Source organism: Tasmannia lanceolata, unplaced genomic scaffold, assembly GCF_043159265.1.
Source record: "Tasmannia lanceolata isolate RefF3 unplaced genomic scaffold, GAP_Taslan_0.1 ptg000037l, whole genome shotgun sequence".
In the NCBI taxonomy this organism is placed as follows: Eukaryota; Viridiplantae; Streptophyta; class Magnoliopsida; order Canellales; family Winteraceae; genus Tasmannia; species Tasmannia lanceolata.
Genome location: NW_027518714.1, coordinates 20638585 through 20701558, shown reverse-complemented (window position 1 = coordinate 20701558; position 62974 = coordinate 20638585). Strand labels below are relative to the sequence as shown.

At 41.1% G+C, this 62974-nt stretch overlaps 2 protein-coding genes across 2 annotated transcripts; one reads left to right on the top strand and one right to left on the bottom strand.

Moving 5' to 3' along the window:
- Nucleotides 1-12971: 12971 nt before the first annotated feature.
- On the top strand, nt 12972-56439 carry LOC143862196 (DNA mismatch repair protein MSH2-like). Its single transcript, XM_077373207.1, has 5 exons — nt 12972-13368; nt 29153-29355; nt 30814-30966; nt 55694-55974; nt 56111-56439. The coding sequence occupies exons 2-4, from the start codon at nt 29344-29346 to the stop codon at nt 55892-55894; spliced, it is 366 nt and encodes a 121-aa protein (XP_077229322.1). The 5' UTR covers nt 12972-13368; nt 29153-29343; the 3' UTR covers nt 55895-55974; nt 56111-56439.
- Nucleotides 15835-18308, bottom strand: LOC143861305 (uncharacterized). Its single transcript, XM_077372239.1, has 4 exons — nt 17825-18308; nt 17326-17726; nt 16376-17221; nt 15835-16266 (listed from the first exon to the last, which is right to left on the bottom strand). Exons 1-4 carry the CDS (start codon nt 18306-18308, stop codon nt 15835-15837), a joined length of 2163 nt encoding a protein of 720 aa, XP_077228354.1.
- Nucleotides 56440-62974: the final 6535 nt, after the last annotated feature.

Sequence of the window (62974 nt, the reverse complement as noted above, 5' to 3'; positions counted from 1 at the left end):
AACTTATGATGGCTTTGGTCTCTCTCTCTCTCTCTCTCTCTCTCTCTCTCTCTCTCTCTCTCTCATGTACTTGCGCTATTTCTTAAATGGCAAATGCACCACCTGTATTTTTTTTTATCGAGCAAAAAACTACATTTTATATCTTAAATAATAACACTACCATCTTTTGTGCTGTTAAGTGTTGCATGTTCTTTAGTAGCTCCATCTATCATTTTACGTTGCAGATCATGTATTACAGTCCTCATTTATCATTGCATAAGATTGTATTATTATTTCGTATTTTCCTTGCTTTTAGATACATAAGTTATATTCCATTGTTTTCTGTCTATTGTACTTCCAATCTTTCTATGTCTGCATAATTTTTAACTATATATCAGTTATTTTACTGTTGTACTATGATATTTATTTTTGTGGGGTAAATCTAGGACTGCATATATTCTGGGTTTTTCTCCTTGGTGGTGTAATTTAGGACTGCAAAGAAGTTGAGGAACGAAACTCAACATCCTTCGAAGAATCACTAGTTATATTTACTATAAGAATTTACGACAGGCTTGATACATGAACTTGTTCTTTAGTACTTCCTGTCAAGTTGGGGTATATGTTCTGTTCATCGGTTGATTTTTAGAGAGACAAGAATGAAAAGATGAGCTCAATCAATACTAGTCACAAATAAGAATGGAAGCTGAAGAAGAATAGGGCTAATCCTTTCACATGAAAATGGAGAATGAGAAGTCAAGTTCCTCTACTTGTCTCTCCTTATATTTATAATAAATTATTGAGCCAATTACAAGAATACCCTTTTTTCATGCATTGAAGTTGTATGGATACACTTGTTTACAAAATGTTAACAGAGAGATTGGAGAATGAAAAGTTATGTGTTAGGTCTTTTCCCTAACACACACACACACATATATATGAAAATAATATGAAAAGACTATAATGCCCTTAGGCTACATAAGCTTATTCTAACACTCCCCCTCAAGCTGGAGTATGAATGTCATACATGCCTAGCTTGTTACATAAATCACTCAATCGAACTCCATTCAACGGCTTGGTAAACATGTCTGCAATCTGATCATTCGTTCGAGTGAACTCGGTTTGAATTTGAGCTGTCCGAATCCTGTGACGAATAAAGTGACAATCGACTTCTATATGCTTAGTTCGTTCCTGAAATACCAGATTCATAGCTATGTGAATGGCTGACTTGCTGTCCCAGGAGAGGGACGCAGGTGAGGAGTATGAGAATCCAATCTCTGACATAAACGATCGTAGCCAAATTAATTCACAGCTTGTGTAAGCCATAACCCTGTATTCTTCTTCTCACTGGATCGTGATACAACGTCTTGCTTCTTGCTTTTCCAAGAAACTAGATTTCCACTTATGAAGGTACAATAGCCATTAGTAGATCGCCGCTCAGCAAGAGATCCGACCCAGTCTGCTTCAGAGTATCCCTCAATTCTCAAATGGTTATGCTTCCGGAAGAGAAGACCCTTTTCCCGGGAGCTTTCTTTAGATACTTCACTATCTGAATCACTGCTGACCAATGTGATGTCCGAAGCGCACTCATATACTGGCTAACCACACCAACAACATATGCAATGTCCGGACGAGTGACTGTGAGATAGATCAACCGTCCTACTAACCGTCTGTATCGACCAGGATCTTCTAGTGGCTCCTCCTGATCATGTGAAAGCTTGACATTCGGATTCATAGGAGTCTGTGCAGGTTTTGCCCCAAGAAGACCTATTTCTTCTAAAATATCAAGTACATACTTCCTTTGGGACAAAGATAGCCCCTTTTGTAAAAATGCCACTTCAATGCCTAAGAAGTATCTCAGAACACCAAGGTCTTTTATGCTAAATTCATTCTGAAGGAAATCTTTGAGGCATTGTATTCCTGCTTTGTCATTCCCTGTAATAACAATGTCATCAACGTATACAACCAGGAGAATCAGACCATCATTGCTTCGAGAGCTGAACACAGAATGGTCTACAGCACATTGTTTCATACCAAATCGTAGGATGGCCTCACTGAATCTCCCAAACCAAGCATGAGGAGATTGTTTTAGACCATAAATCTCCTTTCTTAGCTTACAGACGGTATGCTGCAACTCCCCCTGAGCAACAAACCCTGGTGGTTGCTCCATATACTCCTCCTGCAAATCACCATGGAGGAACGCATTCTTGATATCCAACTGATATAGTGGCCAAGACTGATTCACGACCAAAGAAATCAATACACGGTGTAGACACCCCATTTTGCTCTACCTTAATCGATAAAGAAATTAGGGTTTGTTTTCCGTCGGTTTTCCAATGTCTTTCTTTCCCGCATCCGTTTGTTACATTTCTAAATATTTTTGGTCGTTTCCGTCGTGTTTCGTATTTTCCCGCTAAATGTTGAGAAGGATTATTCAGAAAAATCTAAACCAGAGAGAATTGGGACCCGTTTGGTGGGCCCGCATTGGGTGCTTCGATTAAATTTGGATCGAGAAAGTTGGACCCATTTGGTGGGGCCGCATGATGCATTTTGATTAAATTTGGACTCGTTTGGTGGGCCCGCATTGAACATTTGTTTAAAATCGAATCAACCGAGGGCCCACATTGTGGGGCCCGCGTTGTGGGGCCTCAGTGGGGCCTCTTGTGAGGCCTCTTATGAAGAGCAATGATGGTAGCTCTCCACTAAGAAACATGATGGGCCCTCCACTAAGAGCAATAATGATGGACTCTCCACTAAGAAACATGATGGGCCCTCCACTAAGAGCAATAATGATGGACTCTCCACTAAGAAACATGATGGGCCCTCCACTAAGAGCAATAATGATGGACTCTCCACTAAGAAACATGATGGGCCCTCCACTAAGAGCAATAATGATGGACTCTCCACTAAGAAACATGATGGGCCCTCCACTAAGAACAATAATGATGGATTCTCCACTAAGAGGGACAACATGATGAGCTCTCCACCAACATATCTCTCTCTCTCTCTTTCTCTCCCTATATATATCTCCCTTCCCATCCATAAGAGGGAGGAAAAAAAAGAGAAATTTATCTTCCATTATCTCTTTCTCTTCCATTATCTCTTCTAATCACTCCCTCCAATCCCTTTCCTCAATATATTCTTCCATCCCTCTCCCTAATATTCTTCTTCCATTATCTCTTCACTCCCTCAATCACTCCCTCTAAACACTCCAGAGAAAGCGAAAGACGGCGGAGCGGATCGGCGGCGGCAGGATTTTTTATATTTTTTTGGATTGGGCGGAGATCTTCACTACAGGTAGGTGCATTGTTCTCAAAATATTTCTGTATTTTTCCGAATTTTTCTGATTTTTTCCGCAAATTGTGTTTTAAAAATGGAAAACTCTTCAAAAAACATCTTTTGACGAAGAAAAATTAAATTATATACCAAACAGATTCTAAAATTAATGAAATTTCGTGGGAACATAATATGTTACTGATTCATTTTACCATGAATTTGTAAAGATTTTTGGAGTTTATTTGGTATATTATTTAATATTTTCTTTGAAACTTATCAGATTTTAGGAGAATTGTTACTAACATCAGATCATCATTAAAATTCATAAAATTTTTACAGTAGTCTTATCTTCCATATTACTTGTTACTGTAAAAGTTTCGTGTGATTTGGATCTGTTTTAATATGGGATGTAGTGTTAATTTATAATCTGGTCTGGAAATTGTAAAATCCGAAATTGGTAGTAAATAATTTCTACAATTCATGAAAATCTCACTGCATGCTATTTTGATTCATATAGTATTTCTGTAGAAATTTCATAGAATTTAGAGTTATATTTCTACTAGTTTATGTGTTAATTGTGCAATCTGGACATTTAATGGTTTAATCAAGATTAAATGTGAATTTAATGTAAAAATATGCAAAACTCATCCTGTAAGCTACATACATTTTCATCTTGCTGCTGTAGAAATTTCAAATCATTTCGAATTTATTTGCAACAATTTCACTTGTAAAACCGCTCATATGCTTAAAATTGATAAAATCCATGGAAAATTCGAAATTAATTGAAAATCATATAAAAATTCCTAAAGAACTTTAAAATTCTGTCACATGTTCACTCCTTAATCCATTGAAACAGAAATTTTAGGATCTTTAGATTTTCCTGGAAAAATGGCCAGTGCATCCATAATCGTATCCCAATTGCAACTTGATCTTTGACAATTTGAATATTTAAGTTATAGCATGTTGTTGGCTCCGAGGTTATTGTCCACGGAAATCCTGAGATTCTGCCAGGCAATAAGATGCTATAACCTAAGTATTAAATTGCACAAGGAAAGAGCGCACGATTCCCTCCTTTGGATGCCATTCAAGGCCGAAATTGGTGAACCCTAGAACCATTGGTAATCCTTAAATGTCTAGAAACTGAAAATCTTCGAAATCTGAAACTCATTAACTTCGAGAACTTAAATCGATTTATCTTGTGTCTTTCGGAACCATTGGATTATGGTTTCCAATCTAAGAACCATTAGAGCCCAATTTAGGAACACTGGTGTCGTGCCGTGTCCTAGGTTTTAGGGAGTCCTAGAGTTAGGAGTCCAGCCTCATCACGGACGCTTGCTATGAATAGCAACCGTACCATAGGTCTAGTTACACTAGTCACCCGATCTTTCCCTAGGACAAGCCTAGTAAACTAGGATGTAGGCAAAACCTGCATTAGTCTAAGGGACAACTTGCATTCAGATAAGAATCATACAGCATCTTAGATGAAATCCTAAGATAATAAAATCCTCAACTTGAATTAAATAACTACTTTTAAAACTGTTGAAACAGTCAAATCCGTTTAAGTCGGTGTCCTAGTTGAGTTAGGCATAAGTAGCTTAGCTTAGGTGCACCGAACTACGTCGACTCTGATCCCAGTGAGGCTTGGGTACGTAGGCAGCTTGGATGTCTGACGGCATACCACCCGCGAGTCGGCACCACAACAAATTGTGGTGTTTTGTATATTAATTTTCTTGTAAATACTTAATCAAATCAGTTAGGGTTTTCCATGAAATTAGAATTCTAGGAGAACTTTCACTTAGAATGAATCCAGACAAATTAATAAATCAAGATACACATCTAGGATTCACATTGAAATTAGATTCTAGGATGCATGTCACTTAGTTCGCACATTAACATAGAGTTGAATGAGCCATTTAAAATAAATTTAAAAGAGTTAGCTTTTGGAATCGAAGACCGATTATCGGACAAGAATGGTGCATGTGGTGGATAACTCCCCATACCTTCCATTCTCGTAACCAGGTAGCGAGTCTAGATTTCTGGTTAATTATGGGTCCTAGATCCCACATCTAGGTGGCGACTCTGTCAGTCTCTTTCGTGTGGAATTCGGATTGCCTTAGTGATCCCAAGTCCACAGGAAAGACGAATTCAAATCAACAAATAAAATGCACACGCCAATCGCGTGGGAACGAGAGACCAAAGGAGAGCGCGCGCGCGGCTCGCGCCCCACGCCCCTCTCGCGGGATCATGTCCCACAGTCTGGCGACTCTGCTGGGGACCACCTAACTTCATTAAAATTTCAAAAGATAATTCATTTGAATTTAATTTAACTGGCTCATAAAAACTCTATACTTGTTAGATTAGTTTGTCTCGTTTTATTTTCTCATCACATTTTACTCGAACTTAATTTAACAAAACCTGAAGGCATCATAGATTGCGCGAACTTATTGCACACACTTACATCACTTGCATCTAAACCCTTGCATTTCACATGCACACACGTCCTATTTTAGGAACCCGGAGTGTTATCTAGCATGGTTGACTGGGATTTCATCACCTGGTGCCTCTGTGCTAGAGAAGCATTCCACCCTTAGCCTAGTACCTTTATGGTGCGTAAACGGATCTCTTGTTCACGTACTGATACGCCGGACACTGGTACAGTATATCGAACATGGATTCGCGCTAAGGGGACTCTTGGCCTTACCCCTAGATTAACCCACACATGCATGCAGTATACGAACACATGTGCACCACATGTGTGAGCCTAGTTTAGGATATCTTACCCATTTGTGTCTAGATTAGGCCGTAGTCCATCTTCCAATGGCTACGATCGGTCCTAGGTACACAAACAAAGTCATGAGTCGAGATCCTCTCTCCACTCCGCTAGATTAGGATTAGGGTTGATGCCTTCAGGTAACACTGTTAAAATGTGCGAAGACTAAAAACTTTTCCTTTGGGGTTAGGATATAAATCCCATCATTTCCAAAGATCTCATAGGATTAGTCATTCATGATCTATCCGTTGAAAGCAATCTTATACTATCTCATCTAATCTCTTGATCGTGCGTCTTTCATTCTTCTGTCATACGATTCGATCGTATCTTCATGCCATCCCCTAACTGGCAGGAGCAGAATCTCACAATCTTTCGATTATGCAATCTCATGATCTGATCATGCCTGGTCCAGATGATCCAATCTTGCTTGTACCTTTGGTCCTTTCTTACTCTAAGGGCAACCTTTTTCAAGAATATTTTGCTAAGTCCTTCAGAGTTCACTATCATAATCCTTGAACTAGGGGCATTCCCCTATGCGAATCAGTCATCATGGTCAGTACAATTGTTGAGTCCGGTCTTACATTTCAAGGTCAATGCCTAGTCCAGGCAAGATATCTTCTGCTTCTCTTTTTTATTTAGAGTTGTGAATCCTGAGAATGTTCAGGATAGGTCGTCAGATGTAATAGCCTTTCCTTTAAATAAAATTTCAAGTTTCAATAGTTCACTTGTGTCTGTTTCTTAAGTATGCTTCTGATCTTAAAGTAAGACTCCCTCCTCAAATGAGGATAAAATTGGCGAAACTCCACTTGAGTCACAACAATTACTTGAACAAGAGGAGGAGCGCCAATCGCAGCCTTTCAAAGATGAAATTAAAGTGGTAAACACTGGCACTGAAACCTTGATCCAGTAAATGCCGATTGAAAATACATTACCCTCTGAAAAGTGTGAAGAATTGGTAAACCCATTTTGAGGATAAAAAGATGGTCCGGTAAGTGTTACCATTAATGCCAAGAGAAAGACCCAGATAGAAGGTTCAAGAAAGAATGAAGTGAATATCATATGCTATGCAAGGGGCATGGAGTGGAAACAACTTTCATATTACCAATCAATGACCTTGGTTCTCAAATTCATAACATGAAGCCATCAAATTCGAGATAAGAAGTTCAAGAGCAAGCATTGAAAAGTGATCATCAGATATCAAGAGTTACAAATCCATAGATGGAGGATGTCGAAGAACAAGTTTCGCTCTATGAAAGTCGAAGGCACGTATTAGAATCTTGAAAGAAGAAGATTTATTATCTCTTACCTGGAAATGCCGTCAAACTCCGTAAAAAAAAAGAAAAAGAAAATAAAAAAATAAATAATCAGTACCAGAGGGACTCTAGTAAACTAGATCGACTCCCAATCTGAACATCGGAAGGCCTCCTTTGGCCGAATAAATCCCAAAATCAGAACCCAACGTCAAAAGAATACTGGTTTGCAAACCCTTCGAGCCTAAATGAAATTTTCTTGAAAACCCATCAAACTAGGGGCATTCGCCCCGAACTACGCGAGACCTGATCCCTACACTGGGGTACGTAGGCAGCTCGGTTAAACTGAGTTCGGTCAATTCAAAAAAGAAAAGCAATTCAATCAATCCAAAAAAAAAAAAAAGAAATTCAATCCTTTCAGAAAAAAAAAAGGGGACAAGTTCCTAAAGAAGAGAAGTCAATTATTCCAGAAAGAAGAAAAAAAAAAGAAAAATCAATAAACTTTCGAACAATTTATCTTCAAACTAGGGGCATTCGCCCTGAACTATACACGACCTGATTCCTACCTTGGGATATGTAGGCAACCTATTCACAGGTTCGGTCGAAATCTTTGTTGAACCTTAAGCCATTCTTTGAAAAGCCCTATCCTACCTATAAAGTCCTTCCGGTGTTCAGAACTAATGATCTAGGTCCCGAAACAAAAAAAAAAATGATGATGAATAAAAAAAAATGGAGTTTGAAGATCTGCTAGACTGAAAACCTGAAAGGGCAGTTTAGGCAAAATTTAAGATCATTCCCCTGTTAAGTTGAAAACCCGAAAGGGCAGCTTAGGCAAAAGCTAAGGGGATAGCCTGCTGAATCGAAAACCTAGAAAGACGGTTCAGGCAAAAGTTAAGGCTACCACGGTCCGCCAAGTTAAAAACCCTGAAGAGGTGACTTGGTCACGGTAAGAGAATCATTATAAGAAGGCTACAGCCAGTATCAAGACTGAAGATCAACTGAAGTTCAAGCAAATTTATAAGAAGGTTACAGCCGGTATCAGGACTGAAGATCAATTGAAGTTCAAACAAATTCAAGTGACATCCTCAAAACTGGGGGCATTGGAGCTAAGCAATCCTAGGAGTTGTAATTAAATCATTGAGGCATTACTGTTTTAAGGAAAAAGTCCAGTGTTTACCAATTGAAAAAAATATTCCTTGAAAGGATAGACTTACCAAATAAAACGTTAACTAAGTCAGAAGCATTACTGTGTCTGTCAGTGTAGTTAATCAATCGTTGTTATTCTATGTTCACTCCTTTAGAGCTCCTCAATCCTTTGAGTAGTGCCTTTTATCTAAGTTTTCTATTTAAAAAGAGTCAATCGTCATCCATATGTCCAAATGATGCAACTGTCTCGGTGAAGGAGGCCCGGCCTCGTCAGCTCCCTGCGATTGTACCTGAAAGAGCTTGAGAATCTAGTCAAACAGCTTCATTTCAAAGATGATCAACTCAGAAGAGTTCAGAAGTAGAAACATCAGAAAGCCCAGCTTCCGTAAAAAGATCATACCCCAGGAAGGCATCTTAAGCTTGGAAGAGCCTCAGATGCAATGATGGTCGAGCCAATTTCTCAGAAAGATGAACCGTTAAAATTCAGAATTTCCTTCCAGTTAGTTAAATACTTTCCTGGTCAAGAAATGTTTATCTAAACACCTATCAAGAGGCAAGTCCCACTTTTCCATGATTATATCCAAGAGAGCCGTTGTTCTAGATTACCAATTTCAAGTGTCTTGTTCAAGGTTTCAGTCATCCAAATCCCCAAAGACAAGACCAGCAGTCTCTTTGAGAAAAATCTTGTTAAAGTTTCATAAAAGTGTTTCTAATCCATTCTTGTTAGTAATGGTTCTTCGGTTTGCCGTTTCATCATTCGTCAAAGTCCTAGTTTCCGATATCTTTGTCAGGCACGATCTATAACATCCTCGATTTCATTAAGTTCAAAAAAATCAAAAATTCATCAAATCCAATCCTATGTCAAATTCAAGTTCATGAAAAATCTCTAAATTCTTCGTTATTGAATTCATCAATCAAAGCTATCTTGTTTCTTTGAGCCTGTTTGTGAACGGTGCCTCTTTTCTCGAGTCCATTTGTAAATGGTCTCGTCTTCTCCTTGAACCCGTTTGTGAACGGTGTCTCATTTTTCTGAGTCCATTTACGGTCTCATGTCCTCCTTGAGCCCGTTTGTGGACGGTGCCTTATTTCTGAAAAATCAAAAATTCATCAAATCCAATCCTATGTCAAATTCAAGTTCATGAAAAAACTCTAAATTCTTCGTTGTTGAGTTCATCAATCAAAGCTATCTTGTTTCTTTGAGCCCGTTTGTGAACGGTGCCTCATTTCTCGAGTCCATTTGTAAATGGTCCCATCTTCTCCTTAAGCCCGTTTGTGAACGGTACTTCATTTTCTGAGTCTATTTACGGTCTCATGTCCTCCTTGAGCCCGTTTGTGGACGGTGCCTTATTTCTGAAAAATCAAAAATTCATCAAATCCAATCCTATGTCAAATTCAAGTTCATGAAAAAACTCTAAATTCTTCGTTGTTGAGTTCATCAATCAAAGCTATCTTGTTTCTTTGAGCCCGTTTGTGAACGGTGCCTCATTTCTCGAGTCCATTTGTAAATGGTCCCATCTTCTCCTTAAGCCCGTTTGTGAACGGTACTTCATTTTCTGAGTCTATTTGTGAATGGTCTCATATCCCCTTTTGAACATCATACAACTATGATGTCTCATTTCCTTGGAATCCGTACAAATACGAGATTTCATTCTCTCAGAGTTCATACAACTATGGTCTCTTATCCTCTTTGAACATCATACAACTATGATGTCTCATTCCCTTGGAATCCGTACAAATACGGTATTTCATTCTCTTCGATTCCATACAACTATGGTCTCCTATCCCCTTTGAACATCATACAACTATGATGTCTCATTCCCTTGGAATTCGTACAAATACGGTATTTCATTCTCTCCGAGTCCATACAACTATGGTCTCATTTCCTTGGAATCCGTACAAATACGGTATTTCATTCTCTCCGAGTCCATACAACTATGGTCTCTTATCCTCTTTGAACATCATGCAACTATGATGTCTCATTCCCTTGGAATCCGTACAAATACGGTATTTCATTCTCTCCGAGTCCATACGACTATGGTCTCCTATCCCCTTTGAACATCATACAACTATGATGTCTCATTCCCTTAGAATCCGTACAAATACGGTATTTCATTCTCTCCGAGTCCATACAACTATGGTCTCTTATCCCCTTTGACCATCACACAAATGTGATGTCTCATTTCCTTGGAATCCGTACAAATACGGTATTTCATTCTCTCCGAGTCCATACGACTATGGTCTCTTATCCCCTTTGAATATCATACAACTATGATGTCTCATTCCCTTGGAATTCGTACAAATACGGTATTTCATTCTCTCCGAGTCCATACAACTATGGTCTCATTTCCTTGGAATCCGTACAAATACGAGATTTCATTCTCTCCGAGTTCATACAACTATGGTCTCTTATCCTCTTTGAACATCATACAACTATGATGTCTCATTCCCTTGGAATCCGTACAAATACGGTATTTCATTCTCTTCGATTCCATACAACTATGGTCTCCTATCCCCTTTGAACATCATACAACTATGATGTCTCATTCCCTTGGAATTCGTACAAATACGGTATTTCATTATCTCCGAGTCCATACAACTATGGTCTCATTTCCTTGGATTCCGTACAAATACGGTATTTTATTCTCTCCGAGTCCATACAACTATGGTCTCTTATCCTCTTTGAACATCATGCAACTATGATGTCTCATTCCCTTGGAATCCGTACAAATACGGTATTTCATTCTCTCCGAGTCCATACGACTATGGTCTCCTATCCCCTTTGAACATCATACAACTATGATGTCTCATTCCCTTAGAATCCGTACAAATACGGTATTTCATTCTCTCCGAGTCCATACAACTATGGTCTCTTATCCCCTTTGACCATCACACAAATGTGATGTCTCATTTCCTTGGAATCCGTACAAATACGGTATTTCATTCTCTCCGAGTCCATACGACTATGGTCTCTTATCCGCTTTGAATATCATACAACTATGATGTCTCATTCCCTTGGAATCCGTACAAATACGGTATTTCATTCTCTTCGAGTCCATACAACTATGGTCTCTTATCCCCTTTGAACATCATACAACTATGGTGTCTCATTTCCCAAAAATAAAATTAAAAAAAAAAAAAAAAAAAAATCATCAAATCCAATCCCCAATTCAAAAAAAAAAAAAAAAAAATCCTTTCCTACGTCAAATTCAAGCTCATGAAAAATCTCTAAATTCTTCAAGCCCGTTTGAGAACGGTGCCTCTTTTCTTTGAGTCCATACAACTATGGTCTCTTATCACCTTTGAATATCATACAACTATGATGTCTCATTCCCTTGGAATCCGTACAAATACGGTATTTCATTCTCTTCGAGTCCATACAACTATGGTCTCTTATCCCCTTTGAACATCATACAACTATGATGTCTCATTCCCTTGGAATCCGTACAAATACGGTATTTTCATTCTCTTCGAGTCCATACAACTATGGTCTCTTATCCCCTTTGAACATCATACAACTATGATGTCTCATTCCCTTGAAATCCGTACAAATACGGTATTTCATGGTCTCTTATCCTCCTTGAGCCCGCTTGTGAAAGATGTCTCATTTTCTTTTTTAAAAAAAAAAAAAAAAAAAAAAAAAAAAAAAAAAAAAAAAAAACCGCTTGAGAACGATCTTTGTTCTTTCTGTTCGGAATCCATTCGAAAGTGGTATCTCATTCTCTCGTTGCCCGTTTGTGAACGGCACCGCATCAGGATTTCTTATTATGTTCTAATTCTAGGATTTCATTTAGGGCCTTGCATTAGGTAGTAAATGTTTGCGTCTAAGTTCCGTTTGTGTAGAGTCTTTTGTCGATTAAAGCTACGCAAAATGGCTCTGTCATTTTGACTTTGGTATTCGATGACTACGTCATCTCTACCAAAGAGGGGCATCTGTAGACACCCCATTTTGCTCTACCTTAATCGATAAAGAAATTAGGGTTTGTTTTCCGTCGGTTTTCCAATGTCTTTCTTTCCCGCATCCGTTTGTTACATTTCTAAATATTTTTGGTCGTTTCCGTCGTGTTTCGTATTTTCCCGCTAAATGTTGAGAAGGATTATTCAGAAAAATCTAAACCAGAGAGAATTGGGACCCGTTTGGTGGGCCCGCATTGGGTGCTTCGATTAAATTTGGATCGAGAAAGTTGGACCCATTTGGTGGGGCCGCATGATGCATTTTGATTAAATTTGGACTCGTTTGGTGGGCCCGCATTGAACATTTGTTTAAAATCGAATCAACCGAGGGCCCACATTGTGGGGCCCGCGTTGTGGGGCCTCTTGTGAGGCCTCTTATGAAGAGCAATGATGGTAGCTCTCCACTAAGAAACATGATGGGCCCTCCACTAAGAGCAATAATGATGGACTCTCCACTAAGAAACATGATGGGCCCTCCACTAAGAGCAATAATGATGGACTCTCCACTAAGAAACATGATGGGCCCTCCACTAAGAGCAATAATGATGGACTCTCCACTAAGAAACATGATGGGCCCTCCACTAAGAGCAATAATGATGGACTCTCCACTAAGAAACATGATGGGCCCTCCACTAAGAACAATAATGATGGATTCTCCACTAAGAGGGACAACATGATGAGCTCTCCACCAACATATCTCTCTCTCTCTCTTTCTCTCCCTATATATATCTCCCTTCCCATCCATAAGAGGGAGGAAAAAAAAGAGAAATTTATCTTCCATTATCTCTTTCTCTTCCATTATCTCTTCTAATCACTCCCTCCAATCCCTTTCCTCAATATATTCTTCCATCCCTCTCCCTAATATTCTTCTTCCATTATCTCTTCACTCCCTCAATCACTCCCTCTAAACACTCCAGAGAAAGCGAAAGACGGCGGAGCGGATCGGCGGCGGCAGGATTTTTTATATTTTTTTGGATTGGGCGGAGATCTTCACTACAGGTAGGTGCATTGTTCTCAAAATATTTCTGTATTTTTCCGAATTTTTCTGATTTTTTCCGCAAATTGTGTTTTAAAAATGGAAAACTCTTCAAAAAACATCTTTTGACGAAGAAAAATTAAATTATATACCAAACAGATTCTAAAATTAATGAAATTTCGTGGGAACATAATATGTTACTGATTCATTTTACCATGAATTTGTAAAGATTTTTGGAGTTTATTTGGTATATTATTTAATATTTTCTTTGAAACTTATCAGATTTTAGGAGAATTGTTACTAACATCAGATCATCATTAAAATTCATAAAATTTTTACAGTAGTCTTATCTTCCATATTACTTGTTACTGTAAAAGTTTCGTGTGATTTGGATCTGTTTTAATATGGGATGTAGTGTTAATTTATAATCTGGTCTGGAAATTGTAAAATCCGAAATTGGTAGTAAATAATTTCTACAATTCATGAAAATCTCACTGCATGCTATTTTGATTCATATAGTATTTCTGTAGAAATTTCATAGAATTTAGAGTTATATTTCTACTAGTTTATGTGTTAATTGTGCAATCTGGACATTTAATGGTTTAATCAAGATTAAATGTGAATTTAATGTAAAAATATGCAAAACTCATCCTGTAAGCTACATACATTTTCATCTTGCTGCTGTAGAAATTTCAAATCATTTCGAATTTATTTGCAACAATTTCACTTGTAAAACCGCTCATATGCTTAAAATTGATAAAATCCATGGAAAATTCGAAATTAATTGAAAATCATATAAAAATTCCTAAAGAACTTTAAAATTCTGTCACATGTTCACTCCTTAATCCATTGAAACAGAAATTTTAGGATCTTTAGATTTTCCTGGAAAAATGGCCAGTGCATCCATAATCGTATCCCAATTGCAACTTGATCTTTGACAATTTGAATATTTAAGTTATAGCATGTTGTTGGCTCCGAGGTTATTGTCCACGGAAATCCTGAGATTCTGCCAGGCAATAAGATGCTATAACCTAAGTATTAAATTGCACAAGGAAAGAGCGCACGATTCCCTCCTTTGGATGCCATTCAAGGCCGAAATTGGTGAACCCTAGAACCATTGGTAATCCTTAAATGTCTAGAAACTGAAAATCTTCGAAATCTGAAACTCATTAACTTCGAGAACTTAAATCGATTTATCTTGTGTCTTTCGGAACCATTGGATTATGGTTTCCAATCTAAGAACCATTAGAGCCCAATTTAGGAACACTGGTGTCGTGCCGTGTCCTAGGTTTTAGGGAGTCCTAGAGTTAGGAGTCCAGCCTCATCACGGACGCTTGCTATGAATAGCAACCGTACCATAGGTCTAGTTACACTAGTCACCCGATCTTTCCCTAGGACAAGCCTAGTAAACTAGGATGTAGGCAAAACCTGCATTAGTCTAAGGGACAACTTGCATTCAGATAAGAATCATACAGCATCTTAGATGAAATCCTAAGATAATAAAATCCTCAACTTGAATTAAATAACTACTTTTAAAACTGTTGAAACAGTCAAATCCGTTTAAGTCGGTGTCCTAGTTGAGTTAGGCATAAGTAGCTTAGCTTAGGTGCACCGAACTACGTCGACTCTGATCCCAGTGAGGCTTGGGTACGTAGGCAGCTTGGATGTCTGACGGCATACCACCCGCGAGTCGGCACCACAACAAATTGTGGTGTTTTGTATATTAATTTTCTTGTAAATACTTAATCAAATCAGTTAGGGTTTTCCATGAAATTAGAATTCTAGGAGAACTTTCACTTAGAATGAATCCAGACAAATTAATAAATCAAGATACACATCTAGGATTCACATTGAAATTAGATTCTAGGATGCATGTCACTTAGTTCGCACATTAACATAGAGTTGAATGAGCCATTTAAAATAAATTTAAAAGAGTTAGCTTTTGGAATCGAAGACCGATTATCGGACAAGAATGGTGCATGTGGTGGATAACTCCCCATACCTTCCATTCTCGTAACCAGGTAGCGAGTCTAGATTTCTGGTTAATTATGGGTCCTAGATCCCACATCTAGGTGGCGACTCTGTCAGTCTCTTTCGTGTGGAATTCGGATTGCCTTAGTGATCCCAAGTCCACAGGAAAGACGAATTCAAATCAATATTAAAATGCACACGCCAATCGCGTGGGAACGAGAGACCAAAGGAGAGCGCGCGCCGGCTCGCGCCCCACGCCCCTCTCGCGGGATCATGTCCCACACACGGATGGACGAAATCTTTGCCACTGGAGAGAATGTCTCAACATAATCAATCCCATAAATCTGAGTAAAGCCCTTTGCAACAAGACGGGCTTTTAACCTCTCAACAGAGCCATCAGGTAGGTATTTGACGGTGAACACCCACTTACATCCGATTACCTAAGCACCAGGAGGAAGGGAAACCAACTGCCATGTTTGATTTTTAGTCAAGGCATCCATCTCAGCCTCCATAGCTGCCTACCATCCTGAATCAAGCATAGCCTCTCGAGCAGAGCGAGGAATAAAAATCGATGACAAAGATGAGATAAATGCGGTATACAAAGGAGATAACCGAGCATAACTTACCGCATCAGAAATAGGGTGATGAGTGGTACGAGAACGAGTACGGCTCGCAATGGAGGCATCAGGAGAGTCATCAACCTGAGCATCATCATCAGAGGATGAGCGTAAAGACGGACCTGCTTGCTGAGAGAAGATGGCAGGACATGAAGGCTCAACTGAAATAGTAAAACACTTGCGAGTATATAACTGTACGGGACGCTGAACCTGATCCGGTGGCAAACTTGGAACCGGGACCTGATCTGGTGGCAAACTTGGAACCGGAACCGGCAATGGCAACGGAGGAGGAGATACCGATAAAGAAGAGGAAGCAGGAAAATAGGGAGTATCCTAAAAAAAAATAGACATCAGCACTGATAAATGTGCGGCGAAGCTGGGGACTGTAGCCTCGGTAACCCTTCTGGGTTTGTGAATAACCCAGGAAAACACACTTGATTGCCCTTGGGGCCAATTTATCAAGTCCTGGAGTGAGATCCTGAACAAAGCAAACAGACCCAAACACCTTGGGAGGTAATGAAAACGGATCCCTAGAAGGGTGTAACACCGAAAAAGGGGACCGATTGCTAAGAACTGAAGAGGGTAGACGATTAGCCATAAAGCAGGCTGTAAGCATAGCGTCAGCCCAAAAAGGTTTGGGAACATGCATCTGATACAGAATGGAGCGAGCTATATCTACAAGATACCGTATTTTTCGCTCGGCAACACCATTCTGTTGTGAAGTGTGGGCACAAGACGACTGATGAATAATTCCACGACTAGAAAGAAACTCCTGAAAACCTTGCCGATCAGAAAAATACTCACAGGCATTATCAGTACGTAAACATTTGAGGGAACAAGAGTATTGATTTGTAATTTCAGCATAAAATAAACAAAATGTAGAAAACACCTCTGAACGATCCTTTATTATATAAAGCCAGGTCATCCTGGAAAAATCATCAACAAAAATAACAAAGTACTTCCCACCTAACATAGAAGGAGTACGACATGGACCCCAAACATTAGAATGCCCTAACTCAAAAGGACTATTGACACAACTAACAGAACGAGATGGGTAGGAAACACGATGATGTTTTCCATACTGACAGGACTCACAATGAAAAGGACTAATAACATCAGAAACAACTGGAGAACGCTGCAGACTCTCATAAGAAGGATGTCCGAGTCGGCAGTGCCACATAAAGGAATCTGCTGAGGTACTAAACGCCGTGGGAGTGATAGCATCATCCAGGTAGTAGAGGCCAGCTGTCTCATGCCCCAAGCCAATCTTCTTCTCAGTCGCAAGGTCCTGAAAAACACAATAAGACGGAAAGAATGTTACTGAATAGTTAGGTGATTAGTAAGCTGACTAACAGAAAGCAGATTGCAGGGAAAAGTAGGAACAGAGAGTACAGATAATAAGGAAAAGTGGGATGTGGCTGTAACAGTCCCAATGCTTGAAATAGGACATCGAGTCCCATTGGCCAAGGTGACCGTCTTAGTAGGAGCAAAAGAAGTAAAAGAACTAAGAAGTGTATTGTTACCGGTCATATGATGAGAGGCACCAGAATCAATGAGCCAGGAATCGGAGTGGCTAATGGAGCAAGATGAGTTGCTACCTTCTGTGGCAAGTTGAGCTGCCGGTTGTTTCCCTTTCTCCTGTAGGCGCAAAAGTGACTCATACTCAGTCCGAGAGACGACCATGGTGTTTGAGGTAGCAGAAGTAGGTGCAGCAGGTGTCTCAGAAGCGAAGTCGGCGGCTCGAGTGGGACGCAGCTCGGGATGTAGATCGTAATAGAAATCAATAGTGTGACCTCCATGTCACAACGAGTGCAATAACTGGAGCCACGACCCCCAGAAGTACGGCCTCCCCCTGAATCTCGGCCAAAGCCACGGCCCTGTCCGCGACTACCACGACCCCGATCACGAGCGCCCCGAAAGGAACCAGACTGGGCAACAAAGGCAGACTGATCGCCAGCAGACTGATCGCCGGCAACAGAGATAGCCGTATCGATACGTAGAGCGCGTTGAACGCGAGAAAAGATCTCATTCAAAGATGGGAGCGTGCCTAACCTAAGGATCTGCTGGCGAAGAGGGACAAACTCAGGCCTTAAGCCATCCAAAAAACGAGTAGTACGGAGCTCATTCTTCTGTTGAGCCAATACCGTAAGGTCGGTGGACGGTGGATGATAAATATGAATCTGCTCACAGAGACCAACAAAGTCCGAATAGTACTCAGCGACGGTCTTATCGCCACGCGAGATTCGAAAGAAGTCACTGTAAACATCAGTAATCCGCGTGAGATTGTTGCTGCCGGAATAGAGTGTCTCAGCACGCAACCAGACTGCCCGGGATGTATCCAAAAATAGCATGTGGCTCGCAATCTTTGGCTCCATACTTTGACAGAGAAGAGATTGGAACTGGGGCATCCTCCTGACTCCACTTATCATACCCAACATCTTTCGGATTCGGAGCATCTGTAGTGATGAAACGTAACTTGCCCTGACCTCGCAGATAGAGAAACAGAACGACTCCAGGCAGGGTAATTAGCACCATCCAACTTAATGGATGTCATAGAGGTCACCGGGAGCAGAACTGAACCAGTGGCAAAAGCTGATGGCAAGGCCATAATAAACACCAAAATTAAAAAAAAAGGATGTCGGTGAAGCAGACCGAACAACACACACCACAACATTCACAGACACCCAAAGAAAGGGAGCCAAATATAGGCAAGCAAATCACCACAAAGACAAACAATCAGAGGGAAAAACCACAAACATTCAGCGGAGGAAGGACTCTGAAAGAATAAGCACGAAGCCCCATACTTGTGGAACTACAACGAAACATAGAGACAAAGCTCAAGTCATGTTTACAGAAAGGACGTAAATCCCCTCGCGTGGGGGAAAAGAAAGAAAATTTTCGGTGAGGGCTTACCTGGAAACCCAGGAATTGGGGGGGGGGGGGGTGCTGCAAATCAAAATTCTAGAAGCAAATTTTTTTTTCCCGTGAAAGTTATATATGTCTGGGAGGGGCGAGCGGCAGGAAGAAGTACATCTTCCCAACTTTTAGATACATAATTTATATTCCATTGTTTTCTGTCGATTGCACTTCTAATCATTCTTATTTCCGGCTGTAGACACCCCATTTTAACCGAACCCTAAACCATCATTTTGAATAAAAATTCCATCAAATAGATGAATTAGTGTCCCAAATTTCACCCTAGAGTAGGTTAGGATCCCAAGTAGGTCCCTGTAAAATTTCATCGAAATCGGACAAAATTTGCCTAATAGGATGAGTCGAGTTAGAATTATAGTGCAAAAGGTTAGTGAAATATCTTGTAACCCAGCCAGTTTTTACACTCGAGCTAGGAAGGGGTTGAATCATACATCTTGGGGGTTGTCCAGTAAGAAAAAGGACAAAAGACAAGAAATAAATATCTCATGCAGGGAGTGTCCAGTAACTAAAAGGGGGTAGATCATTTAACATAATTTTTCATTAAACATCTTGTGGACCACCCTCATGGGGCAAAAACAAACTAAATTCACCAAAGGGGGGGTGTCTACTGTTAAGAAGAGGGGATGAAATATTTGTGATTTCTATAAATAGAGAGCACAGCTCTCTCATTGGGGGGATTTTCTCATTCTCGTTGGAAAATTAGGACAGAGTGAGAGAGAGAGAGAAAGAGAGAGAAACCCTAGCTTTTTTCCCTTCTTCATCTTCTTCGATCGTTTTCCGGTTGATATTCCGGCCAGATCTCTTCTCCGGCGAGCTCAAACTTTAGCAGATTCCTAAGATCATCTTATGCTTCGATTATCTTCCATTTAAACCTATGTCAGATCTAATTTTTCACCTACTTGAATCCCTAACTCATTCTAAACCCTAGATCAATCTACTGTAAAGCTTAGATTTCATCTTCATCTCCATGTTGAAGATGATCAACAATGAGGATTTATAAATATAGGATACGGGTACGTTGGGCCTTCGGAGGGTGCGGGTACGCCGTCATCCTCCCAATGATGTTTGGGTGCGTACTCGGTACACACCCAGGGAGTACCTAGGCGCACCCGCACCCAATACGCACCCGACACAGGTGCGTGGGCCTCCAGAGAGTTCCCGTGCTTCATAGTTTTTCATGTCTCTTCGTGTTGTCTGGCTTTATGCCTTATCTCTTCGTATTGTCTTGATATTGTCCTCCTTGTCTTGTCTTCTCCGGGCTCATGTAGTTTCGCCCAAGGGGGAGTGTTGTTGTGCTCCCTAGTCAGTCTTTGTCTTCTCAGCTTTATGCCTTATCCCCTTTTATCCGAGCAATGGCTTCGATGGATATGGCTTCCATATCCATCGTTGGCCCGACTCTTACAGGTGACTGTCTTTTCCCGTCAACCTCTCTTTTCCAGGCGATGGTGTTCCCATCGTTGGTCGGCTCCTCTTTAGACGACAAGCCAACAATGTTCATGACGTCCACCCTGTCTGCAGATAATGGTTTCCCCATCGTTGGTTGGTTATCTTCTCCCTCCTTGTCCGGACGATGGCTTCCATATCCATAATTGGTCGACTATCTTACTGGCGACAGTCTTTTCCCGTCGACCTCTCGTTTCCGGACAATGGTTTTCCCATTGTTGTTCGGCTCTTTTCAAGCGACGGTGTTCATACCGTCGACCTAGTCTCCAGACGATGGTGTCCCCATTGTTGGTTGGTTTATCTTTTTCCTCATTTTCTTCTTGTCTTCAGGTGACGATGTTCATGTCGTCGACCTAGTTGCCAGACGATGATTCCCCCATCGTTGGTTGGTTATCCTTTTTTTTTCTCTCTTTATCCCTTCACTCCAAGCGATGATTTTCCCGCCGACCTTGTCTCCGATGATTTCCCCATCGGTTGTTATCCTCTCACTTGGCGTTGTGCTGCTTCGTTGATGTTCGTTGTGCGCACTTTTGGTGTGCCCCTTTTGCTTGCTGGATCGTATTTGTTCCTTGCATGGCGCCTCGATTGCTCGTGATATGCAGATCTGTTCGCCGTGCTCTCCTTCAGGGGGGAGGCCCTGTTTGATCGCTCTTGCTGTTTTGCTACTTTAGGGGAGCTGCTCTTTTTAATGGTCATTGATCTTGATGCTGTTATTGTAGCCGCTGCTACCCTTTTTAGTATTATGCTTTCATTAAATATTCACCACACCAGCTTGAGGAGTGTTATACCAAGCTGGATGTGTATGGGCTTATTGTACTCTTTTGATGTGTTGTCTTTTTATTGTACTTTTTAGTTGTAGTTTTTTGTAGCAAGCTGGAGCTTTATAGTATATACACTCCAACTTGAGGGGGAGTGTTGAATAACATGTATTAGGGGTAGTTTAGTCATTACTTATAGTGTAGAGGGTATTGTAGTCATTGTACATTGTTGTCCTAGTTTGGGCCTATATATACATCATTTAGATGTGGAGCTCCCTAGTGGAGACTCTCCATCCTTCACTTCTCTTCTTTATCCAGTCTGGAGGGTCCAGATGCGGTTTAAATACATTCAAACACATCAATGTTTACCCTGCTTGAACCTAAGCCTACCTGAAAGTCCTTTTGGTGTATTTTAGGCCCAAGTTTGTAGAGAAACAGAAAAATAAAAATAAAATGATGGAGTCTTAGACCCCACTAGACTGAAAACTCGCAAGGGCAGTCTAGGCAAAAGTTAGGGTTATTCACCCGCTAAGCTGAAAACCCGGAAGGGCAGCTTAGGCAAAAATTAGGGTGCAGAGCCTACTAGATAGAAAATCTGCAAGGGCAGACAGTCCAGGCAAAATATAAGGCATACGGTCCGCCAAATCGAAAACCTAGAAAGGCAATTTGGTCATGGTACACTCATGTATTTCTATTAAGAGAGAAGAAAGGTACAAAGACAAATATGCCCTTAGTCATTCTACATATTTTAACACTCCCCCTCAAGCTCGAATGCATATATCATGCATTCCTAGCTTGTTACAAATATCACTTAGCTTTACTCAACGACTATGTAAATATATCAGTCAGCTGATCCACAAATCGAGGGAACATTGTGCATATCTCCCCCTTTTGGATTCTCTGACGAATAAAATGACAGTCCACCTCAATATGTTTCGTTCGTCCATGGAAGACTGGATTGGTAGCAATATGGATTGAAGCCTTGTTATCACTGTTAAAGTATAAAAGATAAATAACGCCTTTCTGCAACATCTTAAGCTTTGGAGAAGTTGGTAAGTTAACATGGTATCAGAGCCAAAGGTCTCGAGTTCAAACCTCTCTCATAGCAAAAATCCACATGCGATGGTCGGCCCAAAGTGGGACCACATGTGCCACGTGTTTGCCAAGTGGGCCACACGTGCGGGGGAGTGTTAAAGTATAAAAGATAAATAATGAATTTCTCCAACAGCTCAAGCTTTTGGAGAAGTTGGTAAGTTAACAATCACAATACAACTGAGAAGGCGAAGAAGGAATAATACCAATCTCAGACAAAAGTGAACGCAGCCAGATGAGTTCTGTACTCGTGTGGGCCATGGCCCTGTATTCGATTTCCGCATTGGACTTGGCTATGACGTCTTGTTTCTTGGTTCGCCACGACACAAAGTTACCTCCTACAAGTGTGCAATACCCAGTGGTTGATCTCCTATCTGCTAGAGATCCATCCCAATCTGCATCAGAAAAACCTTCAACCCTCATATGAGCATGCCTTTTAAACAACAAGCCTCTCCCTGGAGTGCTTTTCAAGTACTTGAGAATCTGGACTACTGCAGCCCAGTGAGAGGTGTACGTGGGGAGCTCATATACGGACTAACTACCCCTACAACATGTGAGATGTCTAGCCCTGTGAGAGTTGTACGTGGGGAGGTCATATTCGGACTAACTACGCCTACAACATATGAGATGCTAGTCGAGTGACTGTGAGGTATATGAGCTTACCAAGTAGTCTCCTATATCTGCCTGGGTCATCCAACAAGTTCCCCTCTTCTGGAATAAGCTTCACATTAGGGTCCATGGGTACAGATGCAGGTTTCACTCCAAGATTTCCTGTCTCATCTAATAAATCCAACACATACTTTCTTTATGATAGAGAGAGACCTCGAGAAGAATATGCTACATCTATCCCAAGAAAGTACCTTAGGCGACCCAGATCTTTGGTAGAGAACTCTTTTTGTAAGAAGCTCTTTAATTTCTGCCAATTACTGCCAGTGATGATAATGTCATCAACATATACTATCCACAATATACAACCAGCGGCAGCCTGATGACTGAAAACTAAATGATCTATGGCGCATTTCTTCATGCCAAAACGCATGACAGCTTCACTGAACCTCCCAAACAATGCTCGGAGATTGCTTTAAATCGTAGAGAGATTTCCACAGGCGACACACAGAGGACATCTTCCCGTGAGCAACATATCTTGGAGGTTGCTCCATGTACAGCTCCTCAGTGAGGTCGCCATGGAGAAAGGCATTCTTTACATTTAATTGATAGTGTCCAATCATGATTAACAGCCAAAGAAAGTAATACATGAACTGATGGAATCTTCGCAACAGGAGAGAATGTCTCGGTGTAATCAACACCAAAAGTCTGAGTACAAGGTTTTAAATTTTTGTTTCGGTTTCGATTTCGGTTTCGGCAATGTTTCGGTTTTGGGCCAAAATTTCTACTGAAATCGTGTAGTTTATGAAAATGATTTCGTTTATTTTTTTAATTTCCACCGACATGATAGTAATTTTTTTCTATAGTTTTCTAAGAGTTTTCCAAGAGGCGATTTTGGAGCTCCCTCCCTAGGTCGATGGAAACCCTAGGGAGGCGTTCTCTTCCCTATTTCGTCTCTCTCTCTCTCTCTCTCTCTCGTCTCTTCTGTCTCTTCTGTCTCTCCCTCTCTCTTCTTTTTCTCCCCCATCTCTCCCTGATCTTTCTCTCTTCGATCGATCTCCCTCTCTCCTTTCCTGATTTCTCTTTCTCACCCTATCTTCTTTTCTTTCACTTTTCTGATCTCTTCTTGTTCTCTCTCTTTCTGCTTTTTCTACTCCCCCCTCTTTCTTCTTCTCTGGTCTCTCTTTCTCTTAGATCTATCTTTCCTTTTCTCTTCCTTGATGGCAAGGGAGGTGTTAGTGGCCTGATGATGCCCGGAATTGGGCAGATCTCGCAGGGGATGCAACAATGGTAGCTGGAGGTGCGAAATGGCTAGATCTGGGTCTGATTGGGCCAAATTTATTGGGGAAAGGATCTGATATGGGTTGGGTGGATGAAGAAAGTGGGTTGATGAGTTGTCGGAAGTGGTGGACGTAGCAAGAGTGTGAAAAAGGGTGCCCGGATTCGGGGAAAAAAGGGAAGAGGTTGGATGTGGAGGGTAAAGATGGGGTTTGATCGACGTGCAAGGTTGGGGCTAGAAGGGTAGATTATGGTGAACAATGGTGGCTCTAGGATTAGGTGAAAATAAGGGTATGATTAGGATTTTAGGCTCTGGTGAAGCTGAAGGGGAAGAAGTTAGGGTAAAAAATGGCGATCTCTAGGGTTAGATTAGGGTTTTTGGCTTGGGTGGTTTAATGGGGATCCCCCGGAACGAGCGGTGGCGCAAGGTGGAGGCCGCCGATGATCGGATTCGATGGATTGGCTATCGTGCACGGTTAGAGGCGCACAATAGCTTTAGGCCTTTGAGCGGGATTTTTAAAATTTGAATTAGCCGGCTACAAAGTGGTGGAGCAGTCTGAGTGATGTGGCAGGTCACAGCTATGATTTGATGGGGTCCACAAATATGGCACTTTCAAATGAGACCATTGTGCATTGTAAAGGAAAGGAAGGGGGAATGATGAAGGCATTTTTAGCTGCGGTAGTAGATGAAGAATTCGAAAGGGAAGTGAAATAGGTATTCGGCAGGGTGGCAACGCATGGAAGTGTAGCACTCGTTGTAGTGGTTGACCTAGAAGATCATTTTTTGGCTTTTTACTGGTCTAGGAGCATGCTCCTAGCCCCCTTAATTGATTATATGTAATGCATGTAGGGACCCCTGGTCCCCAATCTAATCTTCATAGTATTAATGAAATTGTCAATTTTCAAAAAAAAAAAAAAAAATCGACTGAAATGTCTAAAATTTCGGTGTCGATTTCGGTTGAAATTATAACATTTCGGTGTAAATTTTGTAAAAAGGTCCAAAAATGAAATTTCAGCGACATTTTGGCGGAATTTCGGTGAAATTTCTATAAAATTTCTGCGAAATCTTGTAAAGAAACGACTTTATGTGAATTTCAGTTTCGGTTTGTACCAAAACTGGAATTTAAAACCATGATCGAGAGATCCTGAAAGAGACAGAAAGAGGGGTAAAATGAGATAGAGCAATTGAGACTTTTAGTAAGCTGGCTAACAGAAAGTGAACTAAAAGGAGGCTTAGGGAAACATAAGACTGAAGATAATGGAAGGCTAGGATGAGGAGAAATACTACTACATCAGAGATGGGAGTAGTAGTCCCATTAGTAAGAGTAAATGATTGAGAGACAGAATGAAAAGCTCGGAAAGAGATAAGCTGAGAAGAGTTCCTAGTCATGTGGTACGAGGCCCCCGAATCAATAGTCTAGGACCCAGAGCTAGAAATGAGGGTAGTAGGTGAACTACTTGGTTGTGCAAAACCCGCAGTAGGAGGGAGGACGCTTAAGCGAATGCGTTGAAACTGCTCATAGTCGGCTCGTGATAAAGTGAATTTGTCATTGGCTAGCACGGGGGCAGTGGAGGAGGAAGGCAAAGCCTTGGAAGGACCAGCGGTAGTCGGATGCACCGAGCGAGTCTGGCGAAGCTCGGGATGAAGGGTATAACAAGTGTCGACATGATGGCCCTCTCTCTGACAATGAGTACAATATGAGCGGCCATGACCACCACCAACACGGCCACCACGTCCCCTGCCCTGTGCAAAAGTACCACCACCACGACCAGAGCGACCGCCACCATCATAGGCCGCCAGGGTAGTGCTATCAGCAAGAACAGCTAGGGAGGAGTTGCTCAGAAGACACTGCTGGGCACGGGAATAGACCTCCGTGAGGAAGGGAATAAATCCGGAGCCAATGATCTGCTGACGTAGATGAACGAACTTAGGGTCTAGACTATCAAGGTAGTGGACAACACGGAGCTAGTCCTACTGACGGGTAAGTATGGTGATGTCAGAGGTGAGGGGCCTAAAAAGATCAAGCTGCTGGCAGAGGGAGGCGAACTGGCTATAATGGGCACCGAGAGACATCACCACGGCAAAAGCGTATCCACTCAGAATATGTGGTACATATGCACGTGAGGCTATCATCTCCAGAATAGAGGAGTGCAGTGTGATCCTAGATCTGCTTAGATATGGGACGAAGCATCATGGTGGCAGCTATAGACAGCGTCATACTTTGCCAAAGAAGTGTGTGAATCAACGTGTCTTCCTACTCCCATCGAGCATATGTGGGATCAGTAGAAGAGGGAGGCTCTTGGCTAATAAGGCTAACCTTGCCTCGAGCAAGGAGATATGTCTCGACAATGACTTTCCTTGTTAAGTAATTGGTCCCATCCAATTTAACAATAGTCATCTGTGGGAATGAGCCCTCCACCGGGGAGGAGTAACTAGAAGAGGGAATAGCCGAAAGTGGTTGTGTTGCACGGAGCCCATTGGTCGTGCCGATGATAGGAGGCTCCATGAAGACAAAGAGATAAAGAAGACAACAACCACGACAATCGGCAAAGACAAATACGAGAAAGGAGAAAACTAAATGGGGCCAAGGGTTGTATCGCGTCTCCGGGAGGGACAAATGCAAAGGATAGAGACATAGTTGTGGGAACCAAAGCCACAAACAAGAGCAAGAGGGGTGGAGGGGATTCAAGACATTAGAGCTTAGGGTTTTTTTTGTGTGTAGTAGGGCTTTAAATGGGTGTTGGTGCGGAAAAGTAGGGCTCGAGATCGGAGAAAAAGAGGGGCATGGATGCTGTTGGAGAGAGAGAGAGAGAGAGAGAGAGTGTGTGTGGGGGTCGGAGGGGGGTATGAGGGCAGGGAGGAGGGTTGGGGTGTTCCGGGGATAGGGAGGAGGGGCGGGGATTTCCTGGCGGGGAGGAAGAGAGAGAAGAGGGGGGTCGTGGGGTAGGGTTAGGCTAGGGTTAGGGTTCGGGGCTGAGGGAGAGGTGGTGGACAGAAAAAACTATGGTGGTCCCTAGGGGATCAAAATGCTAGAGCTTTGATACCATGTTGGAGAAGATATGAGAGAAGAAGAGAGTAAGTAGGGTAGAACTCCCCCTCACTTGTGTATTTATATTAAGAGAGAAGAAAGGTACAAAGACAACTATGCCCTTACGCATTCTACAAATTCTAACATATATGGGCTTGAATTTGTCATAGAGCTACTAGATGACTTACCTTCATACATGTTCTTATTTCAATCATAAAAAAAAATTATGACACAATTTCCAAATCTATCAACCTTCGAAAAACAGATCTTGATCAACAGAATTTAGATTAAAAGGCCCCATCCATGAAGAAAATAGTCCCTGGAGTGTGCTTCCAGCACCTTCAAAATGTACCTGATAAACCGTAAATTTGTTCCGTTCTCCTCACCATTGTTGGGAAAGTTGCCTTATTTCCATTGCCGTGGGAAGGCAAGAAACAAAAGGGGAAACATCTTTAGGTTTTGGAAAGAGAAAACCTATGTATTAAATCTCTTGTGTGAGAGCGACAAGGCGTGAGAGTCTCTTTGTGTGTCCGGCTGCAAAGGGGAAAGAGAGGAGTGAGAAGAAAGAGAGAGAAAGAGAGAAAGGGAGAAAGAAGAAGAGGGTTTCTTCTTGGGTTTTCTCTTGGGGTTTCTTCTTGGTGTTTCTCTTGGGAATTTTCTTCGGGCTTTCTCGGGTTACTCTTTGGTATGGTCTTCGGCTGAGAGGGCAAGGAAAGGATTGCGGGTTGTGGGTTTGGGTTAAATCCATTGTAATCCTTGTATATTGTTTTTCTCATAGTGGAAGATCGTTTTTCTCGCCCGTGGAGTAGGCTTGGCCGAACCACGTAAAATCTTGGTGTTCATCTTGTGGCTTGTTTATTTTACTTTTCCGTTTAATTTGTGCACGATCGAATTGTTTTGCCCGGCGGATTTTCTCAACAACCATAAGGTTTGGAATGAATCTCCCTTCGGTAAATGTTTACGGGAAAGAGGGCAGATCGAAACACTCCAGATTTGGCCTCTTGAGTTTCAGAAATTTAATTTTTTCAGCTTTTTGTTTAACTTCCTTAAAATCAATCATAAATTACTTATGTATAACCAGAAGCAGCATGATCTATAAATTTCCAGTTTTCTACAAATCTGGTGGGAGATGTGTCATGCAACTGATGAGATAGTCCACACGGCATTTGGATATGTAAATCTTCTCTCTTCAGCCCACCAAACTTTCTAAACTAATTGATGTTGTTTTGATCATAGGATGATGGATCTTGATATTGAGAGAGAGACGGGGGTGGGTGGGGGGGGTGGGTTGGGGCTGGGGAGGGGGAGAAGAAGAGAGGGGAGGGGGTTGTGTAGAAGGTATGGAATTGAATATGATGCGCATAGTGTTGCTTCCCTTGTTTATTCACTCGAGTGAAATATTACAATATGGCAGAAATGACCTGAAGCTAAATTTTACATGTACCGTAAAAAGTAGCATAAGAAAAATAAGTATAACCTTGATTGCTTTAGGTTATGTTTATATACCGTGGTATATTTTAAGAAGAAAAGAATTAAATCAAGATTAGAAGGGAGAGTCTGCAATGCGGGATACGTGGAGGAGTTGAGTTTGTTGATCCTCTGCACATTTTTTTAATCATGTAATAAGCTTCTTCGTGCTTACTTTAGATGCCCCTATAAGTGATAAATTATAAAGCCCCTTAAATACCCTTATGTACAAGAACACGGGCACAAGACAAAGCTGCACACTATACCAGTTTAACATGGTTAAATATCTTCAGTCACTTTTTGAGGACTTTATATCAGTTCCCTGTTTTAGTCGTTTTGCTTATTTTTTAAGACACCATCCATCTTTATGTTGTTTATTGAATCCAGACTTGCCAAAATTTGTATGTTTATTTCTTTAATCATTTGCAGCATGCCGTGAATTTTGATTAGTATGAAAAGACATCTTTTGAATCTGTTCAGGCAGTACATGTAACTGAACCACATATCTAAGTACTTGTATTTTTATTGTCGTTGCTATTTGATTGCATGGGTGCTTTTCGCTAGATTATGGTGACTTTGTTAATAATTTTGTTCCTGCACTTGTACTTTCAGGTTTAGCTTGGGCCATTTGTGAGCACTTAGTAGAGGTGACCAGAGCACCAACTCTGTTTGCCACTCACTTTCACGAACTGACTGCTTTAGCTCATGAATTCATTGCTCATGAACCTCATAGGAGGCCCATTCTTGGTGTTGCAAATTATCATGTTGGTGCACACATTGATTCATCAAGTCGCAAGTTGACTATGCTTTACAAGGTGGGTGCTCAGCTTCAGAAAATTTAGTTGAATAACATTCTTATTCAATGCTATGTAATTATACATCTTCTGGTGGTTGTGGATCTATTTTCTCATTGAAATAGGTTTTGTTTTTGCACTTGTAAGTTATATGATTTAATATTAGGTAGTGTTAGTGTCCTTCAAGTGAGGAGTCATGTTATACACACACATGACCTTGTTTGGGTGATCCTGCTGCTTAGTATAAAGAGGTATTGGGTGATGAAGGTTTCGTGAGGGAAGTTAATCCTGAACTTAGTTTGCATCTTAATTATTATTTCCTTTCTTGTGGGCATTTCATTTTGCTCTTGCGAGAAAAAGTAGGTATGACTGGTGCAAAAAATTTACTCAACTCAACTCAACTAAGCCTTTGTCCCAAACTAGTTGGGGTCGGCTAATGAATCCTTTAGAAGATTTTCATGAAGAAGGTGAAAGGTTCTACCCGGCTCAAAATGTCTAAGTCTACTCCTGACACTAGTTGGGTTCGTCTACACGGATCATTTGCTTCCATTCTATCCTATCCAAGGTCATGTTCTCTGTTATATTCCTAACCTCAAGTCTTTCCTCACTGTTTCTACCCAAGTTGTTTTCGGTCTTGCCCCTACCTCTTTTTACTCCATCAACTTGGCACGAGTCACTTCTTCTCACTGGAGCGTCCAAAGACCTACGTTGGATATGTCCAAACCATCTTTCATCTTCTTCTCAATTGGTGCCACACCCACCTTTTTACGGATGTCTTCATTTTTAATTTGATCTAACCTTGTGTGTCGGCACATCCATCTAAGCATTCACATCTCCACTACACTCATCTTATGCACATGCTGCTTCTTGGTGGCCCAACATTCTGAGCCGTATAGCATGGCTGGCCTCACAGCTGTCTTAGAAAACTTTCCCTTCAACTTGGTAGAGATTTTACGATCGCACAAAACTCCTGCTCTTATTCTATGGTTAACATCCTCTTCAATCTCTTCTTCCTTATGTAGAATTGAACCAAGATAGCGAAAGATATCCCTCTTAGGTACCTCCTGTCCAGTCATACTTATTACATCCTCGTCCCGCCTCCTTACATTACTAAAGTTGCACTCCATGTACTCTGTCTTAGTCCTACTATGTCTAAAACCTTTGGTGTAAAAAATATAAATAGGAAAAAATTAAAAAGAAAAATTAAGAATGGGTAGGATTAGACTTAGTCAATTTGAGCCGGGTAGATTCTTTCACCTTCTTCATGAAAACATTAACCTATTTGATTTCTTTTTTTTTATCTTTTTCTGAGAACATTAACCTATATTGCACATTGTCTAGGCTACTATCCCGTATACATAATATATATAAATAAGAAGTCCCTATATATATATATATATATATATATATATATATATATATAAAGCTTGAAGCTCTTTCTCTAACCTTTTCTTCTTTTGTGTGTTTTCTCTCTCTTAGGTTGAGGAAGGGGCTTGCGATCAAAGTTTTGGAATTCATGTAGCAGAATTCGCAAACTTTCCTGAATCAGTTGTCACCCTTGCTAGAGAAAAGGCTGCTGAGTTAGAAGATTTTTCTTGTATTTCTGACATTCAAAATGATACAAAAGAAGTGGTATGATTAGTTCAAAAGTTAAAATTTGCTTCTATTGGTACAAAAACTTTATGTAATTACTTGCTCTACTGATTCTATGCAAATATTTCCATTTGCTTGTTGTTAATTATTCATTCTATGCTTGTATTTTATGTGATGTGTTGGATGTATTCGTTGTTAGACGCACCACACTGTTAGACACATTACACTCATTAAGGGTACTTTGGTAATTGGATCACACACACACAAATATGTATGTATGTATATATATTTCTCGTGTGGAGAGAACATTAACCCTCTCTCACGCCATTCTCCATCTCTTCTCTTCTTTATCTCATCATCATGTAAGAACTTAACGTGGTATCAGAGCTTATGGTAGTGAGTGTCAATGATCCTGAAGATGCGACGAGACGAGACGCCCCACTCCCACCATCCGAAGACGCGACGAGACGAGACAAATCCCTTCTCCATTTTTAGAGCACAAGGTTGAAGATCAAGCTTTTTCTTCCTTGAAGAAATCGCATCACAGAACCCTAACCCTCGAACACTAAAATCCTAACCCTACATCATCCCTCCATACTATTGTCGTCTCCTCCTTCCATACCCTAACTCTAACTTTTCCTCAACCCTATACCTAGTTGCAGCCAAGGTTTTAAATTTCGACCGAAATCCGAAATTTCGGGTTTCGGTGGAGAACGTAACCAAAATCGATAATACCCGAAAGGGTAGTTTATTTCGGCCGAAATTTCGGTCAAAATTTCGTTTATCCCTAAATTTCGTGAATTTAAGGGATTTCACGCAAAAATCTCGAGATTTGATAATTATTTAATATTATCCCAAAATTTCAGTCAAAATTGCCGAAATTTCGGTTGAAATAAAAAGGAGAAAAAATAGCCGCTGAATTGACTTGGTCAGATTTCGCCCAAAATTTCAAAATTTTGGCTAAATTTCGGTTTCGGTGAGGACCGAAATGCACTCAGAAACCAAAATTTGAAACCGTGGTTGCAACCCTCCCTTCCATCTTCTACTAGTATCGCACCCCCCAAAACCTATTTATTCCTTTTTTTTCCACGGACCATTCACACCCCACAAACCTCTTTTTTTAGGGGTTTCACAATCCTTAACCTCTATATGTGAATTTTTCATACACCCCTAACCCTGGACCGATTAATCCTTACCCCTACAACCTAGATTTGTGTTACACTCATGTCCTCAAGTTTAGTACAACTCAGTCCCTAATCGTCACTTATTTATGATCTAAACTAGTTTCTTCTTGCCCTTTTATCTTGTGATTGGTTCTGGAACGTTCATTAGTCGTCCCATCTTGTTTCTATATATGTTTGGGTGGTGTTTGTGCATTCTTCTTTGTCCCGGAGTTAGATGTTGATGTCTTCGCGCGAGTATTGTTAGAGGAATTATTGGTGATTATCTGTGGTGGATTTATTGGATAAAAGTGCATGCCAACTGTTTGAAGAAATGTTTGAGAGAATTTTTTGTTTGCTTTAGTAGTGATCGATTGTGCCTCGTTTCTTGTGTCGTTGGTGGTGATTAGTTTGTAGCTAGTCTTGGTGGTTCGTTGCTTCTACGCTTAGTTGGTTGGTTGCTTCTACACTTGGTTGTCAGTGGTGCTTGGTCGTTTGTTGTTGTTGGTTGGTGGTGGTTGTTAGTTGGTGTTGAGTGGTGGTGGAGTTTTTTTGGTGATTGTTTGCTATTGGTTGGCGGTGATTATCTATCCCCTGTTCGTGCCGTGGTTGTTGGTTAACTTGTTGGAGGTAGATCTTGGTGCCTAGTTGTCTACAGGTTGTTGGTTACCTTTTATAGTTGTTGGCTATTCGTGGTGTTCGCAGTTGTTCGACCGCTGGATGGTTCGTTGCGTTGTTAGTTGCCAGATTGTTCGTGGTTTGCTGGTAGTGTTGGCTGCCTTGTTGGTGTCTCCTTGGAGGGGGTGATTGTTGGTTCGTGGTGATTGTTGATTGGTGTTGTCGATGGTGGACTTATTAGTGCTTCTTTTTATTGTTGTTGGTGGCGGTGTTGATTGTTGGTCCTTGGTGCTTGTTGGTTGGTGGTGTAGTTATTTGTGCTTGATTGGTGGTCACCATTGTTGGTGGTTGTTGGAGGTGTTGTTTGTCTCTATTGACGGCTCATTGGTTGTCAATTTTCCTATACTTAATGTTGTTTGCGACTTGGTTTTACCCTATTTCTCTTTATGTTGCTTCGTTGGTGGTGATGATGGTCTTCCCGGGTTGGTGATTGGCCTTCGTTGTTATTGATTGTTCTTGGTGGATTGATGTTGGGTTGCTAGTGTTCCCCTCCAGTGTGTTTGAGGTTGCTTGCTGTTAGTTGTTCCTGGCATTGTTGTTGTGGTTGCTGACTGTTGTTGGTTGTTGTGATGGATCGAATCGCTTCGTCCTCGCTTGCTAGCCATGACCGTAGTCGTGATTCAGGGGACTTCGTGGTCGTGGGTCTCGATATTGTACCCTCTGTCGTATGGATGGCTACAATATTGACTACTGTTATGCTTTACATCCAGAGCTTCACCCCTACCACCCTTCTACTGCTCGTGTTGCTCCTACTACATCTGCCTCTCCCGACTCAATACTTGTCAATCGTGCTGAATATGAGGAACTTGTGCGCCTACATGATAGACGCAAGTCGCCCATTGCCACATTTGCCCAACGAGGTAGCTTGTCTAGTTTTCTTTCTGGAACTGCTTCTGGATCATGGCTCATTGATTCAGGAGCACCTCATCGCATGACTAGTAATTTTAATCTCCTTACTTCTTTCTAATCCCCACCTCCTAGTGCACCTCATACTGTTACATTAGCAAATGGAACTACATAACCTGTCTCTGGGGTTGGTATAGTCTCCATCTCTAATAGCATTTATTTATCTTCAGTTCTTTATGTTCCTTCATTTCTTGTTAGTCGATTGTGTGTGCGTCAATTGACAGAAACTCTAAACTGTTCTGTTTCTTTTTTTTCCTTCTTATTGCACGTTTCAGGATCTCAAGACTGGGATGAGGATTGGTTTGGGCCATGAGATTGGTAGCCTATATTATCTTGATTCGAGACCTGCTAGTGCTGCTCTTCGTACTTCTGTTGATGCTTATCAGTGGCACTGTCGTTTGGGCCACCCTCCTGCCGAGAAGCGTCTCAAATATCCCTTCTAGTTCTATCGAGTTGTTTTCTTGTGAGTCTTGTGAGTTGGGCAAGCACCATCGAGTGTCTTTTCCTTCACGTGGTGTTCTTTGTTCATTGAGTGCTTTTGAACTTATTCATTCAGACGTTTGGGGTCCTTCACATGCTATCTCTTTATATGGTTTTCGATACTTTGTTATATTTGTGGATGATTTCCTGTGTGCTACATGGTTGTTTCTACTTAAAGATCGTTCTGAATTTTTAATGCAGTTTGTCGCTTTTACTTTGAAATTCCGAAGCAATTTAAATGCTATTTCTTGCTTGCGCACTGATAATGCCAAAGAGTATTTCTCTACCTGTAATGGTTTTCAATAATTTCTTGAATCCCGTGGCATCATCCATGAGTTCTCCCGTGCTTGTACTTCACAACAGAAAGGCATCGTTGAGAGGAAGATAAGATACTAACAAGCACGAGTACAGGTACGGGTACGGGGTCTGGGTATGAAACAACACGGGTACGTGATTTTCCAAAAAACTGGGTACGGGTACGCTGGATATAATATATTTTAATATTTTATTATATATTTATAAAAATTTTAAAAAACAGTTGGAGGAAATCAAATAACACTAACATCACCAAAATAGCAAGATCTATTAAAAGAACACAATTTTAGTAGGCAAATCAGATTATTGGAGTCTCCAAAATTCAGTTTTGGGCTCCCAATTGGTTGTCACAATAGCAAATTAACAGGGCCTAAACCCCTAAGCTCCTAATTGTGAGCCCAAATCAGATTCTTGTAGTCAAAATTAAACATAATTTTGACTCCAAAAATCAGTTTTTGGCTCCCAATCAGTTGTCACAATCCCAAATTAACAGGGACTAAACCCTAAGCTTCTAATTGGGAGCCCAAATCAGATTCTTGGAGTCAAAATTAAACATAATTTTGACTCCAAAAATCAGTTTTTGGCTCCCAATCGGTTGTCACAATCCCAAATTAACAGGGCCTAAACCCTAAGCCCCTAATTGTGAGCCCAAATCAGATTATTGGAGTGAAAATTAAACAGAAGGGAAAATTACATTTACACCCCCTCTAGTTTCTGACACATTACTCTAACCCTGACTTTCAAAACATGACAAGTACACCCCTTGAGGTTTCAAAACATGACAAGTACACCCCGTTCGTCAACGGTCCGTTAGTTTAACCTGACGGAAAGGCTGAAACTAACCATGGTTAATATTTTGAGGACAACAATACGCTCATTTGCAGAGGGATTAGGGTTACGCCATTTCCCACCGCCGCCGTTGCACCTCCGGCCACCACCGCCGTCGCCATCTCCAGCCACCGCTGTCACCTCCACAACAGACAATGAAACCCCACCCCATGGCTACATCAAACCCACATTTCAAGAAAAAAACATTGATAAAAGCAAAAAGCCCTAAAATATTAGGGTTTATGTGCAAATCATGATAATGGTGTGAATGAAGACAAATAAAACTCCTAGATCGAGGGTTTATGTTAATAAATAAACAAGGGTTTGAACCCAACCCTAATTTTCAGTTTTCAAGTCTGAAAACCCTAATTTTCAGTTGGGGAAGATGAGGGCATTGTGGTCATTTCCGCCTCGCTGTCTACTCTGTCACTTTAAAAAAACTTCAGGGGCTGTACTTGTCACGTTTTGAAAGTCAGGGTTAGAGTTGAATGTGTCAGAAACTTGAGGGGTCTGTAATTTTTCCTAAACAGAATTTTGACTCCAATAATAAGATTTGGGCTCCCAATCGGATGTTACAATGTCAAATAAACAGGGCTTGAAGCCTTAAAAAAACAAAGATATGGAGAGAGAGAGAGAGAGTGACACAGAGAAAGGTAGAGAGAGATCGAGGGAGAGAGAGAGAGAGAGTTATCGGTGATGGAGGCTCACAGAGATTTGACGCCGCCGGAGTCTCACCGGAGGAGAGATCGACGAGAGGGAGCGTCGGAAGGGAGAGGGAGAGAAAACCCTAGTTTTCTCTTTAAAGCTTTTTTTAAACCCCCCAATAAATAAACCTTTTTTAAGAAAAAAAAAACGCAAAACGTATCGGGTGCGCACCCGGCACGCATCCGACCTCTTTTTTTTGTTTTTTGTAAATACTGTGTATGCACCCGATACGTACCCTGTAAAGACCTGGCCTCACACGGGCCTAGAAAGTTAATAACCTTAATTAAATCTGGACCGTAGATCCATAGACCAAAAATCACAGTGTATTTTCGTTTTTTTATTATAACCAATTTTTGGAGCATCAGATCTTGTCCGTTCGACATGATTTTGGTCCCGGTAGATGGGTATTTATTGATGGATTTTTTTTAGAAAACAGCCCATAAACTTTTGATATCACCGAAAGGTAACTATAAACAAAGATAATTAAGAATAATAAAATGATATGGTCTCACATAAGCCTTAGGTGTGTGTGTGTCACTTGGAAATATGGAATGAGAAAACTTAGAATTTGGTATATCATTGTGTTTCAGATTCGGTAGCAATCCTACTCAGACATAGATGATTTCTTACTCTTTCACATCACAAATAACTAAGGTAGGTGACGGTAACCTAAACTTGTACTCTTGAGCAATGATTGATTTATATGCATGCAATGAAATTCTTAGTAGACATAGAATTGTTCATGATAAGGATGTAGTTAAGATGATTGTTCCTTATTAATATGCATCGTGCTCTCATGTTTTATTCTACTAGTAGCATGCAAATGTTGAAATTTGATGCTATGCCAGTAGCTTGGAAAAGATGAAATGTTATGATTCCTTGTTAAAGGGAAAAGGAAAATGTGCGAAGCAATAAAATTGCTAAAAATATCTTTAAGATATTGGAAAGAAGAAAAAAAAGGATATGGATGATATGCCAGTAAGACTGATAAGAGACAAAGACATTGGGAAAATAATTTGGTGGATTGAGCGGAGGTATGAGTCGTCTAGGAATAATGAAATTCCGAGCCAGCCTTGGGTTTTAGCGCACCCCCTTGGCGGTAAATGCATCATCTTAGACCATGATGTCAGGAGGCGGAGTGGCTATTAAGCACGTCGTAAAAAGTCTCTCATGCCCACTACCTGTAGACGAGGGTATTAGAACGTATTAGGGGCGGGATAACAAGCTAAGGGAGCTTGATTGTCTTGGGTGAGTCGTCTCATGCATTAATAATGATAATAACAAAAATATAAATTTCTCATTTGGAAAACGTTGTTGTGTTGCTAGAATAGTAGTTTTAAATTGATTTATGCCATAGCATGTCCCCTATTACTGTTCATGATTTCTTTAGAAATAAATTATGTTACATGTTCACCTATAGAATTAAGCTGTATTAAATTCAAGAGTTGTTTAATTGTATTTGTTTAGGTACCGAATGAATCTACATAGTTCTTTGAACTAACACCAAAAATTCCCCACAAGTTTTAATACAATGGACAACATCGAGAATAAATAGGGAGCGTAGGAAGAGCGTGCCGAGTCATTGGAGTGTCTAGTCTTTTTCATTTATATATATATATATATATATATATATATATATATATATATATATATAGGGAAAGGTGTGCGTACTCGGTCGAGTAGATAAGCTTATCTACTCGGTCGGGTTAAAAACAATGGGGGCCCACATTTTTGGGGTGATCCAAACCATTCATTTGAAAGGCCCTTACCTAGATAGGGTGTCCACAAAAAATCAGCCTCATAGGATCATCCTAACTCATGCAACAGTGGAGGGCAAAATGGGGAAAAATGGACAAACACAGCTTGTCCACAAATCTGCCTATTTTTCCCTCCACTGTTAGATGGGTTAGGGTGATCCTATGGGGCTGATTTTTTGTGGACACCCTATCTAGTTAAGGGCCTTTCAAATGAATGGTTTGGATCACCCCAAAAATGTGGGCCCCCACTATTTTTAACCCGACCGAGTAGATAAGCTTATCTACTCGACCGAGTACGCACACCTTTCCCATATATATATATATATATATATATATATATATATATATATATATATATATATATATTATTTTATTTTATTTTTATTTTTTTTGAAATTGCAGTTTACTTATGTCAGTTTACTCTTGCTAAACACTCTAAGTTTGATTTAGATTAATAATATTTGAGTTCTTTGTTATTTAGAAAAAAAATTATTCTGCATTTTTCATGAGTTACATTTAGTTTCTGTCTTTGGTGGCATTTCGGGTTTATCCAAAAATCCGGGTCGTTACAGTACCCGTGTGTACCTGTACCCCATACGTACCCGATATGGGTACGAGAGGTCTGAGGGAGCACCCGTGCTTCCTAGATAAGATACTTATTGGATATGACTCGCACTATCATGTTCCAGATGTAAGTTCCCTAAGTTTATTAGGGTGATGTAGCCTGCACGGCTTACGTCTTAGCGAATCATCTTCCTTCTTCTGTTTTGTCTGGACAGACACTGTTTTATATTCTGTACCCATTAGGTGATCCATTTCCCTTGATCCCATGTGTCTTTGGTATTACCTTTTTTGTTCGCAAATTAGCTCCTGGCCTTGACAAAGTGGATCCTCGAGCTGAGAAATGTATCTTTTTTGTGTTACTCTCGTATTAAAAAATGATACAAGTGTTGCAGTCCTAGGCTGAGGAAAACCTTTGTTTCTGCAGATGTCACTTGCTTTGAGGATACTCCCTATTCTTCTGATCCTCCTACAGCTCCTGTTGAGCTTCCTACTCTGCTGCTTCCTCTCCCGTCTAGTCCAGCTGAGGACATTATTCCCATGACGACTACTACAGAGACCACATCAGGGCCACCTATATCTGAACCGAAAATTTATACCTGTGGAGCATGTCAGGTTTTCCCACTGTCAGTCCATCACCTCTGCCCGCTAATCTTCTTCCTCAGTCGGATGATTCTCCATCAGGTGGTTCTCCTATTGCCTCTTGCAGTCGCTCTCACACTACTTTACATCCTATTTCTCAATTTGTTTCATATGAGCATCTTTCACCCTCGTTTCGCTCTTTTGTCTCTAGTGTATCTACTTTTTCTGTGCCTAAGATAGTTTTAGAGGCTCTTGCTCATCCAGGGTGGCGGGCTGCCATGGAGGCTGAGATGGCTGGCCTTCATTCTAATAACAAGTGCCAACTTGTTCCTCTTCCCTCTGGAGCACAACCTGTTGGGTGTCGATGGATATTTACTATTAAGTACCTACCTGATGGGATTGTTGAGCGTCTCAAAGCTCGTCTTGTAGCCAAAGGTTATACTCAAATATTTGGAGTGGACTATCAGGAGACATTCTCACCTGTGGCCAAGATACTTGTCCTGATTCTGATTTCCATTGCTGTGAACCGTGGGTGACCCCTTTATCAGTTGGATGTTAAAAATGCATTTCTTCATGGCGACCTCTCTGAGGAGGTATATATGGAGCAACCTCCGGGGTATGCTGCTCAGGGAGAGATGGGTTTGTCAGTTTGTCGCATTAGGAAAGAAATTTATGGATTGAAGCAGTCTCCGAGGGCATGGTTCGGCCGGTTCAGTGATGCAGTCTTGCGCTTTGGTATGAAGCAGTGTGCTGTTGATCATTCTGTTATGAGCTACCAGTCCACTGCTGGTTCTATATTCTTGGTCATTTATATGGATGATATTGTGATCACTAGAAATTACAAAGGTGGAATAAATAGATTGAAGACTCTCCTCCAAGGAGAATTCTCAACAAAAGACTTGGAGCTTCTCAGATATTTCCTTGGCATTGAGGTAGCACACTCTCGTTGTGGTCTTTCTCTGTCACAGAGGAAGTATACGTTAGATATTCTAGAGGAGACTGGTTCCATAGGGTTAAAACCAGCATCTATACCTATGGATTCGAATGTAAAACTATTTCCAGATCAAGGCGACTTGTTTGATGATCCAGGTCGATACAGGAGATTAGTTGGGAAGCTAATTTATTTGACAGCCACTCGTCCTGATAACTCATTTGCCGTACGAGTGGCCGGTCAGTTTATGAGCTCTCCTCGCACCTCTCATTGGGCAACAGTGATTCAGATTGTCAGATACTTGAAGGGCACACCAGGAAAAGGCTTATGTTTTAGGAAACATGGTCATGAGAGAGTAGAGGGATTTACTGATGCAGATTGGGTAGGGTCTCCAATAGACAGGAGATCCACAACTGGTTATTATACATTTGTTGGAGGTAATATGGTGTCCTGGAGAAGTAAAAAGCATGATATTGTATCTAAATCCAGTGTAGAACAGAATACGTCCCTATGTCATACACGAGTGGATAGTTGCTTTGGTTACGTTCTTTCCTATCAGAAATTGGTTTTCCACCTTCAGGACGAGCACAACTGTATTGTGATAACAGATCTGCAATTCATATCGCTAACAACCCAATCTTCCATGAGCAAACAAAACACATTGAAGTGGATTGCCATTTCATTCGTTTGAGAATTCAGAGAGGATAAATATACACCATGTTCACTCGATCAACAAACCAGCTTGCAGATGTGTTTACTAAACCATTAGGGCCTGCTATGTTAAGGGATGCATGTAACAGGCTAGGAATGTATGATATATACTATTAGAATATGTGGGATCCAACGGTTGGATTGGGTTAAGATCTCACCGTTGGATCATCTTGGAGATAGATTGGGTAAGTTGGCTAAACGAGGAGACTAGATAAATTAGGCGAGTGGATAAGAAGAGGCAAGCAAGAAAGATTAGGAAAGTAGATTTAATTAGGTAGATTTTATTAGGATTCCTTCCCTTCCATAATTATCTTGATTTCCCTTCTATGCTTATCATGTAAGTGCTTTATATAAGCACCCTTTGATTACTGTAATTGCATCTAAGAATTAGTGAAATTTCTGAAGTTTATCATGGTATCAAAGTGGGACGATCCGACCCATCCTTGATCACATCTTTCGCAGTTCCATTTTCCGGCTGACGGCTAACTCTGCCGTCCGCCGGGCCAACATAGCTCTCCAATTTATCCGCTGCAAAAACAGCTCCTGCAAATCTAAATCCCAACTCTTAGAATTCGCTTCCTTTGTGTTTACCTCATTTTCATCTCTACTTTCCCATGTTCCATCCATGGGTTTTCATCCATGCCTTCACTGCACTCGCAGCCATCTCCCCTTAGGTTCATTTGATCGGCCTCATGGAAAGAGAATGAAGTCCTCAATGTTTTGTCCAAATATCAAGCCCTCAATTCCAACATCATGAAGAGAAGATGAGGGATGCCCACGGAACACAGAAGCCTATGGTGTAGACACTAGGGCTGCACAAAAAACCGCCTAAACCGATAAACTGAACCGAACCAGGCCCTTCGGTTCGGTTTGGTTCAGTTTTTATTCCTATCGGTTTGGTCGCGGTTACGAGATTCACAAAACCGATCCTATCGGTTCGGTTTACGGTTCAAAGAATTTTAATCCGAAAAACCGAACAGAACCGGTTCAGATATAGTTTTTGGCTCTTTTTGCCATTCGGCCCATTCGTAATTTCATAGCAAAACCAAACCCATATCTATCCGCTCCTTTGACCTAACCCTAACTCTAACCCTAACCCTAACCCAACAATAACCCAAAAAGGACCCAAACCGTTCTTCTCTTCTCTTTCACCTCTCCTACACCACAACTACAGCAGCAACATAGAACAACCCAAATAGCATCGCTGCAACCTACAAGTGCAAGCCATCTTCTTCCCTATCATCAAACCCATTAACACCTCCAGGTTCGAACACTAACATCTTCGTCTCCTCTAATCAAAAGATTCAAACCCTAACTTCTTCTCCTCTAATCCCAAGCCTAACCCCTTTTCAAAACCTTCATTAAATCCCAGATCCGCTCCGCCACGGAGCCACCCATCCCTGACTCAAAACCCACTTCAAACCCTCCTTCATTGCCCTAACCCACCACCCTGCAACTCTAATCCACCACCACCATCTCGGCATCTCCCCACCGATTTCCACCATCTCCCTTTTTAGTGGTAAGTTTTTTTTTCTCAATCTCAGATTTCAGATCCATGTATTTAATGAATGAGACTACATGTGTGCAAGACTATGAGCAGTTTAGGGCCTCTTTGGATGCTACCAAAGTCATTCCTTATTTGCAAGTGAGATTATTTTACGCTAATTTTATTTGCTAATGGATGAGTAGTGACTTCTTTGTATGGATGAGTAGTTACAAGTCAAAAACGGATAAACCGTGAACCGAACCAAACCGAACCGGTCAAAATCGGTTTGGTTCGGTTCGGTTATAAGCCCCAACGGTTCGGTTACGGTTTGGATTTTGGGATCGGTTCGGTTCAAGAAACACCCTTAAACCGAACCGGACCGAACCATGTGCAGCCCTAGTAGACACTGCTAACTTTTTCTCTATTTTCAATGCACCCCATCTCTTCAATCTATCTCCTAAATTTTGATATTTGCACCCTCCTATTCATGCACCATTTAAATCCGTAAAGTCATTGGCTTTTTTTTATGTGCCGTTAGCTTTTCCGCTATTATTCGTCGCCCATCTCTATACTTCCATTTTTTTCTCTCCTTAATTCCTTGATCCATTTCAGTTGAGGTACCTCTTCGAGGTGCGTGCCTGAAATATGAGCTCTGCTCAGTTGAGGGGCCTCTCTCCTCAAGGTTTGTGCCTGAGAGAGCAATTTGAAATTCCCATGAAGATTGGTATTCTAAAACCAACCCATGTAGTCATGCCCATCGAGGCCCATTCTTGCCCATTCCGGCATCGGTCCATAGTGACCCAATCTTACTCGCGCATCGAGGCTTGAGTCTTGTCTAGCCCATTGAGGTTGTGATCTATTGATCCATTGGTTTTTTTTTTTTTAAACCCTCTTTGCGACACATCAGCAAGCGGCGGTCTTCTTCGGTAACCATCGTTGGTGATCATTGGCAGCAACATCAGTCTTCACCATCAACTTTCGGAAGTGTGCATCAAATTGGTGGATTTTGATTAAATTTGTAATTTGGGAATTCTATTTTCCATATTTGGCAATTTTATTGTAATAAAACGTATATCGATTTTCAATCCATATACGTTTGAGGGGGCATGTTAGAATATGTGGGATCCAACGGTTGGATTGGGTTAAGATCTCACTGTTGGATCATCTTGGAGGTAGATTGGGTAAGTTGGCTAAATGAGGAGACTAGATAAATTAGGCAAGTGGATAAGAAGAGGCAAGCAAGAAAGATTAGGAAAGTAGATTTAATTAGGTAGATTTGATTAGGATTCCTTCCCTTCCATAATTATCTTGATTTCCCTTGTATGCTTATCATGTAAGTGCTTTATATCAGCACCCTTTGATTACTGTAATTGCATCTAAGAATTAGTGAAATTTCTGAAGTTTATCATAAAGCTTCGTCTTGGTCAAGGTAATAAAGGCCATCAATCTCATGGCCCAAGCCAATCCTCATCCCAGTCTTCATGTCCTGAAAAACACAATAGGAAGAAAAAAAAGGAAACAGAACAATTTAGCGACTTTGTTAATTGGCTAACAGATAACAAGTTAACAGGAAAAGAAGGGACATAAAGAATAGAAGACAGTTGAAGACCCATTGAGGTGGAGACTACACCCATCCCGGATACAGGAGATGTAGTTTCATCTGCTAAAGTAACAGTACGAGGACCCATAGAAGGAAATGAAGGAAGAGAGAATTGTATGATTACCAGTCATATGATGTGATACTCCTGAATCAATGAGCCATGATCCAGAAGAAGTATCAGAAAGAAAACATGAGGGGCTACCTTGATGTGCAAACGCGGTAGCTGGCTGCTTCCCTTTTTCCCGGAGACGTAAAGATCATCATATTTTGCACAGGGGATTACCATTGTGTCAGGAGTCATAGATGAAGCAACAGAGGAGGAAGGACTATCAGAAGCTACAGGAGAAGCACTCGCAGGTCTGTAGGGATGGAGCTCAGGATGTAGATCATAGCAATAATCAACAATATGCCCCTCCATACAACAATGAGTACAATAACGGGACAAACGACCACGACCTCCTCCATCACGGCCTCCTCCTGAGTCATGGCTACTGCCACGGCCACGACCACGATCAGTCCCAGCATAAGTCACATGAGCAAACCCATCCACCATAGGGTCACTATGCTGAACTACTCTCATACGTTGAACCTTAGAAAATACATCTGCGAGGGTGGGAATCAAACCAGAACTGACAATCTGTTGTCGGAGTTGGAGATAGTCAGGCCCCAATGAGTCAAGAAATCTAACCACACGTAACTCCTCCTGGCGTTTTTTTAAGTACGACAGGATCCGTAGTAAACGACATCAATAGATCAAGCTCCTGAAAAGTGCTAGATAGTCCATGTAGTGGCTATCAACCGGTTTGTCACCTCTTTGAAGGCTAAACCACTCGGTAAAATGATCACATATACGCGTAAGATTATCCACCCCAAAATACATCGTAGCGGTCTGCTCCCAAATTTCTTTCAACGACTGAAGATACATCAGAGAAGTGGCAATATTGGGTTCCATACAACCCCATAGAAAAAAAAGGATCACAGCATCGTCCTTAAGCCACTGATCATAAGTCAAATCACTAGTAGCCGGTGGTGCGCGCTCTAAAAAACTGATTTTCCGACAGCCAAGTAAGTGTAGACAGCCATCTTCCACGGGGGATAATGAGTCCCATGTAGCTTTATAGAATTCATCTGAAGGGGAGGTTCGACATGGGAATAACTAGACTTGCCACTGTATGAAGAACAAATCTCAACAACCTTGTTGTCGGCAGGTGGCTGAGAAGATTGCTCCACAAATTCCATAATGAAGGCACAAAACAACACGAAGAACACCACCATGAATATTCCAACACCCACAACACCACAAAAAGTACCCACCAACCACAATAGAAAAAAAAGTCACTAAAATCTCCAACACATCAACTAACGATAAAATAATCACCAACAACCAACCACGACACCACCACCACCGATATCATCCAATCAAATGACAAATCCACACTAGTAAGTAATCACCATCAAATCACAAACAGATCACCCACGACAACACCCACATATGCTATCTCACACAGCAACAACCGATTCCGGGATAGAAAGAGGCGACAACATCACAAACATACATCACCAATATGAGAGAATCAACAAACAGTATCCCAAAACGAACCACGAGATGATAAAGAGCGAAGAATACCTATTTAGATCATGAATTCGAAGGGTTGGAAGTGGATTAAAAATGAGTTTAGGGGCTGATTTGTATAAAGTAGCGGGCTACGGTTAGGGTTAGGGTTTGAGGGTGAGAAGATCAAAGAATAAAGTTTTGAAAGGTTCGGCTAAGGTTTAGAGGGTATGGTTAGGGTTTTGTAGGGTTCGACTAGAGTTTTGATTATTCAGAATCAAATGAATATGGTTTTTTTTTTGGGTTATTCGCTCAATATTTTTAGGGGTCTTGGAGAATTTGATATGGTCACTTCTAGTGGTAGTGGTTATGGGTACAGTTAGGGATTTCTGATGGCTGGGTTATGGTTACTTCTAGTGGTAGTGGCTATGGGTCTGGGGATTTGGGTTTGTGGATTTGGATGCCTAGGGTTAGGGTTAGTTATCGTATCTTCGTGTACACAGAGAAAAAGAAAAAATATTCTTGGTTCTTCAACCTGAAGCTCTGATACCATGTTAATCTACATGGTGGAGGAGAGAGAGAGATGAGCGAGAGAATGAGAGAGAAACAACGAGACAGAGAAGGAGAGAAAGATAGGCGTGAGAGGGAGAGTTCGAAATTAATTTCACTCCCCTCTCACGTTATATATATATATATATATATATATATATATATATATATAGAGAGAGAGAGAGAGAGAGAGAGAGAGAGAGGAAAAGGATTGTGAGCTTGAGCGTTCCAATCAAATGGTGCGCTTGAGCTCTCAAACCCATGTGGCCCACATTGTTAGGATGATCCAAAGCATTCATTTGAAAGGCCCTTACATAGATAGGGTGTGTACAAAAAATCAGCTCCATAGGATCATCCTAACCCATCCATTTGTGGAGGTCAAAATGGACAGACCACAAATCTGCCCATTTTTGCCCTCCACTTTTGGAGGGGTTAGGATGATTCAATGGAGCTGATTTTTGGTACACACCCTATCTATGATAGGGCCTTGCAAATGAATGGTTTGGATCCTCACAGAAATTGTGGGACCCATGTGATTGGTGCACTCAAGCGCACCATTTGATGTTAGAGTTCAAGCGCACGAACACATTCCTCATATATATATATATATATATATATAATGAAATGACTAAATTGCCCTTATGTCATCTAACAGTCCTTCTTTAAGCAGTCTATCCTTAAAGATATTTAGTTTTTTCCCTTTGAGATCCCACCACCTAGTCCTCGGATGTCTAACATCTCTATGTTTTCTTTTCTAACGTTAAATGCATATATCCAATACCACCAGCCTATGTTGTGTGACTAAACACTCCCGAGTATGACTTCACAATTTTTACACGCAGCTTTGTCCTCTCTCCTAGTGAGAATAAAATATATCTGGCTACAGTTGGTGCCACTGCCACTGCTAAAGGTTATCAAGTGTGAATCTCTTTCTCTTAAAAAAAGTATTTGTTAACTTCAAATCATATGCCACTGCAAACTCCAAAATCTCTTCTCTTGTCTCATTCCTATTGCCAAAACCCAGTCCTCGATGAACCCTCTCAAAACTTCCATTAGTTCTTCCCACATGCCCGTTTAAATCTCCTCTTATAAATAACTTCTCTTCATGTGGTATTCCTTGGACTACTTTATCCATATCCTCCCAAAATTGCCGCTTGACAGAGTCTATTTGAGGGGCATACGCACTAAGAAAATTAATCGTCCCTTCACCTAATATTAATTTAATTAGAATAATTCTATCACCCTTCCTTTTTACATCTACAATCTCATTTCTTAGGCTCTTATCTGTTGTAATCCCTACACCATTTTTATTCCTCTCCTTACCTGTATACTATAACTTGAAACCCGTATTTTCTATTTCCCTAGATTTTTCTCCTACCCATTTAGTCTCCTGAAGCCAAGCTATATTAACTCTCCTTCTACTTAGCGTATCAACTAATTCCTTCAGCTTACCTGTTAGCGAACTTATGTTCCAACTGGCTAAACGAATCCTACTTCTTGGACTAGCTTCCTCGCCCCTTGCACCCTTTCGTAGAGTGCGAGGACCCTTGTTCATTTTTCACCACACATGGGCGCCGATGTGGCACGTCACTAAGGGAGCGACGGCCCAGGACCAGCCTCCTCACCCCCCGCACCCGCCCATGAAGGTGCAAGGACCCTTGCTCATTTAACATTATATCCGGGCACCGATGCAGCGCGTCGTTAAGAGGGTTACGCCCCAACGAATTTTCTATAGGATTCATCTTCATAGAAGAGTGGCTAAGTTTACGGCCAGCTACCAACCTAACGCCAACCCTCCTTTATCTTGGCTTGGGACAGGCTGTGAGAAATACATGCGGAGTTAAATGAAGAGCAAATATTCCAAAAAACCCACCCCAATAAAATTTTGATGACTGTACAACTGATCTCAGGCTTGCATCTGACACTTAATTTATGTTTGCGTCAACTATAATTATAATGATTGTTATTCTCAATTTCTCACATTAAAAGAACCTAAGTCTGTTGCACTAGTCCAAGACTCATTATACTTTCGTAACATCGCTTTTTCTCTATTTCTGTGTTAGAATGGTTGCATGGATACTTATCGACTTTGTTTTAGATCCAAAACAAATATTTTCCATTTCTTTCATGATTTTCTCATCTAAAAGACTAATAATAAATTACAGAATGACTGAAATCTTGCGTAGTCTGGCTTAATGTTCTTGTACTGGTTTGTTTTTGCATATAGTTGTATAAGTATATGCATAACTGTTGTTGCCTATACATTTGTCTCGGGGTGGCACTAGGAGTTGGTCTTTCCATGCGAAACCCCAATTTGTTTGCTCCGTTGGAGCTGGCCCAGCCCCTCAACTATTCCCAGGCTTACAGCTCAAGTGCTTGATTCTGTACTATGGTGGAAGAATGCTCTCTCTCTTTGCAATTATGTTTTAACACTACTGAAAGTAAACCTTCCATATGTGATTAACTAATTTTATATTCTTGTTAATACCAATTTTTAGGTGTCTGGCAGTTGTTGTTGTTAGAGTATATGCCGTGAAAAGCCAGCAGAATGACATTTTGTAATCAATAAAGGTTTATTTCATGACATGAATGCGTAATTATATTAATGAATATGTGTAATGTGCTTATTTTGTAACACATATTCGTCCTTAGGTGGACTTGATAAAAGGTTTATTGGAATGTTTTATGAAACAGTGAAATGTTTTTAAAGGATTTTACAAATGCATTTGGAGGCCGGACACCGCTTGACCAAAATGGTATACCCAGAGTGGGCCAAAGGGGTAAGAAGTGTCCACCCCTCGTATGACTCAACTCAATAGATGTAGTCAAGAAGAAAGGACTTGCACATACAAGATGTGATTAGAGGTAAGATGATCTGGCCGTCATCTTCAGGGTTACGGCTCGATGTAGGCTATTGACCTAATGCGAGTGTAGTTTAACTACAGAGTGAGATCGCAGTGGGACCCACCATAGGGTTCTGTAGGATCGATCGTCGGATCCCTGCGACGATCCCACTCATAACTTGAATGACCCGGTAACATCCAAATCGATCAGGGTTCCGCATTTTATGTAATTGCACGGACGGATATGATCCGTTAGATTAATGTGAATACTTTTATATATATATATATATAGAGGAAACTGTTGGTGAGCTTAAGCTCACCAAACTTATGGTGAGCTTAAGTGCCCAATCACATGGGTCCCACATTTTCTGTGGTGATCCAAACCATTCATTTGCAAGGCCCTATCATAGATAGGATGTGTACCAAAAATCAGCTCCATAGGATCATCCTAACCCCTCCATTTGTGGAGGACAAAAATGGACAGACATTATTTGTCCACAAATCTGCCCATTTTTGTCCTCCACAAATGGAGGGGTTAGGATGATCCTATGGAGCTGATTTTTGGTACACACCCTATCTATGATAAGGCCTTGCAAATGAATGGTTTGGATCACCACAGAAAATGTGGGACCCATGTGATTGGGGCGCTTAAGATCACCAACACTTTCCTCATATATATATATATATATATATATATATATATATAGATAGGAAATGCTCAGGGCCTAAGACCAAACTGGCCCATCCATGGTTTGGAGGCCTAAAGTCGGCCCCTCTCAGGTTGAGGTACATGATCTCTTGGCCCTTATATTCCAACTAGCCTAGTGGAGGAAAGAAAGAAGAGTCTTAGGAGTTATCTCATTAGGAGTTTAAAATCTGGATCTTCGCTGTTGGAAGATGTATGGGAGTGGGCTAAAAGATGTTGGGGCCTTTCCAAACTGCAAAGGCCTTAATCAACTCAGTGGATATTTGGTTTTCCTTTGAGTTAGAATCCCAGGCGACTGCTATTCTCAGGCGTGGAGGTGATGCTCTGGGGGGATACCTCTCCTCCCTTCAGCCTTGGTTCCTGGCTTATAACACGGGTGCTAGAACCATTAGGTTGGGGCCTTTCCAAACTGCAAAGGCCTTAATCAACTCAGTGGATATTTGGTTCCTGGCTAAAAGATGTTGGGGCCTTTCCAAACTGCAAAGGCCTTAATCAACTCAGTGGATATTTGGTTTTCCTTTGAGTTAGAATCCCAGGCGACTGCTATTCTCAGGCGTGGAGGTGATGCTCTGGGGGGATACATCTCCTCCCTTCAGCCTTGGTTCCTGGCTTATAACACGGGTGCTAGAACCATTAGGATTAGATTCTATAATATCCCTCTTCATGCCTGGTCTATGTCAACTGTGGAGATCCTCGGACAGCACCTGGGCCAGGTGGTCCAGACTCAGCTCTTTGGTAACCACGATCACTAGACTCAGCTCTTTCGTAACCACGAGCACTGTATGACCTTTGCCTCGGCTTTGGTCATAACTCCCCTTTGGAAATCTATCCCCTCATCTATTAATCTAAGAGTAGATTCCAGTATTTATTCTGTAGGAGTCAAGTGATCTCTAAGGATAGTATCAACAGTCTGGCGATGTCGGTAATGGGGGAATGAAGTAAAGATAATTTGGCTGCTTCTGAGGGCCCCGATTTGCAAGTTCCCAACATTCAGTCGTCGGCGATGGTTGACCCACCGGAAAAGGTGACAGTTGCTAATCCCGAGGGTTGTGATAATGGCAGGGAGCCGTTGGTGGGCCCCTGTTTGAATTTTGAATTATCCACTTCCTCGCCTGGCCTAGCAGCCAACAACTCGCCTAGAATTTCAGGGAGCAGAGTTGAGGCTGTGATAAGGAGGTGGAGTAAGGCTGGAGGCGGGTTGGTCCGAAATCTTTAATTGTTGCAGCAAGAGTTGAGAAAGAAAGGCTCTTGGTAAAGATATCGCTAATAGCTGTATTCTGAATTAAGAAAAGAAAAAAAAGGCTATAAAATAAAAACCAGATTTAATAACGAAAACAAAAGTTCTAAGGATAAACGTCTACGTATAGGGAAAGGTAATATACGTCGTAGAAGTACTAATCCGAAAGTACAGGTGCTAGCTACCGGAGGTGGTCTGTCTGTTTGTACAAGAAAACTTAAAGGTATTTTTAGGAAAGAGGATCACAGGAAGAGGAGACTTGTTGCTGATTCTCCAAAGCTCCTTCGAAATTTTGACAACTTCACTGAGACAGCTATGCCAGGGAAGGAAGCGAACCAGAGTGGCAATATTTCGATCGCTCAGGACTTTCCGTATGAGGATGGAGATCTTGAACTCCTGAAAGATGTTCGCTACAACGAAAAACTAGCAAGGAAGGAATCATCCACCCCATGTGAGGTTTCACTTAGCATGTTAAAGAAGTGATGGGCACATCTAAGGAAAGAATCTACCAGCAATCCCGGCATCGACTTTAACCCCTCAGAGACGACAAGTGATATGGAATTGCATTTGCCTCCCCTAGATCTCCCCATGCTCAGTAAAGTTTTAGAAAAGGAAATGCGCACTCGTCGGCGCCTCTTGGAGGAGGAAAAAAGGACCGTAATTAGGGACCTGGAGAATAGTCGGGATACCCCGATTATTGAGGTCGTTGGTCCCTTGGACATGCTGGTACAGGAAATAGATCAACGAGCCGGGGAGCACCCAGGGCCTAGTGGGGATTCTAAAGGTAAGGCCAAGCGGGTTGCTGATAGTTTAGAAGAGTCAGGAAGTGGTGGATCGTTCTCGGAAGAATTCGATGACTTGTTAACCATGTGAGACGTTTTTTGGATTGAATACGATGAAGATCTGGGGGCAACCAAAGATATGTTTCTGGCAACGATAGCAAGAGACAAGGAAGAGAAAGAGGTAAGAGCAAAAGAGGCTAAAAAGAAGGTTGGGGAGGGGGCTTAAGCATTAAATTCCTCTTCCAATTCAGTCCTTTCATAATCTTCTAGAGTGAATTCAGGATTAAAGGGAGGAAGATTGTTGTATTGATTGATTTGTAGTTAAAGGAGTCCTTTTGAAACTCTCGGAAGAGGCTGTAGGAAGAATGCTAGTGTGGAAGGTCCATGATAAGCTTGAGAGAGTCTTTGGCTCCCCTCTTCAGGAGTTGTTCTGCTCTGATTAAGTTCTTCTCGTTGAGTTTTCCTGAGGAAGTACGTGACTGGATGAAACGATGAAGATCTTCACTAAAGCTTCAATTTCTTAGGTCTGGTTATCTTCGGCACTAATCTGATCCTAGAAGCAGTGGAGTAGCTGTATTGAAGCTAATTCCCTTTAGCTTGAGAGACTCCAGTCTTTCGCTTTGGGTGATATCCTTCTTTTGTACCTGTACTTGTCTTCAGGAGTTTTGGAGAGAAGAAGAATTCATTTTGGTTGATTGGGAAGGACGTTAGGAAATGGTTTTCGGTTGGGGTAGCCGTGGGGTCTGTAGTTTTGTAATGTTGATGGGAGTTGGCAAGATGGATGAGTTATCCTTTATCTCGATGTAATTATGAGTAGTTTTTACTTGTTTCTCTTGATTAGGGCTGGCAACGGGGCGGGTCGGGGCCGGATGTTGGGGTCCCCTACCCCTTCCCCTTTGTGGGGAATTTCCCCCCTCCCCTTCGCCTCCCCTCTGCGGAGATGGTGGGGAATCCCCCTCCCCTCCCCGCGGGGAATATCTAATCCCCATGCCCTCCCCTTCCCCTCCCCGCATCCTTCGGGGACAAAATCCCCTCCCCGCTCTGCCCCGCCCCAACATCACCCCCTCTTTAGTCATTGATACACTAATGCTGGGTGTCCCTAATCAACTTGATGCAATTTCAATATATAAAAATGTTATAAACTAACATACTTATAGACAAAGGAGATATATTTCTTACTCTTCATAAGATAGCAAACCATCCCATAAGTTGGTCTATAACATACTTATAGACCATTGGTCCAAGACCACGGCGCTTTGATGATCCCAACCATCCCATAAGTTTTTAGATCAAGTGGTATCATAGCCACTTCGAGTACCCAACATCCAAACCCCATTTTGGATCATTAATTTTGGGAAATGTTATGAGCACTGTTGTATTCTGATGATCGCACTCCTGACTTTATTAAAAGTAAGGTATGGCCCGCACCATAGGATGATCCAAACCGTCCATTAGATGGTGCACACCCTAAATAGGTTGCGCCCAAAAAATCATTTCCTTAGGTTGATCCTAACCCTCCGATCTGTAGAGGTACTGAATGATCCTATTCCTCTATAGATCGGAGGGTTAGGATCAACCTATGGAAATGATTTTTGGGGCACAACCTATTTAGGGTGTGCCCCATCTAATGAATGGTTTGGATCAGCGTATGGTACGGGCCATACCATACTTTTAATAATAAAATGCAATTTATTTTGGCTACCGATGTTGGCACTACGATTTTTTGATAATTGCATACACTCAGCTTGTCTTTATTATTTCAACATCTGTCAAAAGGTTATTATAGTTCCCATAATGCTCTCAGAAGCTAATTAAAAGGAAAAGACAAGCTAAGTTTATGTTTGGGGGAATCTTGTAGCCGATCCATAGAGTTTCTAGTAGTTTTCCTATAAAAAAAACACTTAAAAATATACAAAAAAATGGCATTGATTAACGGGGCGGGGCGGGGCGGGGACAACTCCATCCCCTTCCCCTTCCCCTCCCCGCACCGGGGAATTTTTAAAATCCCCTTCCCCTCTCAAATCGGGGAATCCCCGCCCCAAACGGGGCGGGGCGGGGCGGATCCCTGCTTTTTCGGGTGAAATTGCCAGCCCTACTCTTGATGGCTCAGGAGTATGCTCTTGGCCATGATACTTTGTTAATGCAAGCCGGGACCCCTGGTCCCCAATGTAATTTCCATGGTATAAATATACTTTATCATCTTTCAAAAAAAATATGTAAATGTCTTTGGTAAGTAAGTAACAAGAGACATTAAGAGAATTTTTCGAGGACAAATTGGAGCCATATAACTCCCACTGGATGCGAGTTATTAATTAATTAAGTGGATAATTAATTATTCATTTATTATACATTATTATGTATTATTAATGTGATTAATAATTAGTATAATAATGTCAGATCCAAATGAGGATAGTTATTCCCAAATCGGTTTTGCAAGAGGTGCGAAATTGGAATGGAATAGGAAATTGGAATTGTACTACACATTTGGATAGGATTGGTGGGGCGCACCACACCCATAACAGCTGGAAGGGCTGGGAAAACGTTTCCCATTAATTCAAGGAGTTTGTGTTGCACTACAACTCCTCTTTGGATAGGAATTGCTCAAATGAACTTTCCAGACTTTGAGCAATTCATTTCCAACACGAACACTTATTGGATAAGGCCTTAATGGGCTGGAGAGTGACTCAAAAATACATTTCCCAATCAGTGTTGGGCTTCCCCACATGGCCTTGGACGTTTGGGAGAGTCCCATTCATTCGAGGAATCTCAATGCAAGTTGGTCTTTGTATTGGATAGGAATTGGGGGAGATAAACAAGGAGAAGATAAACCAAAACTCTTTGCTATTAAAAGAGGGGAAGGGCTGGATGAATTCTAGTGAATGTCACTTTGGAAATTCGTCAGCTTCTTCTCCCCCTTTGGAAAATACGTTTTCACATCCCCTCTCTCTGTCTCTCTCTCTGTCTCTGTCTGTCTCTCTCTCTTCCAATTATTCAACGTGACACCTCATAGTGCAAAAGAGAAAGGCTTCTAATTTAATTCTCTGATCTCTACAACATGGGTACTGATTAGATCAGACCTTGTTCAAGTGAATAAGAGTTATTCACATTCACAATCAACGGTGCAAAGAAAGGAATCCATCGGTTCAACTTGCGGGATTCGCGGCGTTCAAAACGGTCGCAACCGTTCGAGGATTAGATCAAGCAGTGAGGTTTCTTGATTTCTTTTTCAAAGACGTATTTATTGATGTTTAATTAGCAATAATAACTAATCTAGACTCTATGATCTTGGGCAAAAGCAAGATCGAAAAGAAAATTTAAAGTTCCATGCGTTTTTGTTTCTGCTGCGCGTAGCGATCTTGCCGGAAAGGGATAACCTTCCTTCAATTGTATGTCTTAATATTTAATCTCGTTATGAAAAGTGAATCTAGAATTCTTAAAAACCTATAAACATTGGGAAGCATATTAATGTAGAAACAGATCCAAAAAAAAGCCTACTAAGTGAACTATAGTATAGCAGATTTAGTTAATGAGTAGCAGCTTCCATAGTGGAAAACAGCTCAGTGAATTGTTAACTGCACCACACACCCATCCACACCTGTACTGGGTGCACTAGTGAACAGGTTAATTGTGTCTAATCAAGAGAATTTCTTATTCATTCGGATCTCTATGAAGTCTAAGAACCACTATTGGAATCTTGCACAAATAGGCCAGATTGATGCAAGGAGCAATAAAAAAAAAAGCGGTATCAACATAAAGTTATTATATTTCACTTAGACAATTTTCTCCTCAAATGTTTTCCCACCAACAAAACTTAAGTCCCAATAAATAAATAAAAACAATGGGAAACTGATATATTGTTTCCGACACCAATGTCTGCTCCAACGGTGGTTTTTTCTTTCCCTATTATCGGTAATGTCAAAAAATCCCAAGGTGTAAGGTCACTATGTGTGATTTTCTTTATTATGATACAAAAAATTGAATTCATGCATTGCAATATAGAAAGGACAATGTCCAATCATAGAAATAAAGTCTATTGATAAATCAGGGAAAGATAATTGATATCCAGACTCCCTTAAAGTAATAATGGCACTCCTAGTTTATTTTGCACTTCACTAGTTAGCTGTTTAGGCTGTTACAATTGCCAAAAAACTATCGACAGTCAGTAAGATTTTTTTTTAATTAACCGTGTTGTTATCAAAATAGTGAAATGGTATGAGTTCTTGGTTTTGTGCTTTGAAATCTCAAGCGCTATGGCCAAGAACACTTGAATTGGTTTCATCCAAGTAGTTTAGAGTCCTATCACAGGACTATTTGTATCTATTGTTCTATTGTCTAGTGCAAATTTCATTTTCACTGTTTCTGGCAGCCTATTTACCATTTTTCTTATGCTTTCCCAGGTGGGATCTAAACGAAAGCGAGCTTGCAGTGCCAATGACATGGCTAGTGGTGCTGTCCGGGCTCATCAGTTCCTGCAGGACTTCTCAGCCTTGCCCCTGGACCAGATGGACTTGAATGAGGCGCTGCAGCAAGTGGGCAAATTGAGGTGTGATTTGGAGAGAGATGCAGTAGGCTGTCCATGGCTCCAGCAGTTCCTCTAAGCACTAATCTTCTATTTTTTGATGATTGGGAAGGTCAGCACTGAAATACCTTCCAGATGTATAGATAAAAGACTATTAAAGTAAGGCCTCTATGCCAAGATTTTCCCTTTTGCTTCTTCCTTAGAAGGCTTAAATTATCGTATTTGTCGCAATTTTGGGTTACAGATGGCTATTATCCTCTTTTTTTTGTTTTTTTTGCATGTTTCGTTCATCAAGCTTTTGTGGATGCTGATGAAACCAGGGGATTCAATCTAATCAAGATTGTTTCAAGCTTCGGAAACCAAGAGCCTTACTAAAATAGTTTGCTAGGAAGGCACTGCCATTCCAACCTTACACTTTTACCAGTGTGGCCTATTAGAAGAATGTTCGGGTTATTGAAATTTGAAAAGGTATTCCATATTTACCTTTTACGTTTGGTATTGTACCTAATAACAGCTCTCTAATTTTATGCCTAAAGTATCAACAGGAAGTGCTAAAAATTTACAATCAAGAGTCTAAGTACAGTGGAGGATGTCTTTAATTGCAATATATGAAGTCCTTATATTTGCCATGGTAGTCTTTGGATTAGGATTTTTTTTTTCTGAAGGGAGAGATGAAAATATTACCACTGTCAATTTATGGCAATGTCTGTTTATTTGTGGTCTCCAGGACGAATCCATATGAACTACTTTCCATCTAGTTAAGGGTATATTTTTGAAGTGTAAAAATAAATCGTAGGCTCCTTAAAAAAAATCATTGCAAAGCACAAGATGTTCTATTTCCACAGTAATGTGTTTACTTGTAAGGTTCGAGAGGGGGCTTAGGCTGTGATGTGAGCAGAGTAATATATTTTCCTATTATCTTTGAAGTCTCTCTAAATGTATTTGTTTGGTTTGACCTTAGGCCCAGGTTGGATTGCAGAAATTTTGTGGAAAAGTTCGAAAAGGAAAAATGTCTGAATTTTCCTACTTTATTAGGCATGAAAAAAGATAACAAGAACAAACCATGTTCAATTGTTATTTAGAGGGCCTTCAATTTATGACGATATCCCTCTAAATTAGCCATTATCATATAAATTTCCTATAAATCATGTAAAGAAAAAAAATTCAAGAAAATATTTTCCACCGGAAATGTTCTTTCTTGCCGTCCAGGGCAATGATAAATTCGCACCCCTTGCTGTACGCGAACGCACCCCTGATACCATGATTCGACGTGAACAGTGCTCAACTTTAATGCTTTTTGATATCAAATCACATTGTAAGGGGAGTGTATGTGTACTCCGGGGTGCGAATTTGCCCGTCCCTATGTACCATCCAACCCGCATCTACCGGTTGTGAAGTCACAACCGGTACAACCGTTAATCTCTCTCTCTCTTATCGGTACAACTATCTCTCTCTCCCCGCCCCCCTCCTCTCAAACACGAACCTATGATGGGCCTAACAAGTGAATTGTTTAGATCTTTGAACCAATTTGGCCCCACCTATACTTATTCTCACAAATAGTACTCTACTCTTTTTTAGGACAAACACTTGGTGGGGCCAAACAATGAATGGTCTAGATCTTTGAAGAAGGTGAACATCATAAAAAGTGTATTTTTAAAAAAAAATTACTTGGGCCCACCTGATTCGAAGATCCAATCCATTCATTTGTTGGGTTCCAACATGAATAGGTCTTGCCCATAAAATAAACTCCATAGGATGATCCAAACCCTCTAATCAGCCTCTAGAGATTGGAGATAATTATTGGAAAAAGGCTTATTTACAGTGGGACCATCAAAAGAACGGTTTGGATATTGGAATAAGCTTCGCAATGAATTTCCTAATAAATGTTATATGGTCCATGTATAGAGGTGCACTTATTTTTAAAACAATAAACCTCGTCCACCTAATTCAAAGATCTAAACCATTCAGTAGGTAGACCCAACGTAAAATTGTCGTACGACAAAAATCATCTCCATTGGATGATCCTAACCCATTGGTGCTGCATTGGAAACCTCATCATGTATACAACTAGCATCTATCTTGCCTGCATGCATAAGATGTTAAGTGACTTATCTCAATCACTTGGGTAGTGGACCCTAAGCAAGATAGAATGGGTACGACAATGAGATTGCGTACTGAACATGATCACATTAGAATAGCTTGTAGAAAAGAAACAGTTGAGCTATTCTACCAGACAGGACCCTTTACATGTCCTTTGACCTGAGAGGTCAAATTGGTCTGTTGGCGAGTCTCTCATTTTTGTCTATATAACTGTGATTCTCTTGAAGTCACCAGAGGGTAGTACTGGAGTGTTGGACAAACCTTCGAGGTCAATAGTGACACCCGACATAGAATTCTCAACTTATTTAATAGGATAACATCTACGGTTTTGGTCAGAGCAGTAGGCCTAGAAAATACCTAGCCAGGTGGTTTTGATAAAGTGTTTATCAAAAGGATTTCACAAAATAAGTTTAGAAATGGTTTTAGCAAATGCATTTGCGGGCTGACACTGCTTGACTAAAAGTATACCATGAGTGAGCCCAGTGGGTAGTTGATGTCCACCCCCGGTAGGACGCAACTCGGTAGATGTGGACTTGGAGAAATGACTTGCACATTTGATGTAATTAGGGGTATGATGATTTGACGGTTATATTCAGGGTTATGTCTCGATGGAGGCCACTGACTCCATGCGATTGTAGCATTAGCTACAAAGCAATAATTGCAGTGTGGCCCACTTGTGGGTTCTGTAGGATCTACCGTTAAATTCCTGCTACGATCCCACTCACTACTCGATTGACCTATTTTAATCTATTAGATAGAGGTCCCGCATTTATTTGGTTGCTCACATGAACTAGTTTCGTGGCATTGGATGCATTGAAATGATATATACAATCTATATAGTGTATATGCACTATAGGATACATTGGGAATACCAAAATGGTTAAGTATTAACCATAAGGGTATTTTGGGAATATCATAAATTATATTGGGGCTTTAATCCAATTGGATAGGATTGGATTGCATTAATTTAATTGGGAATTAAATATGAGATGTAATGGGAATTTGAATTGGATAAGTGGACCCACATGGGACGAATTTGGGTGGGACCCATGGCCACACGCCCCATGTGGTGTGCCATTGTCAATTTAGTATTCAAATAATATTTAGAATATTATTGGTTGATTTGTTTTTCCAAATTAAAGTAACACATGTGATGAAATTGGAGAGAGAGAGAGAGAGAGAGAGAGAGAGAGAGAGAGAAAGAAAGATAGAACAAACAAAATTGGAAACTTGGGAACCACATGGGGCAGCCAAGGGTTGCTTGGGCAGCAAGCAAAGCTCTCTTGGACGTGCCACATGGGTTTCCAATTATGGGGTTAGCTTGCTTTGCCAATTGGAGCTTCCAATTGTGGCAAGTTTTCATTATTTTTAGGATTTTTCTAGAAACTTTGGATTGTGCATATGGAAATTGAAAACTCTATAAATGCAAGACATATTGCTGGAGTTTTCGTGAGCTCTTCCATAATTTCATGTGCTGGAAATTGGTAGAGACACCCAAAGTCTTTTTCTTCTTCTTCTTCAATTCCATCAACTAGTTTTGTCTTTTCTAGGTCAAAGACAAACAGCCAACCAAGCTCCATTGATCCAAATACATATTCCCACATTATAATTTGATTTAGATCAGATTATAAAGTGAACAAAGAGTTGTACACAAGATCATTTGCGCAACAAAAGGAATCCATTGATTCAACTTGTGGTTTCAAGTCGATTAGATCGCCGGCGAATTTTTAAGGAATAGATTAAGCGGACGAGTTCTTTTCTATATCATGGTACTTATATTTGAGTTTATTAAATCACAATAAAATCAATTAGTCCTTAGGAATCTTGGGTTAGAGCAAAATTTTTGTTCTACACAGTTTATTCTTCCGCTACATGTCACAATTTTGCTCTGGACTTTTCAACCTTTCTAACAAGTGGTATCAGAGCAAACTAGGAAATAAATTGGGAGGCTAACGAACCAAATATAGATCATGCGGTGATCAACTGTGAGCCCTGACGTTTATCCCGGCTACCCAAGGTTCCTAGTCTTTTTGTGTTTTAATAGACATATGACTGTTTGTCGAAAAACAATAAAACTGAATCGCATGGTGGATTTCTGGACTGATCTCTTTACATGGTTGGAAAGTAGACTTGAATACAAATCTAACGCATCATGAATCAAAGAAATCTGACAAGTGGTTTAGGAGATATGATTTTTCAAAGTTTGGTACAAGTTATTGGAATTCAGAATATCAATTCTGAAAATTGATTTGTGTTTTTGTTTCTCCACCCCAAACGATTTGTAAAGCTTATAACCCAGGCATAGACTTTTCAAATAATGTCTTGTGGTGTATGTAGCATGATCAAATCCTTGAGAAAGTGTGGTACCCTGATCCCGCGAGAGGGGTGTGGGGCGCGAGCCGCCGCTCTCTCTCTCTTGGTCTCTCGTATCCACGCGATTGGCGTGTGCATTTTATTATTGATTTGAATTAATCTTTCCTGTGAACTTGGGATCACTAAGGCAATCCGAATTCCACACGAAAGAGACTGACAGAGTCGCCACCTAGATGTGGGATCTAGGACCCGTAATTAACCAGAAATCTAGACTCGCTACCTGGTTACGAGAATGGAAGGTATGGGGAGTTATCCACCACATGCACCATTCTTGCCCGATAATCGGTCTTCGATTCCAAAAGCTAACTCTTTTAAATTTATTTTAAATGGCTCATTCAACTCTATGTTAATGTGCGAACTAAGTGACATGCATCCTATGATCTAATTTCAATGTGAATCCTAAATGTGTATCTTGATTTATTAATTTGTCTGGATTCAATCTAAGTGAAAGTTCTCCTAAAATTCTAATTTCATGGAAAGTCCTAAGTGATTTGATTAAGCATTTACAAGAAAATTAATATACAAAACACCACAATTTGTTTGTGGTGCCGACTCGCGGGTGGTATGCCATCAGACATCCAAGCTGCCTACGTACCCAAGCCTCACTGGGATCAGAGTCGACGTAGTTCGGTGCACCTAAGCTAAGTTACATATGCCTAACTCAACTAAGACACCGACCTAGACGGGATTGACTGTTTCAACAGTTTTAGGAGAAGTTATTTAATTCAAGTTGAAGATTTTATTATCTTAGGATTTCATCTAAGATGCTATATGATTCTCATCTAAATGCAAATGGTCCCTTAGACTAATGCAGGTTTGCCTTACATCCTAGTTTACTAGGCTTGTCCTAGGGAAAGATTGGGTGACTAGTGTAACTAGACCTATGGCACGGTTGCTATACATAGCAAGCGTCCGTGATGAGGCCGGACTCCTAACTCTAGGACTCCCTAAAACTTAGGACACGACACGACACCGGTGTTCCTAAATTGGGCTCTAAGGGTCCTTACGATGGAAACCGTGATCCAACGGTTCTGAAAGACACAAGACAAATCGATTTAAATTCTCGAGGTTAGTGAAAAAAGGGATGGAAGAGATGATGAAATAGTGTGAGGGAATGAGAAAGATAGAGAAAGGTGCGACTGAACTTGGGAGTGCCAAATTGCCTACGTACCCCGCGATGGGGATCAAGCCACACGTAGTTCCGCTGGGGAGGTTGCTTGGATTTTGGAAAACAGGATTGGTATTTGGATCAGGAATCGGGTTTGCATTTGAGCATTGGACTTGAGATTCAGAAACATTGATCTAGCAATGGGATTTTGGAATTGGGAATTTGCATCAAAGAATTGAGCATATAGGAATCATCAAGGGTTTGAATTTTCGGAATTCAAAGTGGGCGGGCTTATGAGATTCGGCCAAATGGATTCAGACATGCGACTCGGATTGTGTTGGGATATTACTTGGTTGGATTGGGTTAATGGTTAGGGTCAAGTGAGTCGGGTCTAAGTTAGGAGCAAACCCGAGACTAGCCATGGTCTAACTAGGAGGAAGCAGGGTACAAACCAGGGTGCGGACCAGGGTGCACCAGGGTGCGAACCAGCAGGGAACCAGGGTGCGAACCAGCAGGGGAACCAGGGTGCAACCAGCAGGGAACCTGGGTGCAACCAGCAGCGAACCTAGGTGCGAACCAGCAGGGAACCAGGGTGCGAACCAGCAGGGGAACCAGGGTGCAACCAGGAGGGAACCTGGGTGCAACCAGCAGCGAACCTGGGTGCAACCAGGGTCTAACCAGAGTGCGAACCAGCAGGGAACCAGGGTGCGAACCAATATCGAACCAGGGTGCGAACCAGTAGGGAACCAGGGTGCAACCAGCAGGGAACCAGGGTGCAACCAGTAGGGAACCAGGGTGCAACCAGTAGGGAACCAGGGTGCGAATCAGTAGGGAACCAGGGTGCAACCAGCATCGAACCTGGGTGCAACCAGCAGCGAACCTGGGTGCAACCAGGGTCTAACCAGAGGCTAACCAGGGGGAAAACGGACCCTACATGCTTCCTAACATGGTTTTTCTTTTAAAGTAAAAGATATGCATGAAAACAGACCCTACATAGAATTGAAATAAATGCCTACCTCTTTGGAAACCCACTTTGTGTTTGATTTTTCTTTGATGTTAATTCCTTGAAGATGATTCCTTGCTTGATAATGACTGCTTTTGATATATATCACCCAACGTATAAAATCACCCGATCCGGCAAGGATGGCCGAACCCTTGAAGAGATGAGGGAGAGGGATGAATTTTCTAAGAGAGGGGTTCTTTTTTCTTCTTTTTCTTGGATGGTGGGATGAGAGGGTATTTATAGGAGAATGGGATAGGAGGTTAGGTGAGGTTAGGTGAGGTTAGGTAAGGTTAGGTGAGGTTAGGTGGTTAGGTGAGGTTAGGTGAGGTTAGGTGAGGTTTGGATGGTTAGGATGAGAGGAGAGGTTATGTGAGGTTAGGTGAGGTTTGGATGGTTAGGATGAGAGGAGAGGTTAGGGGGTTTTGGATGGTTAGACCCAGGTCAAGATCTGCCATTGATCTAACGATTTACGGAAATCGGGTCTCGGAATGGAATCAGGGTTCGGGCTATGAAGTGACCCTATCTTATTTTGTCCCGATTGATGATCCGTAAAGTCAGATCAAGATATTAATGAC

What these genes read in the sequence shown, in the direction of transcription:
- LOC143861305 (XM_077372239.1), bottom strand. Translation starts at nt 18,308, where the DNA reads ATGGAGCCAAAGATTGCGAGCCACATGCTATTTTTGGATACATCCCGG. An exon ending in CCCACTTTTCCTTATTATCT is followed by an intron (nt 17,222 to 17,325) that starts GTACTCTCTGTT and finishes TGTGTTTTTCAG; the next exon opens with GACCTTGCGACTGAGAAGAA. An exon ending in TTGATAAATTGGCCCCAAGG is followed by an intron (nt 16,267 to 16,375) that starts GCAATCAAGTGT and finishes ATTTTTTTTTAG; the next exon opens with GATACTCCCTATTTTCCTGC.
- LOC143862196 (XM_077373207.1), top strand. An exon ending in AAAATGATACAAAAGAAGTG is followed by an intron (nt 30,967 to 55,693) that starts GTATGATTAGTT and finishes ATGCTTTCCCAG; the next exon opens with GTGGGATCTAAACGAAAGCG.